Below are 72089 nucleotides of genomic sequence, written 5' to 3' on the forward strand. Positions count from 1 at the left end.
TTTTGACCAGAATTTGGAGTAGTTGAATCAGACCTAAGGCCGACCATCTTTGTGAAAATTGAGACTGCAACCGAGAGATGAATCTCCCGCTGTGGTCTCTAACTGTTGATGGGGAAAAAATTTGCTGGTTTTTCAGGAAAGTGAAAAGACGACCGTGCGGACGGGGACTCCTCGACCGAGCAAATTTCTTAAACCTTTTTTCAAAAATATGCACTGCACGAGAGTGCTTTGATTTTCAGAGATCAATTTGTAGGACTCCGGCCTAAACCAAGACAATGGCCGTTCCAGAGTCAATTCAGTCACAAAGAGGGATGAGGGTCGATCCATAGGAGGGAAGAGAGAAGTGTGTGAGATCAATGATGATCGATTGCGGATGTGTTCTATATTTCTATAAGTTGATGAACTGCTGAGTTCAGATAATTTCTGATCGATTGAGATATAATTTCTTGTTGATCAAAATTGTTGTGTGATTGACTGTTGGTTCTTCAATCGTGGATTCATGAACTTATTTATATTACAAGAATAGTAGACACATTGATCCCAGTAAGTGTGAAGGTTGGTGGAGTGAAAGAGTGGGAAAGTGGGAAATCGTGGGTAAACCAGTTCCATGTCGTGCGGAGACTTGGTTGATTGTCCATCCACTACTTTGATAACTTCCTCAGTTGTTTTCACGACTTACTCACATTTCTCATTGTGGGTGTACACACGTGTCGTAGGCCGCCATACCAAACCCCTAGTGATTATCCCCCATGTAACGTGATTGATGCCTCACGAATATGGAGTCTGCATGGCAGACGTGTATTTAATTACTCAGTTGTTGACTTGACTAAATGATGAGTCTTAACCTTGATGAGTCAAGCATAATGAACGAATGTGGTATGCTCTGAGACTCATGGATTGAGCATAAGGTGCCTGCTGGGACGCAATAATGGAAAGACGTTAAGTCTTGATGAATTGTGATATATCATTTTACCGGTCGAAGTAACAATGATATTCATATTGAGCGTCCGATGAGATTGCTCGATCGAGGACTTATTATGATATGTCGAATATTCGACAGGAAATCAAGGATATTGCTGAATTATACAGAATGTTCATTTCTGATATAATATATCATGAGTGATCGAATGACGAAGTAGGAATCAGAAATATGGGATGGTCGTCCGTTCGAACCATGTTGCTCACTCGAGCAAAAATGTTGGTAATAAGACCAAACATTAAATATAAATCGAATGTTGGTAGTTGAATCAACGTGAGGAACATTGCTTGGTCGAGAAAATGATAGTTGAATAAATGAGTTCTGAACCCAGTTAATCGTGTATTAAGCAATTTAGTGTTATATATTAGCAAAATAAACATTGCTCGTTTGAGCAATACTGCTCGATTCATGAATTATTGGTAGCGGGACTAAATAAAATATTAATTAAAAATACTAGTAGCTGGACCAAATATTATTTAATTAATTAGGATGTTGATTTCTGGATAGACATAAAATTATTAGTGTTTGAACCTGCTCAGAATTATGGTATGGAGAGCATTTGGTTTGAAACCCTAATGTTGATCGGTTGTTGATTAATTGATGATTTACTGAAAATCAGCCAATGTGTGGGAGAGGGACCGACTACATGGGATAATGGGCCGACAATGTAGCGTCCAGGTGCTCGAATGAGCATGCACCAGAGTCCTTTTTAGACCAGTTGGTGAAAGAATGATTAAATGCTAGTTTAATCATTATTAAAATAGTGTTCGTCTGAGAATTAAGTGGTAAAACCTAATTATGGAGAGAGTAGGGACCGACCAAGGGGTATGAAACCGTCCCTGGTGGTCGTGGGACCAGCTGGTGGTCGATTGATCAAGTTCCAGGTTGGTTGGAAAGAGTTTGAACCCAATATGAACTATAAAAGATTAATTAGGTCAAAATCATGTGGGACCGACTCCTTGCAAGCCTAAGGGCCGACCTTGGTCGGTCAAGGTGGCATACCCGTGTCACCACATTGTCCGTGACTCGATCCTGAGAATTTTGATATTTTTTGGTGCGCGTTAGAGCAATATTTTGGATTTTCAGAAGAGCTTGATCTTGACTGAAACTCTCGATTTTGCTTGAGTGAGCAAGTAGAATTTTTCTCGCGCGACCAATATTTTGAGAATATTAAAATAATGATATTTCAATATTTGTCGTGAGAAGCCCGGACGGTCATGTGACCATGTGACTTTTTGGCTTTTGATAGTTTGATCAATATTTGAGAAAATATGGAAAAAACCAGAGTTTTTGCTCAAACGAATGAGTTTCATGAGATGAAGGAAGAAATAATAATAATAAAATAAGGTATTATAGGGTGTAGGACAGGCTACGGCTAGGGAATGTCCAACCGTCTAGTAGGCTCGGTCCCGTGACACCCTTCTCCATTTTTATTATTTTTCATCGTGTGAGGGAAATTTGGAGAAACTAGGAGTTTTGCTCAAACGAGGAAGTTTGCTCAAACATGGGAGTTTTCATGAGATGAGGAAAGTAATAAACTAAAATAAAAAATAAAAAGGGGAGAGGCGTGAACCGGCCGGCCGGTGCGCCCGATCCTGAACGCCTCTGTTCTATTTATATTTTATTTTTATTCTCATTTGTTTCACATATGTTTCCTCGTTCGTCCATATTTTTGAATGCTCGTTCATGCGTTTGGGTGCTCGTTCGTGCGTTATTGTTAAGTACACTCGCACCATTTTCTCGGGGCTTACTCAGTGGTAGCCCAGATGCCCGAACAGTGAATATCTATTACTAATTCATGGAACTCGGCCGGGAATAAGCCATGAAACAGAGTAATGAGATAGAATGATTATCTATTACTAATTCATGGAATTCGGACGGGAATAAGCCATGAAACAGAGTAATGAGATAGAATATATTATGTTTCTAGGATTTCGATTAATGAACGTTGTGCTAGAATTTAATATATGAATTGCTCTATACTAGCATGAAATATGTCTATGAGCGAGTATATTCGAGAATCGAGGTATGAGATAATAGAAGCATCATACACGTTCTGAATATTGATTATGTATAGTCAGGGAACAGTGTGGCATCCTGAAGACGTTAACGCTCTATACTAGCATGCAATATGTCTAGGAGCCGTCCAATCGTTAAGAGATTCTATACATATGCGCTCTACATAGTCATGGAACAGTGTGGCATCTTGAAGACGTTAACGCTCTATACTAGCATGCAATATGTCTAAGAGTCGTCCTATCATTTCGATTCTATATAAAGGTGTTGATGAAATATGCAAAGTGTCGAAAATATCAGCTGGGATGCTTTACGAATAACATATTCATACAGAACTCTGAGAGGATGTACGCTCACTCAGAGGTTGTGAAATGGGCTTCCACGAATCCTAAAATATGAGTTTCACATATATTCCTGAAGTCGTGTCAGAAACATGTGATATCATGATTTTACAATTTTATCCTTTGTTGAAAATCCACCATCAACAACTAGGTATGCAAACAAGAGTTCCGGACCTGAATTATCACAATACAGTTCGCATACTAGGTATGCATACCGTGTGGTATCGAGACATGGGTAATTGTTCTAAACACTCATTTCAATCATTGAAACATCCATGGAGATGACTGTTTGTACCCAAAATTACTTTTAGTCACAAAACACGATTGGTTTGATGTTGATGATGTAAAATTAGGGTTAGAAAACGAATTAAAGAAATATAAAGGAGACAAAGAATTTAACGTGGTTTAGAAAGTTGTGCATACATCCGCGGATGGAATCCCAAAGGGGGAGATTTTATTGATATGATGATTATGATGATTACAATAATTGTTGAAAGGTTAGCAAACCTAGAATTCCATGCCTTTGAGTTGGATTTTTGGCCTCTATTTATAGGAAAAAACGCTAATTTGGTTCCATAATAATCCTAGATTTGTAGTTATCCAATATAACAACCTAGATTTGTCCTTATCCTTCTATATTTGTATCTATCCATGAAAATCCATGTCTATATTCCCCAGATTTGAGTCTATCTTGAATGATTCTAATATATCTTCACATGATTTGAGTTTATCTTGAAAGATCCTTGTATATCTTCAAAAAAATTTATATCTATCTTGGAATATTCTTATCTATCTCCCAGGAATTGTGTATATCTCAGAATGACTTCCAAAATAAGTCTTTTGGGCTTCTATAATAAGCTAGACTAGACAAGCTTCTACGATAAGCCATGGGTTTCTTTGATAAACCGAATTGGGCTTCCATAATAAGCCATGTGGGTTTCCACAACAAACCAAACTGGGCTTCCATAATAAGCCATTTGGGATTCCACAATAAACCCACTGGTTTCTACAATAAACCAAACTGGGCTTCCATAATAAGCCATGAGTTGGTTTCTTTAATAAACTGTCGGGCTTCCTTAATAAGTCCGGTTGGGCTTCCTCATTAAGCCAGAGTTGGTTTTCTTAATAAACCACCGGCTTCCTTAATAAGTCCGGTTGGGCTTCCTCAATAAGCCAGAGTTGGTTTCCTTGATAAACCATCGGGCTTCCTTAATAAGTCCGGTTGGGCTTCCTCAATAAGCCAGCTGGGCTTCTTTAATAAGTCATATGAGTTTCTTTAATAAACCGAAGGGTTTCCTTAATAAACCGACGATTTTTTATGATAAACCAACACGAGTTTCTCCAATAAACCGTATTTCACCGCTATGCAATAGCTTGTGTGGTACGCACGTGCACCATTTTAATGGGGTACAGATATCGCCCCCTCTTAATTCTCAACTTGTTGATGGATTAATAAAATCAAAAGAACTAACCTTCGTGTCTCGTTCAAATTCGCCATCTGCCGTTTATTGGATAACCTTTCATGGCCTTGGTCAGCTTGTTGTGTGGATTTGCCCCAAGGTCGGCTTAATAATTCAAAGCACCAAAAATGTACTTATTCATCTCATAAGCCACTGTTCTTCAATCACCAAACATGTTCAAAGTACCAATAAATAATGTACTTAAAACTCCATATAATAATTACCCAAACGCCAAACGGATCGCCATGTTATGTCCTCTTGCTCTTCCTTTAACTAAAAAATGACCTACGCGTTGGTGTGACATCGACGATACGCTTTGCACCCTGTCAAATAGTCACCACCGCTATGATCGATAGGAATTTGACTCTCATAGGCTGCTCCCGTATCTTGCTAGGCACATTGATTTCTCATATGCTCCCGTAATGGCCTTGAATTTGCTGAATCAACGCTCTTGTGTCTGCGAATAATGGATGTATGACAATCTATGGTGTACAGGTTGACTGTCATTAGCTTTTTGTCATACAGTTTTTTTTTTCCAGCTCCTTTACCAAACATTTTTCGTTCTTTTCCTTTTGTTTCATCTTTTATTGAAACATTTATACTCTTGTTCTTGAAGTACTTCTATCAAAAAACTTCGCTTTTATTTTTCTCTTTCCTAGAAAAACATTACAACTACTTTCTTGATAAGAAAAACACTTCGTTTTTTTCTTTCTCTATATTAGAAAAATATTCCAAGTATTTCCTCCATATGTGTTCTTTAATATTTTTCCTTCGCTCCTTTCGCTCCATTTTAGCTCCGGCTTAATATATTTTAACATTTTGATTTCGACTTTCTCTTTATGAGAAAGACATCGCAACAATTTCCTTAATAACCAAAATACTTCTCCTTTGTCTTTCTCTTTTATAGAAAAACATTGCAACTATTTGCTTGATAATCAAAATACTTCGCATTTGTATTTCTCTTTATTAGAATGACATTGCAACTATTCCTTTAATAACCGAAGTACCTCGCCTTTGTCTTCCTCTTTATTAGAAAAACATTGCAACTATTTCCTTTAATAATCAAAATACTTCGCCTTTGTCTTTCTCTTTATTAGAAAAACATTGCACGTATTTCTTTAATAAATACATGCAAAATGTATTCTCATTTGTGATTATAAATTCGATGTATAATGTAACAACTAGTGAGGACTTACCTCCCCGGGCGTTCGTTCGCTCAACCCTAGCCGCCCCCATCACTTGAATTGATACTGAAAAAGATGTCTTTTATTGTTCGACTTCTTTAAACAAGTTGCTCTTGATTGCATGCTTGACGATACTTTAGCCCCCCCCCCCCCCCCCATTATCTCCATCGTGATTTTTCCTTTTGGAATCGCCCTCAAAATGTTTTCTTGGTACAGATTATCCCGTTTCTTTGCTTATCTTCAATTGATTATGTTACTGACGAACCTCAAGCAACAAATTAAACAAACTTTGAATTCGATCATGTTGTTGTCCCAAGTGCATACAAAAGTTTCTCAAATATAGAAATTTTGGCTACCATGTTGTAGGGAATCGAAAGACGATTAAAACGAGTCAAAAATCACTCAATTTGGACAAAAAACGAAGAAGTTATCGATGAAACAAGTTTTGCACGAAGCGCGCTTGTTGTCGCAGACGTGGCATTGATGACAGTGCACAGTTGCTGACATGGTGGCTGACATGGCATCATAAATGCCGACATGGCACGTTTACTGGACCGCCTATGCTGATGTGGCAGTCGCTGAATGGATAAGAAAATTGACATGGCAGTTACTGACAAAGCTTTTCCGCTGACATGGCATTGCTGACTGGACCTAAACGGTGCTGACGTGGCAGGTCTTATTGCTGACATGGCGAATGCTGACTGTACCGTCTAAGTTGATGTGTCATCTAGTGACTGGACAGTCGTTGCTGAAATATACACATGTGGCGCTGCTGACTGTGCAGGCAGTGCTGATGTGGAGCTGTCGTGGCACTGACTGGATGAGGAATGGGCTTCCTGTCACGCTTTTTGCAACACTTATTTCTGTTGCATTCTGGTTCTGATTCTGCAACGCTCTGTGGTTCTGTTTTGCAAAGCTTTTCTTCGCAGTTTCTGCTGTTGTTTCGTAACACTTTCTTCAACTGTTCTTAACAGTTTTTTTAACTGTTTTGCAATAATTTCTTCAACCTTGTAACAGTTTCTTCAACCTCGCAACGGTTTCTTCAAATATTCGTAACAGTTTCTTCAACCTTGTAACGGTTTATTCTAACTCGCAACGGTTTCTTCAACTGTTTCGCAACAGTTTTCTGAATGCTAATTTTTTCATTTTTTGCTGATTTTTGCATTGAACTCGTGCACAATTTGTTCCGCACCTTTCTCAATGGAAAAACACGATTGTTTCACACGAATCCCCTTAGTCGGCGCGTACCGAAAATTACTTTTAGGCACAAAACACGATTGATTTGATGTTGATGATGTAAAATTAGGGTTAGAAAACGAATTGAAGAAAATAAAGGAGACAAAGAATTTAACGTGGTTCGGCAAGTTGTGCCTACATCCACGGATGGAATCCCAGAGGGAGAGATTTTACTAATATGATGATTACAATTAATTGTTGAAAGGTTAGCAAACCTAGAATTCCATGCCTTTGAGTTGGATTTTTGGCCTCTATTTATAGGCAAAAAACCCTAATCTGGTTCCATAATAACCGTATATTTGTAGTTATCCAAAATAACCACCTAAATTTGTCCTTATCCTTCAATATTTGTATTTATCCATGAAGATCCATGTATATCTTCCCCAGATTTGAGTCTATCGTGAATGATTCTTGTATATCTTCACATGATTTGAGTCTATCTTGAAAGGACCTTGTATATCTTCACAAGATTTGTATCTATCTTGGAATATTTTTATCTATATCCCAAGAATTGTGTCTATCTCAAAATGACTTCCAAAATAAGTCTATTGGGCTTCTATAATAAGTTAGACTGGACGGGCTTCTACGATAAGCCATGGGTTTCTTTAATAAACCGAATTGGGCTTCCATAATAAGCCATGTGAGTTTCCACAATAAACCAAACTGGGCTTCCATAATAATCCATGTGGGCTTCCATAATAAACCCACTGGTTTCTACAATAAACCAAATTGGGCTTCCATAATAAGCCATGAGTTTGTTTCTTTAATAAACTATCGGGATTCCTTAATAAGTCAGGTTGGGCTTCCTCAATAAGACAGAGTTGGTTTCCTTAATAAACCACCGGGCTTCCTTAATAAACCAGAGTTGGTTTCCTTAATAAGCCATAAGGATTCCTTAATAAGTCCGGTTGGTATTCCTCAATAAGCCAGCTGGGCTTCTATAATAAGTCATATGAGTTTCTTTAATAAACCGAAGGGTTTCCTTAATAAACCGACGGTTTTTTATGATAAACCAAAACGGGTTTCTCCAATAAACCGTATTTCACTGCTATGTAATAGCTTGTGTGTTACGCACGTGCACCATTTTAATGGGGTACAAACAATGACAATTGTAATCTCACACATACCATTAGCTTCAAGTACTTTTCAAGTGATTGAATGATCAATACGAAACTTCTCGAGCCAACATCAAATGACTGTCTCACACAAATCATATAAGATGTTCAAGGTAATTTTCACATGATCATCTTTTGACTTAGTATTTAGTTTCCAACAAATAGATTGGTTCCAACGAAACTCGTCAAGAATACGATGAACATAGTTAAAGCAAAAACTTCCAACACATATTTCGAGAAATAGATAAGCGAGATAAACTCGGCTCCAAATATCAAATGTGTATAATGTAAAAGTCTATATGGATATACGACTTAGTCTCGTTAGAAGATAGAAAAGAATAGACTTCTGAGTGATAGATAAGTTTAGTATCCACATACCTTTTATTGATGAAGTTCTTCCAATCTCCTCAATAGATATTCTTCTTCAATTGGTGTACGTCGTGAAGTCTAAAGCTCAAGTACGCATTTTATCTTGATCCGAGACATAGTTATAAGTAGATTAGAAATTAAGTATATAGTTTTGATCAACTAAACTTGACAAACAAGCTTGAGATAGCAACGCTTGCGAGTTCGACCGAGTACTGCTCTAACAAGAGTTTTATGAAATAAATATATAGTGGATTTACACCACGCTTACACTCTTCTTCACCACCATCCTTTCACTTCCTTTTCACCTTTTCACTTCCCCCATTACTTTGTAACCACCACAATTACTAGTAATATCGGATGCATGCCCCTTAATTCCATTGTAAATGCTCTTATTTTCTCCCTACAAATAGAGAACATTTCCTTTGTAATATACACAACTAATGAGAATTATACTTCTTCTTTCCCTCCACATTCTATGTCTCCTTTTAGTTTATAACAAATTTTAAATATCCATAAGAATCCTTATATATCTTGCACCTCAACTATCTTAACAAATCTTAAATGAATTGAATACCTAGAATACTTGTGGAATCTATATAAATCCTATTTGAATACCATAGATCTTTAATGAATCCTTACGAATCCGAATTGAATACCTAAGAGTTATTAGGATTGTTAAATATCTATGTAAAATCATAATCCATGATATATAAAAATAAAAAAAAAATAAGCAAAAAGAGTTGAATAAAATAATTATATATATATTAATATAAATATTGTCTTGAGATGCGTAATTGTCTACGAGATACTATCTAAGGGTCATAAAGTGCACTCTTATAGAAGATGTCATGAGGGTGACCTCGTATAGCATGATTCTTTACATGAAATGTTCCTCATAAGGAAATTTGTGTAAAATGAGCTTTTCTAAACAATAATTTATCTGTGAGTACAAAGTATGTTTCTGCAGTTGAAAGAACATGTGCGATTTAAGACACGATATGTTATTTTTTATAACTCAGAGCTTGAATATCTATATCATCTACTGATTCATCGTGCTTACTCCTTACATGGTTGGAATTACTATCTATCCAATCACAAAATTTATAAGGTTAACTTTGATTCATCAAGATGGAGCTTGGTCCCTACAAAAAAAGGGTAAAAATAAGGAGCTTTAACAAAAATAAATTGTTTGATGATTTGGAGATAAAGGAATGGAAGACCGTTGTCTAATAAAAGAAGGAGACATACCTAAGATCTAGTCAACAAAATTAATAGTGAAACATCTACTATTAGGTCATATTATGATGAAATATATTAGGATTAATTTTCTTTTGATAATTTTTCTCCCACTGAAAAACGGTAATTGAGGAATGATTTGATCTCTTTTGATGTTGTATATGTTTTTCTTATATTCCTTTGCAATAAAATACATCCTAAAAAAAGATTAATAACAGATGAACGTCTGATTCAATTATATTGTTATTAGTTTAATGAAAAAATTTCAGGTTTATGAGATTACATTAAGTGTATAATAATAGAAAAATATAGTTATTTACATATCGTGGTCCGAATGTCCAAACTACATTTACTATTATGTTTTTTTAGCCAAGCACATCTAGAAAGCCAAATGCGTCAATAAACTTAGGGAACAAAACCTAAATCCTAAACATGTCGTCTTTGAAATCAATCTCTCACTAAAATATATACAAGGAAAAATTTCTCAAACCAAACTCACTCAATGTGACCAATGACTTTGCAAATCACAGAATTTGGCTTCTGCCACTTGTCTATATATATTTATTTTTTTAAGGTTTCTTAAGTAGCGAACAAACATCATTGCTATTAGAATAATCAAACGTGACTAGTTTAAAATCACACAGAAACCAATATCAAGATAAGAAAAGCAACGAGAAATGAGCAAGTTGGGATCTAACCTCAGAGGAAACAATACTTTAGGCCAAATAATTAGAGCTTAATTAAGTGAATCTGGAAGGAAGCTACAAGGAATACATTTTTTTTTACCAAACCAAAGTCCAAGCATCAATTGGTAGAGGCAAACCATCTTACAAGATCTTTTGAGATCATATAAAAATTAGTTAACAATAAATGTAGTAGGTTTCGTTTTATTAATAATATATAAAATACACGTAGTGATTGTTGCTTTGACATCATAACCAACTAGACACTATTATGCGTTTTTTTTTTCTTTTTTTTTTTTGCAATTCCTCTTCCCTTATAACTAGACATCTCGGTTATAGAGCAGGAACTACAATACATTCCACAAGTTATCGAGCTTTACTCCATTACATCACCTTCATTGTTGAGAAAACACACTATAAGAAAAATATTTGGTTTTGTTGTTATTAATTATAAATCAAGCTAATATCATCTTTCGATGTTATAACATGCATATATAATTCACACGTATAAATTTTTTGTCGGAAATGATGGAAAAAATTTATTTTTTTTATAGAAACTATTTTAAGTTTTTGTTTTCCGCTGCATCATTTTTTAGGAAAAACATATACTCAAGACTGTATTGATTTAATTTGATAATGATTTTGTTTTAGATACTTACCCAGACATTTTTTTATTATTTAATTAATCTAAACTAATGGGAAAAATTAAAATATTCATACACAAATACACTATTGCTCGTCCTATTCATGGATGTATTCAAACAAATTGTATAAAATTGTCAGAAATGAATCAATATGGATGTCCCACTGAAACATCTTTGACAAAAAAACTATGCCTAAAGGATAATATCCGAAATATTGTGATGGAGTGTTCGTTCTGTGTTCGAATATTCAAAACCTTTATATCCTCATCCATCTGTCTTCAATAGGAACAATCTTATGCACAAGAAAAAACAAATTGGAAGTGCCTATTTTTTATTTTATTTTCAGAAGTTGTATGTAAATACTAATTCTTGTGTATGCACAAACCTAAAATATCTTTAGTATGAAAACACCTATTTTAAGAAGGAAAAGTATAAGATTAACCTATTTCAGGGGATTAATTTGTTAGTTAATTACGGTTGAGAGCTCCAAACGAATTTCTCGTGAATATGAACCATTCTTTCATTTTCCTCCACTTTCTCTTTCCACTTTCTCTCTCATTCCAATTTCATTTACTAACTTTTCTTTTCTCCTTGTTGCGTTTTGCCGATCCAATCTCGATCGGTCTTAGTTGCTAGTATACTCATTGTTCATCGTCCTACCTAAATCATTTACCTTAATTTCTTTTGTCAGAATCAAATCAATTATTTTTTTTCTTTTAATATATAATTGGTATTGGTTCTGCAGGGAAAAGGAAATCAATAACAGGTAATGGTTTTTCATTTTGGCGAAAGTCTAATTAACTTAACTCTCAAGTTTTAAGGATAAAATATTTTACATGGTTGTAATAATTTAAACATATGTTATTTTTTATGAACAAATTTTTTATGATTTAAATTTGCCGCAATGGTTCAATCTTGACGTTAATTTATGGAGAATCGAAGGTTCTGCTTAAAATGATTTTTGAGCATTGATAGAGATGAGAAACTAATCATATTCTAGAAGAAGAATTGTTTTTTTCTTTTCTCAAAAGCGCGATAAAGAACAACAATGTTGTGTTGTGGAGGTGTAGAAGAGGAAGTTGGGGGTCCACCTGTTAATCAATATACATCTCAACCAAGGAATCAATTTGGTACTGTAATTTTTTCAATATTATTACCCATATATATATATATGATAATATTTTTTATTTAATGCTAAAAAATGGCAAGAATTAAAACTAATATCGATGAATTTTAGGGAGTCAAAGAGAAGAGCCAAGAACTTCCCATGCTGCCAGGAGCGGTGCACCTGCCAAGGTTTTACCTATTGAAACACCAGCCTTATCCTTAGATGAGTTGAATAAATTGACTGGTAATTTTGGATCAAAGACACTAGTTGGTGAAGGGTCTTATGGTCGAGTTTTTCGTGCAACCTTAAGTTCTGGTCAGGTTGCAGCAATTAAAAAAATAGATAATAGCTCTTCACAAGAGCCAGATTCTGACTTCGCAGCTCAGGTAAGTTTTTAATGGAAAATTATTTTTTCCTAGTTTCAAAACAAATATTGAGCTCGAGATATATTTCATTATATGATGTATTAGTGGTTTACTTTTATCATTGGTGATGATCCAGTTATCAATTGTCTCAAGATTGAAGCATGAACATTTCGTTGAGTTACTTGGATATTGTTTGGATGCAAATAACCGAATCTTGGCTTATCAATTTGCAACTATGGGTTCTTTACATGATGTTTTGCACGGTATTATCTCCTAAGTGGGATTTCAGTTTTTGGCCTTCACAATATTTCATTTGGGTTACATGTCTCAGCTTTAATGTCTCGATTTGTTCCGGGGATTGTAGGAAGAAAAGGGGTGCAGGGAGCAGAACCTGGTCCGGTTCTAAGTTGGAACCAGCGAGTGAAAATTGCATTTGGGGCCGCAAAAGGTCTTGAGTACCTACATGAAAAAGTTCAACCTTCTATTGTCCATAGGGATGTTAGATCAAGTAATGTCCTATTGTTTGATGATTTTCTTGCAAAAATGGCCGATTTCAATTTAACAAACCAATCATCAGATACAGCTGCTCGTCTACACTCAACTCGTGTGTTAGGAACATTTGGGTATCATGCTCCAGAGTATGACTTTTTCATTTTATTCAGTTTTTTTTTCACTTTCAGTGGCGTTCTTCAAATTTTCTTTTTATTCTTGAACTATTTTTACCCAACCAGTGAGCTTACTTTGTTGTTATGTTTCAGGTATGCCATGACAGGCCAACTGACTCTAAAAAGTGATGTATACAGTTTTGGTGTTGTTCTTCTTGAGCTATTGACAGGGAGAAAGCCAGTAGATCACACCATGCCTAAAGGACAACAAAGTCTTGTTACTTGGGTATATATTGCACTAGTCTCGTGACTCTCGAAATTCAGTCTTCTTTTTCACTTTCTCTATCTCTAATTTTATTTTCAAAAAATCCAGGCAACTCCTAGACTCAGTGAGGATAAAGTTAAGCAGTGTATCGATCCAAAGTTAAACAACGATTACCCTCCAAAGGCTATAGCAAAGGTCATTTATGAATATTCAATATTATATTTATAATACTTTTCAAAAAGAATGAGATGAAAAAAATACTCACATGTTAGGATTTTGACTATTTTTAAAGGTGTATGCGCATATTTAAGCTATTTTTAGAGTTATTGTCTTCCTGTCTGTCTATTTGTAGTTTTGTTTTATAGTTTGATAACATTAGTTGTATATTTTATTTTACTTCCAGATGGCAGCAGTCGCAGCATTATGTGTTCAGTATGAAGCAGATTTTAGGCCTAATATGACCATCGTCGTGAAGGCAATCCAACCGCTTCTAAACTCAAAACCAGGAGGACCAGATTCTCGTTCGTAATCCTATAGATCAGTGTTTTGTTTCTATATAGTTGTTGTATACCACTTAACTGAATCTTGTACCAAATTTTTTTCTTAAATACCGATCCATTTGTCTTTTAAAATACATACAGAATTCATGAAATAATATTGCATTGTGAGGATACAACATCTTTTCTTCCTTCAGTTACTCTCTCCGTATAATTTTTAAGTGATTTTAGGGGATTTTTGAAACAAAACAAGTGATATTATTTCATACATTGTGAGTAAGAGCAGGGTAAGTTTACGTTAATATAAATATGTCTAGAGATAAAAACTCTTTTAGAAGCAAGACATTTGTATTCTTTATTAGAGGTAGTGCAACCAATAAAATACAAAGATTACTCGGTGATTCTAGCTTTTTTGACGTGTGAGGTATGAGCCATAGAAAACATGCACATCCAAATACTTTTAGCTCGTAGTAGATTGGATTAGCTTGAAATAACTTCTCAGCATAAGTAGAGATAAAAATGGAAATTATTGGTAATATGTTTATTAACAAAAAAAATAGTTATTTTAAAAGCCTCAATCCATAAAAATTAAAAATCGAACCGGTCGAATTGATAAAGTTTTCTTAATCCCGTTATGTGTTCATGTTTTGAGTCAAATGCTCCATTATGTTCAAGAGCATGAGCTCAACAGGGTGAATATTATTGAAAGCAGTAAGAGAAATACTCAATCTAGATCATAATAATTCTAGATTGATCGACAAATATCCAGTTGAAATCCCGTGAGAAAATCTAATAGTTGAAAGTTGAAAGCTGTGATCACAATCCATGATATTCAATGATGTAATATTTATATATTTGTCTAAAAAAATCATTCTCAGGATCTTCCACGCTAAGTGCAGAATGACTTGCTTATAAACTAGCCACAACCATCATACAAGATAACCTTGATTTTCATACCAAAAACATCAACTGAATTTTGAATTTAACATATATGGTTTTAAATTTAGTTTTCAAAATACACCAGAGCTGAGGACAACTCCAATTTAAGGTGGTGGTATTGTAATACCCCGATATTCGGCAGTGGTTAGCCGAATGGAATATAAGTAATGGTTTTTCCTTTCCTAACACTGTGGCACTTTCAGCATAATTAGCTCCATAGTTGGTGAAAAACTCTACGTTATGCGTGCTCGGGCGGGAGTAATCCAGGGATGGGTGACCTTCTGGGAAGTTGTTACTGGATTTCCGCATAGATGCCCGTTGAAAACCCCGCACTGCCGGATAACCACATTGGCTAAGTGGGACAATATCGATGGAGGGTCGGGACATTACAAATGGTATCAGAGCCTATAGCAATTCACCTGCTGAGGGTGGGAAGGTACATGGGACGGGGTTGCTCCAAGTACTTGTCTCATGAAAGGAAGGGAACGTCGAAGATCTGGGCTTGAATATATCCCGGAGACGAGGGCGACTCCAATTTAAGGTGGTGGTATAGTAATACCCCGATATTTGCAGTGGTTGGCCGAATGGAATATAAGTAATGGTTTGTCCCTTCCTAAAGCAGAGGCCTTTTTAGAAAAATTGACTCCAGAGTTGGTGGAAAACTCTGCAGTTAGGCATGTCTGGGTGGGAGTAATCCAGGGATGGTTGATCTTCCGGGAAGTTGTTGCTGGATTGCCAAGAGATGCCTATTGAAAGCCCTACACTGCCGGATAACCGTAGTGGCTAAGTGGGACAGTATCGATGGAGGGTCGGGCCATTACATCTAACATATTCAGAAAAATCATGAATTATATTGCATTATAATAATGACTAATGATGCTCGACTCGAACTCCACAAGTTCATATGCAGCAACTGCAAAGGTTTATTCAATCGAACCAGAGACAAAGACAAACCAAAAGAAAATGTGACATATGAAAAGATAACAATGACATTCATTGCAAATTAATGATCTAGTGAATGACAAACACATTAGAAAAGAGTACTGAGAATAATGACGTCCACGTACTTGATACAAAATACATGGAGAAATTGTGGCGCTATAAAGAGTTTGAGAATTTAGTGAAAAATCAGCATCCAATAAATATATAGAGTTCATTTAGACTAATCATTAAAATATTATCCCCCAGATGATTGATCCTTCCCAAGGATATTATTAGAGGTAAAATCTTACTGCAACTATCGCCACAAGTAGATTTATAAGATGAAAAACATGAATCATTTTGTATTTTATATTGATATTAATCCAACAGTTGTGGTCTCAAAAGCCGAGAAAATAGTGAAGTTCTTAAAGAAAATATATCATGTTGGAAAGCTTCGAAAGATATACATTCCAAAGGTGTATTTATAATCTGTCGTGTCTAGTAGCTTGGATTGGGCCAATAAAGAATTCATATAAGAACCAAGGATATAGTTGCAATTGTAACCCATAAAATTTTTAAAAAACAAGTCCATCTTTTTGAAAAATAAAAGGTATATTATTAGTTTTAGAATATATGAATCTTAAACATTTTTCCTCTACTAATTATGAAAATTGTTTCAATGGGATTGAATGGTATAAATAGGTAAGTATTTCATAGTATGCTTCGAAACTTATTAATAATAGGCTCAAAAAATAATAAATTATGTGTAAATATAATACTTTCGCGGAGACCGAGCGAAACGTGTAATGAGTTACTAAATCAATCGTTTATGAGTATTTTGACGAGCATTTATGATAAACACGCAATATAATTCTCCTGAAAATCTAATTCACCTACATTATATTTTTCTTTCCTTATATAGAATTTTATCCAGGAAGTCAACTAGGTTGTAAAAAATCTCACATAAAGTATTAACAATTTCCAAATATTATCTATAAAATAAAACTACTAAATCTCATAGAAAGTATTAACACTAATCATTCTCTCTCATGTATTTTATTATTTTTACACTTCTCATGCCAATGATTGGCTTTTATCTTCTGCATGGATGCACAAGCTAACAAATCCTAAAAGAAAACACAGTAATGACAGATTAGGGTTCACAATAATAGACAACTTATATTTATTTTAGGTATGTGTTATTGGGGGTAATAAAGAAACGCATCGATTTTGGTCCCCTTGGATGCCTGCGGGATAACGCAAGCTTCTTCTTTTTTTTTATGGGAAAATGAATTATATTAACTAGCAAATATAGTACATAAGATTTACAATTTAGTTTCTATCAAATACATTAGAGATAATGCTAGATTGCTTAATTTTTTGTTGTAATTTTGTAGACATATGTTGAAGGCTCTTTATTATTGCTTCCTTGGCAATACGATCCGCTGTTGAATTGTATTTTCTATTTGTAAATTTACCTGAGCTTGAGGAAGATCTTTTAAAATTGTCCTGGCTTCTTGAACGGTGTTTTCGGCTGTCCATGAGAGATTTGTGTTGTCCTTGTTAATGCTGTCTGCCAAGACTTTACAATCAGTTACTATTGAAACGCTAGACAAGACGTTGTATCTTAGCCAGATGACCGCTTTTTGTAAAGAATTTGCTTCCACATAAAGAGCCGAAGTAGCTGTCTCCGAACCTGCTGAAATGTGCATAAATGTCTGGTGATCTACTGAATAAACGATGTGAGCGTATCACATTGAAAGGTATTCTTCCTTGAAAGAAGCATCAATAAATATTATCCAGGCCGTGTTTATATCTGACCATTTGGTATTGATCATCATTAACTGATTGTTATCCAGTCCCTTTATTTTATTCTTTTGTGGGATGAATTGCAAAAATATGTTGATCTGATCAATTAGTTGCATTGGGTTTGGGGTTATCTTTTCAAAAACCACCGAGCATCTGTATTTCCATATGAACCATAAAATGGTCGAGATTTTTCCTACCAAATTATCCAAATCTGGGTTTAAAAGCTTCCCTTTAACCCATGATGTAATCAGATCCGTATTAGCTGAAGGAGTTAAATTTCCTAGCGAAAATATTAACCAAATAGCTCTGGCGAAAGGGCAAGATATGAATAGGTGATTCTCGGTTTCCTGAACTTGAGTATTGCATAGTTGGCAGTTTGGGTCAATTTCCGGGTTATGTGCCCATAGTCTCGAAGATGTAGGCAAAGCTTTTCCAGTTAGCTTCCACACAAAAATTTTAATTTTTGGAATGGCTTGTATTTTCCATATACTTTTCCAAGGGAAATCTATTAACGAAATATCATCTTCTTGAGATTGATTTGCTAAGAAATTATAAATTTTTCTTGGCGAGAAGAGTCCTGAATGATGGTGTAACCATTGGATTTTGTCTTCTTCTTCTTTTCTCGAGGTCATGGCTTGAATTTTCTTTCTAACCTCCCGTCTAAAGTAACTGTCTAGTTTTCCTTGATCCCATTTATTCTCTACAGTTATGAGCTCTTGAACTCTTTTTGGAGTTGTGTCCTGTGAGTTTGGTGGTTGCGGTATTATTTCCGAATTTGGAATCCATCCGTCTCCCCATATTTTAACCGAGTTTTCATATTTAACTTGCCAAACGAAGTTTCCTTTAATTAAATCTAGACCTTTTCGGATGCTTGTACAAATCCAAGATAATTTAGAAACTTTAGAAGCTTTCAGAGGATGAGAATTTAGGAAATATTTTGCTTTGAGAATTTTTTCCCATAGTTGGTCTTTTTCTAATATTAATCTGCTGGCTAGTTTAGTGAGAAGCGCTATATTAAATTGATGAGGGTTTTTAATATCTAAACCACCTTGGGCAATAGGCTTGCATATGTAGTTCCAAGCTCTGACGAATCCTTCTTGTCTTTTTTGCCCTTCTTTATTCCACCAGAAATTCTTTGGATACGATCTAATTGATTCAAGGTTTCTTTTGGTAGGAAAGCACCTGCATTTGGTACGTTGGGAAACTTGAAGGATAGATTTTATCAGAACTGTCCTCCCCGCTTGAGATAGTAGCTTGGATTTCCATCCTTGTAATGTGGAGTAATAATTTTGTAGAAGTGGCTCGAAGTTCGCTTTCCTATTTTTATCTAAAAATAGAGGCGTTCCGAGATATCCATAACTTTTAGTCATCAAGGAAACTTTAAGAACTCTGGCAATAATTTTTCCATGTTTAGGATGAATTTTTGGACTGAAGTATACACTGGATTTTTGTAGGTTTATCATTTGTCCCGTTATATTCCCGAAAAGGGATAGAACGTCTAGGAGATTTTTTGCTTTCCCCGGATCAGCTTTTGTGAACAGGAAACAGTCGTCTGCGAAGAAGAGATGGGAAATATTTGGAGCATTTTTATTGATTCAGAGGCCGGAAATTTTCTTCTCCATTATCGCGTTTTCTAGAAGCCTAGATAAAATTTCCATATAAATCAGAAAAAGGTATGGAGAAAGGGGGTCCCCTTGTCTTAAACCTCTCGAGGTTTTGAATTTTGACCCGGGTGTTCCGTTGAGGAGGATTGAGTAAGAAGTAGTAGATATGCATTGGAATATGAGATCTATCCACTTTTCATCAAACCCAAAGCTAAGAAGGGCTCTTTCGATAAAATTCCACTCCACTCTATCAAAAGCTTTGGAGAGATCTAATTTAAGGGCCAGATACCCTTTTGTGGCTTTTGAAGTTTTCATAGCATGGATGAGCTTATGTACGATTATAATATTGTCGGTGATTTGTCTTCCCGGAAGGAAAACAGATTGGTTGGGAGAAATAATTTTGCTAAGAATAGGCTTTAATCTATTTGCGAGAATTTTCGAGATTAGCTTGTAGATGGTATTACTTAGACTTATTGGTCTAAAATCACCCGGAGTTTGAGGAGTTGAAATTTTTGGGATAAGGGTAATGAAGGAGTGGTTTATATCAGTATCAAGAATACCAGTTTTAAAAAACTCATGAACTGTATTAACAATATCCGGGCCGAATATTTCCCAATTAGCCTTGAAAAAACCCAGTTGAAATCCATCGGGTCCTGGAACGCCCCACTGATTCATATTGGATAATGTGAGCCAGATTTCATTTTTGGTTGGGATTTCTAGGAGAGAAAGATTTTCCTCATCAGATATACAAGGCTTTATGATGCTGTATGGGTCAAAGATACAATTGTTTATTTGGGTTGTACCAATGTGGGTAAAGTGGTTTACCAGAAGAGAATATATTTGATCTCTATCCGAGAGCCAAAGGCCAGAAGGTTCTCTAAGGGTATTGATGGAATTTATTCTTTTCCTATTGGAGGCGGTGGCATGAAAATATTCTGTATTTCGGTCGTATTCCTTGAAGAATTTATCTCTAGACAGCTGATGGTAGAAATCGTTTTTAATTTCGTATCATTTTCCTAGTTCTGCTTGGAGATTTTTTAGCTTGTCTATGTCTCTGGAGATATTTTCGGATTTATGGATGCTCTCGACTTTATTATTTAAGTTCCTAATATTTTTATGAATATTTCCAAAGATGTTTGAATTCCATTGGGAAAGATTTGAGGATAGGAGTTGGAGTTTCAAGGAGATGTTTTCATTTGTTGTGTTATTGGAGTGTAATTCCCAGGATGCCTTGACTACCTCGTGTAGAGTGGAGTGTGATAGCCAAGATCTAATACATCTAAAAGGTTTCTGAAGTTTCAATTTTTCAGGGTGTGTATCTAATAAGATAGGTGTATAATCTGATCCAACTCTAGGTAGATGAGTTAAATTCGTGTCCGGGAATTTTTGAGACGATAAAAATTAGGTCAATGCTCTGTCAGTTCTTTCGCAAATGTTCGCTTCTACTTTTATGTTGTTTGACCATGTGAATGGAGCGTCTTCATATCCCGCATCTTGTAGTCCTATGGGGTCGATTGTCTGGATGATGATTGTCTTGCTGCTAGAGCTAGCATTATTTCCCCCTTACTTTTCATCTGGGTCAAGAATGATGTTTAAGTCGCCAATTAGAGCCCAAGGCTATTCACTTGCTGGGCCATTTCTGAAATATAATTTCATTGCCTGATTTTTTTCACAAGTATCAATAGCGCCATAAACTTAGGTGATGAAAATCTTCTCGTCACCTAAACTTGCTTCAAAATGACACACGTTATATTTTGTTGATACTAATTTCATATCGATATTATTATTCCAGACGATTGCTAACCCTTTTGCTATTTCTACAGACGGAGTGATAAACCAGGCATGAAATTTGGACTTTTTAAAGAATAAATCCATCCGAGACAGCGGAGCTTTTGTCTCGGCTAGAAATACTATATCAAGATTATGAAATTGGCAGAGGTATTGTAATGGTCTTTAGTGAGATGAGTACCTATACCTTGTACGTTCCAAGACAGAAGCTTCATCTTGTTAGACAAAGATACACTACTAAAATCAGTGAGAATTTTAGATGCCTTACGGAAAGGAGTAATGCAAACAAGAAAAAAGGAGTTCAAACACAACTAGTAGAGATGGATAGAACAAGATGAGAAAATAAATAAAACTTGACCAGAAAATTAGGACTATTAAAGATTGGTTTAACATAGGGCACAAGAAAAAGAGCAGTAGGGATTAAGGACAAGAGCATCGACCTAAAAAAGACACAGCAGAGAAAGACAAAGAAAGAAGTAAACAGATAAGGTCTAGTTAATTAGGATGAAGCCAATACAGATAACACTCACAGCAAAGAAGGAATCAATTAATCAAAGGAGATTAATGTTGAGTAATAAGATGGCAAAGGAAATAAACCTAAATTAACAGGATTAAAGAAACAGTTTACCGACCCAGTAACCATCTTAAGTAGACCGTTAAAACTGTGTAGTATCTGTTAAAGAGAAGGCGAGGGAGTGTAGGGATTACTTTACAAAGAGGAAGCAACTGTTGGGACCAAAATTAACTCACATACCGATCAAAAGGTTACATCAAATAGAAACAAATTGATTTAGAAAGATACTCAAACTCATTGTCGAGATCAAAAGACTTGGGGAAAGCTACCGAAATATTTCAATTTAAAATGTTTAAAAGTTGCATCATAAATTGGCCAAAGGAAAAAAGAAGGTTCTAAGAAATCGCTGGGAGGTTTAAAATGTCATCTAAACAGATCCGAACATAAAAGATTAAGGGAAGAAAAAAACACTAAGACAAAATGTCTCAAAAGAAGGAACCACTCCATGAGACTATGGGGTAGCAGAACTTATAGACAAAAAACCAATGGATGATAGATGGGTAGAGCTGGCCAATATTAAAAACATAACCGCTGAACATAGCTATTCTACAGAAAAAACCTTGAAACCAGACGAGAATTAGTCTGACTGAACACCAGAATAGAAAGTAAACAGCGGAGAAAACTACCTTTAGTCGACGCAAATGCGAGAACACCATTACATGAAAACAAAGAGACCGGACCTTGAAACATTGATCCGACACAGTACCAAAATAGTTAGGCCACAGGGAGGGAGAACTTGGGAAAGTCGACAATGATTGGAGCTTTAATGCCAGCAATACTAAAAAACGCTTCTTTGGAGCAATAAGACAAATATGTAATATGATGAAGAACTGAAAATGACAAAAAGCGGACTTGGAGAACTCTAAAATATACAGACACTCTTATGCAAGCATCAATTGATTTGACTCATGAACAGTACAACCATTAATTTGTGATCAGGGGAAACTTTGAGCTAATAATATGATGACGAAATTGGATAGGAGATAAAGACCCATGGGTTAAACAGGACAACTTGAGAAAGGGAAAATTAGCCAATTAAAATGAAAGCAGCAAATAAAGAGTTAGATAAAGATCAATAGCAACCCCTGAAGCTGGAATAAATTATGAGTCTAAAAAATCAAAACTTGCTTTATGAAGAAGGAAAGATTAACCTATGATTTTACCGACTTGAAGTGGATGATGAAGACCCCTAAAAATTGATCCGGATTCATAGAAAAATGAGGGTAAAAAATTAGACCCCTGCTTATACAGTTGCAACCACGCTCGACCAGCAAGATGAAGGGGATGAAAATCGCCACAAAACAGATACTACAGTAGATTAAACGGCCCCTAAAGGGGCTACATGGCCGGTAAACCCAAGGGGATTAGCCTGACATAGAGATGGAAACGATCAGATAAATGACAAATAAATCAATCAATAGAAATATTAAAAAATTGAAGGGAAGTTAATCCTGTTAATTGAACATGTAGAAGATTTTGCAGAAGATTTAGATCTCGAATTGCTTGAAACGGAGAAGCCTGCGTCGACTCGGCGGTCGCCCGATTCGTAGAGCCCTCTACTGTTCGTGAATACTACTAAAAATGGGACAACCAAAGCTTCGTAATGAGATGCTGTGATTGGGTATTTTTTATAATTATATTCTTATAAATAATAACTAGCAAATTTAGAAATGATTTATCTCTCAAATTATTATGGATATTGGTAAATTTTATATCATTGAAAATGATTTTAAAATACCTACATAAGGAATATAAACATGTCTATCAAATTATACATATTTTTTACACTAACAACGATCAATTAAAAGAATGGTTTTAGAAATATCCCCTGTTTAATAATATAGGTCATCTATTTAGGGTTAAAAATAAGTAGGTCATCTGTTATAGGAACGAACAAGTATTCATGTTTTTATTGGCTAATAATGCATCACTTGACAAATTTCATTGGCTAATAATGCATCACTTGACGTAGAGATAGGTCAAACGGTGTTGATGTGGTAGTGTAGGTGGTGACAAAGGTTGTCATAATTATTGGTGAGTCATGGGATCAATGGCAGTGGTCTACGTGTAACTCCATGCTTCTATAGCCCTAATAATGGTACATTGTTGATGGTGCAGTTGATTATTTCTAATGTTTAGTATAAATTCGATAACATTATTAAGTATATGGCAATTAAACAGATAACAGACACCAAAAATCCAGTCATCATATAACCAAATATATTATATGTTTGGTTGCGGAATTTCGAAGAGGAAAAAATTCGTGGGGTATGGGGAATTACAATTTTTTTTTGGTTGTTTGGTTACCAAATCCCGGATCCATATTTTTTCGGATTTATAATTTCTCCTAATGAATTCTACCCTACTTCTTAAGATTTTGCTGAAAAAATTTAAACAGACTTATATGTCTATTTTTTTAAACACAAAAGTCCATGTAAACTTAAATATTTTATTTTAGGGCGGTGACTGAATATAACCCTCACATTTTTTAAATATAACTTTTTTCTAAAATTATTTTTACCATTTTTATGTGGGTACAAACCACCCCCGTCTTCTATTTTATCAACTTTTTTTCGCTTTTTTTTAATATCACCTCCTTCTCTACGCCATTAAACCCAACACACAATTGTTCCTATTTAATTCATCTTTTTTCTAAACCACATATTTGATTTTAGTTATTTCCTTCTTTTCTTTTTAATGAAATCAGTTTTAGCTCCTCTATTTCCTCGTCCAGAACATTAATAAGTTCTCAATTCGCTTCCTTCAACATTAGAAAAAAATTGGTTTTTTGTTTTGTATTTTACCTAAGTATACATTGTCAAATTAAACATCGGCTCATCCTAAAGACTATCCTAATTGAAGATGAGACTACGGATTATAGGATGTTGCTTAAAAAATACATATGATTATACGAGTTCTATTTAGAATATAAAAATAATAAAACCTAATAAGGATTTAGTTGCATAAAAAAAACGGTAAAGAAAAATATGGAAGATGACGGTGGGTTTTCTCGACCCATATAGAGATAGTCAACAAATATTTTAATTTTGAAGTTATGTTGTATTTAATTTTTATATGGGTTGTATTTAGTAACCGCTTAATTTAAACTATGCACTTTTTATTACGCGGCACATTCGTTTGAAAACATAATCTCATTAATGTAGTCAATATCGGATTTCGTTTTGTCTGGGTCGGGACCGATACACTGGTATAATTTTGCATCGAGAGATCTCGGTTTCAAATTTTATATCTATAATTATTATATCTAAACGTTTTTCACATATAACACCTATTAAGATATAAAACTAGTACTCATGTTTTTAAAATACTACCAAACAAACTCAAGGAATCACCAAAAACTCGAGATTTGTATGAAACGGATAAAACCCACATAAAAAATCATAATTGCAAAGCTCAAACCTAAGAAAGTTGTTGATTTTGATATAAATTTTCAGAATTGCAAGCTCAAACCTAAGCGAATTGCTATCATACTATCGATTATTGAACATGAAACAATGATTACATGCAAACATGGAAATTGGAACATTGAGACGTGAAATCGAGATGAAACCCAAATATCATGAGCAACAATTGAAAACTCTAGAATAAGGAAAATAATTTTTGTTTTGAATTTTGTATAGTCCCGCCTCGGTCATCTCAGCTAACTCGTCTCGGTCCATCTCGGTCGGGATTCTCGGACAAATACCGTATCGTCTATATAACATGTCTTGCCTCTGGTTAGTGTTGAAACCGTTATTATCGGCGATATTCGGCCATCTCGGCTGAGATTGACTACATTGAATCTCATTTACTTTAATTATTATTGTTATGAAAGATGCCACTACAGGATTTTATTAACCAATAAGAAGTTTTTTTATTATTATATTTTTTAAAAAGCAAAACAAGTCAATAATTACAAGGTGTGCGTTGGTAACCTAGTAAAAAGTTATTATTATTAATATATTTTTTTATTATTGGATAAAGAATATTATTACAAGAAACTAGTTGGAAGCCCAACAATCTAAGCACCAAAATCGTACTACCACGTTAATGTAAGAGTACATTAATTATATACCCCTAATTTTGACACCCAACAAATATACCCTTATACGACAATAAATATATCCCTATCATTTACAAACCTTATTGATTTAAAATTAGATTACTTTAACACCCTCACTCATATAATGTGTTTCCTTTATTTCAAAATACAACAAATTTCTTTCTCTACCACTTCACGGTCGCCACCACCACCATTAGCACCATTATATATCCACCACCACCACCGACATCCAACTACCATTCCACCATCGTAACACCACCTAATAACCGCCGCCACCACCAATCCACCAACGGAACACCACCACCACCGCTGGAACACCATTGCCGCCGTCAGTCCTCCATCGTCGTTGCCTGCTGTGTCAACAAACAAGTTGATCCCCAGACAAAAATCAGAAGAAAAAAAATGGTGTCAACAACCGAAATTGATCCCTAGAATATGACGTCAACAACCGAAGTTGATCCCCAAAACAAAAATCAGAAAATTAAAAAAATAATAATGATAATAATAATATGGTGTCAACAACCGAGGTTGATCCCAAAAACAAGAATCAGAAGAAAAAAAAAGATAATGATAATATGGTGTCAACAACCGAAGTTGATCTCATAGTATGGTGTCAACAACCGAAATTGTTAGAGAATTGTTGGGTCGAACTCGCAAGCGTTGCTATCTCAAGTTTGTTTGTCAAGTTTAGTTGCCAAAACTATAAGTCTTGATTTCTAGTCTACTTATAGCTAAAATTTTAGTTGCCAAAACTAATAGTCTTGGGATATGTGTGTTTGCGTCCGTGAACTATGATTGTTCCATACATGGTCAAAAGTTAAGTCTGTCGTATGTCGATATGCAAGTATTGATAAAAGACTGAATGAATCTTTGACAAACAAAAGTTAAGCCTTTTATGTCATTATGCAAGTATTGATGGAAGAAATGATGAACTTTTGTTTACAAAGATTAAGTCTATTATATGTCATTGTGCAAATAGTGATGAAGGATAGAGTGGATCTTTTTTTATTCCGCAGTATTGATCTTCTCTGATCCATATTTTATGTATCTACTGTGCGGCTCCGTAAGTTCTCTTATGTTGAGCATTTCCGATTAAATTAATCATATGTTCTCTTGTGGTTAATTTAATTGAGTATTTTGGATAAAATTCATATTCTTATGAGATTTATTGTTGTCCAAAGGAATCCTTCTTTTATTGTGAAAGTAAGGTCTCTCTTGTTGTTCTTTCGGGAATGACATTTTATGGGGGAGAGTTCTTAATTGAACTTGTGCTTAATTGCCAAATCTTTGTGGGGGAATGCGGTTGTGGAATATTATAGGGGTTATCTTGTATCTTTATAAAATCCTTGATGAATGCATTTAGTTTCGGCTATATGATTGCATCTAAAAAGTTGATACGTGCTTTCTTTTGGTCATGAAGTGTCTCTATGAAAATTTCATTAGGATCCCTCTAGTTTTCGTACCTTTGCCAATTTTATTGACAAAAAGGGGGAGAATTAATGTGTAATTCACACTACAAATACATATGGTTTTCGGATCATTATGCAAGGGGGAGTGATTTCCATGTGAGATAGAGTATTGACTAAGGTGGAGTGATACATATCACCATAGTATTGTTGTCGAAGTTGTGAAACAACGGAACTTTGATGTTGTGTAATGATACTATGACACTGTGTAATAATGATTGAGAGCTTTTGTTTTCTCATTGTTATGGCTACGGATCTTCAACAACGATGATGCTGCATTGAATATCTTTGGAATCATTGGAGTACTTGGAAGTGACGAAGATTTCGAGTAATGTTGAAGAACCAAGGAGATCATGGATTTGGAAGAGAAGCTGCAAAGTTTATTTATTTTGTATTCCATATGTATTGATAGTTTTGTCACTAAAATTTACAAAGGGGGAGATTGTTAGAGCATTTCTCGGTCGAATTCGCAAGCGTTGCTATCTCAAGATTTTTTGTCAAGTTTAGTTGCCAAAACTATAAGTCTTTATTTCTAGTCTACTTATAGCTAAGTATCGGACTAAGATAGAAAGTGTAGTTGAGCTCTAGACTCCACGTCATTCATCATACAAAGACGAAGAACTACTCAAGGAACTCGTGGAACTCCATCGACTAAAAGGTATGTGGAGACTTGAACTTATCTATCACTCAAAATTCTATCTACTCTATCTCCTATCTCGAGACAAAAGTCGTATTGCTATATAGACTTTGATTATACACATTTGCTATTTCGAGCCAAGTTTATCTCGCTTATCTATTTCTCGAAATATGTGTTGGCAAGCTTTCGCTTTGGCTAAGTTCATCTTTACGAGTGATGAAAGTCATGTTGATTGTTTCAATCTTTTGAAAATCGCTTTGATGAAAAATAATGTGTGAATAACCGCTATATAACATCCTCTAAGAATGTTTCAATGATTAAAATGAGAGTTTAAAATATGTAACCATCTTTGGATATAAGCATATAGTGTGTTCGCACATTCGTGTATAAGTCCAAAACCGGAAACCAAATGTATGCATACTTGTGTGTGTACTAAATGGTTGATGGAGACTGGGTAAGTATGCGTACCCGTACACATACTGGCGGAAGTTCACGACCGTGAATTTCTGCTAAGTTTGGAAATCAAAACCAACTCAATCCGGTTTACTAAGTGTGCGTACCCATACGCATACTGGCGGAAAGTTCACGTCGGTGAATTTCTGCTGAGTTTGAAAACAAAAAAAAACTAATATCCGGTTACTTAAGTACGCATACTCGTACGCATACTTAAGTGTGTTACTTCTAAAATTGGTTTGTTCATGAACCAAAACATTTATATATTAAGGAATACAATTTGCAAACCGTGTCTATAATATTCATGAATCGATTCGAGTGAATCAAAACCGGTTTTGCTTTGATTGTGTCCTGTATACTTTTATAAGATCTAAGCAATTGAACAACTCTCTAACTAGTTCTTTTGAGTTATTTGAACTAGTTATGATGAAGATGAATATGGTTGATATAAAAGTGCTCATATGGCTAACTATTTAGTTAACTATTGTTGAACCAACTAGGTGTACACATTTAGGTACGGTTACACAAACCTAAATGAACGTGCATTTCATTTGTGTATAACAAGCTAAGATTCAATCTAACGGTTGAAAGATATTAGCTTGAATATATTCATGTTTTCATATAACGGTGAATATTGAATGCTTTGTTACCAAGATAGCATTGATTGCAAACCCTGATTTGAAGACTATATAAAGGAGAACTCTAGCAACTGGGAAACCTGATCCCCATACCTCCTGTGTGATACTAGTTGTATAAGATAGAGTCGGTTCTCCTTTAACCTTAGGTTTCTATCGAGACCATGTAGGTTAACGACTTGAAGACTTCACTGGGATTGTGAAGCCAGGCCCAACTATTTTCTCTGTAGTTGCGTGATCTGATCTTGTTGTTTCTATCGTATTGAGTACAATTGTAAAATTGGCTCGAGATTAATTTTTCTGATAGGAAAGATAGAAAAGTAGTCACAAACGTCTTCGTCTCATCGTTTGTGATTCCTCAATATCTTGTTTCGCTAGTCGATTAAGATTATTATGAGGTGATTGATAATTCTAGGTTGTTCTCCGGAAATATAAGTCTGGGTTATCAATTGGTTCCTGTTCACCTTGATTTATCAAAAGACGGAACAAAACTCGTAGGTATTTCTGTGGGAGACATATTTATCTATTCCTGTAGTCTTTTCTGTGTGATACGGATTTTTTTATTAAAGTCTTCGACTTTGGGTCGTAGCAACTCTTAGTTGTGAGTGATCAGCTAATGGAATCAAGTGTATAGTATCCTGCTGGGATCAGAGACGTAAGGAGCGCAACTGTACCTTGGATCAGTGTGAGATTAATTGGGGTTCAACTATAATCCATACCAAAGTTAGTTTTCAGTAGGATAGTGTCTGTAGCGGCTTAATACAGTGTGTGTTCAATCTGGACTAGGTCCCGGGGTTTTTCTGCATTTGCGGTTTCCTCGTTAACAAAATTTCTGGTGTCTGTATTATTTCTTTTTCGCATTATATTTTGTTATATAATTGAATTATCACAGGTTGTGTGTTGAATTGATCAATTGGTAAATCCAACCTTGGTTGTTGATTGAAATTGATTGATACTTGAACATTGGTATTTGGAACCCTTCAAGTTAATTTCTCTTGTATTCAATTAGACTCGCGTATTTTTATTTTCTTGAGTAAGTATTGAATTGAGAAATAACTCCTTGATATACTTTTTATTAAGATTGAGTCTGACTGTCTAGTTGATTCTCTTAAAAGTATATTGGAGTTAGTCCATACATATTGCTAAGCGAAATATTGGGTGAGGTTGTTAGACCCCCACATTTTCAATTGGTATCAGAGCAGGAAAACACGTTTAAAGACCATATAAGTCTGTGTTTATAGCAATCCGACTCTATGTCCAGAAATTCTATCTCCATAAACGTACCACCAGTCTTCGATGGCTCAAACTACTTATGGTGAAAAATCGCTATGCGCGCTTTTCTTCAAGCTCGTGATTTTCAAACATGGGTACGTGTTGTTAATGGCTATGATCCTCCGGTTAATACAGAAGGCGATGTATCTCTATCTAAGGATATTGGTAGATACAGTCCAGAAGAAATCCTTGTTGCAAAGCAAAATTCTGACGGCTTAAATGCTATCATACATGCCATTACCCTAGACCTTCAGCATCACGTGACTATGTGCATAAAGTCTAAAGAATCCTGGGATATCTTAGAAACCGTATTTAAATGGAATACCTGTGAAAAAAGAAGCTAGGCTTCAAAACCTAAATTCTGATCGGGAAAACCTTCGTATGGCATATGAAGATTCATTTGATGAGTTTAATCATAAAGTGTCTGAAATTGTTAATGCATCTTTTGCATTGGGTAAGACTATTCCTGAAAAGGACATTATGATGAAGATTCTCAGTCCCTTGCCATCCAGATACGATTCTAAGAAGCATGCCATCGTTGAAGGAAATAATCTCGCAACGCTTTCCATAAATACTCTGGTTGGGAAGTTAAAGATCTTTGATCATGAGCATACATCCAAATCTGGGAAGGATGTTGCTTTCGAAGCACAAAAGAACACTAAATTACTTGATAAAATTAAAGTGTTTGCATCTCTGAAGATGATCTTTCTGAGGCTGATTCATCAGATGAAGATCTTGACAAGTCAGTCTCGTTGATCACAAGACAGTTTAGGGATCTTCTTTTTAAGAGAAGTAAACGTTCTCCAGAGATAAATCCAGGTCATCAGTTAAACCCCATAATCGTGTTCCTCCTAAAAACAGGGATAATGATGAGACTGAAGACGAGCATATGCCTCAGTGCTTCAAGTGTAAAGGTTTTGGTCATTTTGCAAATGAGTGTCCAAATCGAAAGAAATACACTGGGAACAAAGGTCTTGCTGCAATTCTTAATGAAATGTCTGACAACTATGATTCTAATGAAGACGGAAAATAAAGTGTTGCACTTCTGTATGAAAATATATTGATTTTCATAATTGTAGCAATACATACATCAATCTTGATATTCTTTCAGAAGAGAACTCAACCAATCTAGAAGAAACCTTTCCGTTGGAAACTCTCTGTCTAATTTTTCAGGTTCTACTGTGTGTCTAGCAGCTTGCATATCTCGGATACCTGAATCTTATTCCAGGTTGACATGCTCATATTTTTCAGTCAAGGGTCCTGAACTATCAAAGTGTTACATGTACAAACACAAATTGAGACATGTCAACAAACTTCAACGAAGAGAAAATCGATTAGAAAACAAGCTTAAACTTGTTCAAAAGACCGCAGAGGTATGTAAGATTTTATCTTCGTCAAAGAAGTTAGTTTCCAAGGATAAGACAAGACCATTCGAAAGAAAGTTATGGTCTAAAAACTATGAGAAACAGGGTTCTATGAATTCCGATCAAAAAGGATGTGATGGACAAATTATTGTTCATCCCAGCACAATTTAAATTATGTTGGTTAGTGCATCTTGTCTCATGTACCTGATTAAAAGAGACATGATTCTGCACATCTCAGGCTTTTGAAAAAGAAAAATGGTTTTAAATTTGTTTTCTTTTCTTTTTGAGCTTTGCTTGTTTTTGCAAGATTGGAATTTTTCCATATCTAATTGATATTGGAAAGGTCTTCACTGGTTAATCAATAAAAGAGGGTTAAAATTAACAATTTAGCCTTTTATAGGGTATGAGTTGTGTATACGTGAATCCTTTGAAGCGTATAAAGGTTCTGTAACTCTACATTCCTTTTTCCTTCCCTGAAACTCTTTTTTAACTTAAGACTGTTTGTTGAAGTGTGATTTCCTCTCACAAATCCATACGCTTATGGATACTCCAAGCATCATGTCTTCTGATGGAAAAGATGTTAATATGATTGTTAAGCCATCAATCATGAGGGAAAAAGAAATATCTCTTTTACCTCCAACTTTGAAAAGAAAAAGAAGGAATGTGAGGAAGCCAAGATATGTTCCTTCAAATTATCAGAAGTTTTCAGATGTTCTTGAAGAGTTGAAGGAGACAAGAAAGGAGATTCAACAAATAAAGGCTTGTGTCTTGAGAACTCTTGAAATTCAGAAGGCCATGGTTCGACATCTCCAGCCTAGAAGGTTTGTTGGAATTGACTCCTTTTTTCATGAACCATATGTTCCCATGGCTGTTGATGACAAGGAGTTCGGGGACGATAAAGAATTCTTAAGAGGTCTCAGTGTCTAGGAAATCTTCTTATGAGAATTTTATTCTTGTATTTTTAGGAAGAATAAATAGAGTTTGGAATAGCCATTATTGTGATTACACATAGCTATGTCTGCCGATTTTCATCTTCAATGTTTTTAGATTTATTTGTTTAAATTCTAAAGTTTGTTTGGAAGATGATTTTTGCATCATTAATCTTTATGATTTTGTATATTGCAAATTTTTATGGGATATGTGTGTTTGCGTCCGTGAACTATGATTGTCCCATACGTGGTCAAAAGTTAAGTCTGTTGTATGTCGATACACAAGTATAGATAAAAGACTGAATAAACTTTTGACAAACAAAAGTTAAGACTTTTATGTCATTATGCAAGTATTGATGGAAGAAACGATGAACTTTTGTTTACAAAGGTTAAGTCTATTATATGTCATTGTGCAAATAGTGGTGAAAGATAGAGTGAATCTTTGTTTATTCCATAGTATTGATCTTCCCTGATCCATATTTTATGTATATACTGTGCTACTCTGTAAGTTCTCTTATATTGAGCATTTCCGATTAAATTAATCATGGGTTGTCTTGTAGTTAATTTAATTGAGTATTTTGGATACAAATTCATATTCTTATGAGATTTATTGTTGTCCAAATAAATCCTTCTTTTCTTGTGAAAGTAAGGTCGTTCTTGTTGTTCTTTCAGGAATAACATTTTATATGGGAGATTTCTTAATTGAACTTGTGCTTAATTGCCAAATCATTGTGGGGAGTGCGGTTGTGGAATATTATAGGGGTTATCTTGTATCTTTATAAACTCCTTGATGAATGCATTTAGTTTCGGCTATATGATTGCATCTAAAAATTTGATATGTGCTTTCTTTTGGTCATGAAGTGTCTCTATGGAAATTTCATTAGGATCCCACTAGTTTTTGTACCTTTGCAATTTTATTGACAACAATAGGGAGAATTAATGTGTAGTTCACACTACAAATACATATGGTTTTAGGATCATCATGTAAGGGGGAGTGGTTTCCATGTGAGATGGAGTATTTGAAAAGACGAGGGTACCCAAATATACCTCAATCTAAAACTTTTCCACCTATAAGTCCTTTCTCCGAAAGTAATTGTCTATAGACTGAGTCGAGACAATAAACCAAATCGGTTCACACTTCGTGTGATCGTCTATGGATACGAGATCGATACAATACAATAACGAAGTATGTTTACTTGATAAAAGGTTCAGACTTAACCAAACACAATAGGATTGCTTATCAAGTGAATATGAATTAACGTTTGTGTAATTTACTTTAAATTTTAATAACAACAATTATAATTGCGAAAAATAAAAGTAAATGATACAACAAGATTTTGTTAACGAGGAAACCACAAATGCAGAAAAACACCGGGACCTTGTCTAGAATTGAATACTCTCAGGATTAAGCCGCTATACGAAATCAAACCAACTTCTTATAGTTGAGACCAAGCAACTAAAACTATAGTTCACCTAGTTTCGTCTGTATTACCACGCCTCTGACCTGTAATAAGTCACGTACTTGAAACAATTCCTTTGGTTCGTATTCCAAACAGTAAAGGAACAACAAATATGTTTGGTATCAACTCTTTTCAACCAAGTGATATGAGTTCGACAAAGGCTCTTCTGTTTATCTCAATAAACTCCTTCGTCAGGTTCTTAGATCTATCTTATTATCAACTACCGAAGTAATTGTTAAGATTTTACAATTAATATTTTTAATCACAAAGAATTGTATTGATGCCGATCTACACAACTAATCAATCTAATCTACCAAAAGGATAAACCGATTATATTTGGATCCTCTTTTACCGAAACAAGTATTGTGCACACCAAAGATTATGAATCCCAAATCAGAAATCTTCATAGTCTTCTTTGTCTTCAAATCTTCTTAGATCTTCAATAAACACCTGCACACAATCAACTTGAATCTCTTGTGATCAATTACGCACAGAACGGAGTCTGTTAACAATGGATTATCACAAGACGTCTTTATATCTACAAACAGTTTAAAGATCCCCGTCAAAACTTCGATCTAGTTTGATTGAATCTTATATCAGAAGAGAGGATTCTCAAGCATAAACAAACTAGGTGCAATCAAAGTTCAACCACCGTTAGTCAATCAAATCAGTAGAAAACAAAAGATACACCGCAATTATCTAGTTTCCCACCAACGGTACTAATAGAGCTTCTCGATCCCAAAGAAGACTTTAAACCGAGCGGCCGTAATAGATTTCTCCTAATTAGGTTACTCTCCTCTCCGAATAGGCGGCTTCACCAGTAGCTGCACGACTGAGATAGTTCTTGCTTTACGAGGATTAGTTTGCTCGAAATGCAAACTTTCATATTTATAGACCAAAGAAGTTTGTGTTAGATCATTGCTCGGTCGAACTCGCATGCATTTCTATCTCAAGCATGTTTGTCAATGTTAGTGATCAAAACTATAAGTCTTGATTTCTAGCCTATTTATAGATGTCTCGGAATAGGATATAGATAGTGTAGTTGAGCTTAGATCTCTCGGCGTTCATCTCTTGAAGACGAAGAACTACTGAGGGGAGCTTGTGTAACTTCATCGAAAAAAAGGTATGTGGAGACTTGAACTCATCTATCACTTGGAAAGTTTATTTCTACTATCTCCTATATTTAGACATAAGTCGTGTTAAGATATAGTTTTCTATATACACATTTGAGATTTCGAGCTGAGTATATCTCGCTTACATATTTCTCGAAATATGTGTCGGTAAGCTTTCGCTTCGACCAAGTTCATCTTATATCATGAGAAAATTTCCGAGTAACATCTTACATAGTTTGTGTGATACAATCATTTGATGTAGGCTTGGAATGTTTCGATAATGATTATTTCAATATCTTGAAAATGTCTTTGATGCTAATAGTGCGTGAAAACGACTATTGTCATTATAGAAGAATGTTTCAATGATTGAAATAAAGAGTTGATGATGTAACCATCTTTGGATATAAGCATATATAGTGTGTTCTCACATTAGTGTATAAATCCATAAACCGGGAACCAAGAGTATGCATATGTGTGTATACGAAATTGGTGAAGGAGACAAGATAAGTATGCGTACCCGTACGCATACTGGCGTAAGTCTTCGAACCGAAATATTTGCTGAGTTTGGGAATTACAAACTCCTAAACTAGTCACCTTAAGTATGCATACCCGTACGCATACTGGCAGAAGTTTTCGAAGTGAAAATTTCTGATGAGTTTGGAAACTTAATAAACTCAAAATCTGGCTGCTTAAGTACGCATACTCGTATGCATACTTAAGCTGGGGTTTTTTTTTTCTGAATCACATTATATTAAATGGTAAGAAATTTTTTAAAAGATTACAAGATAAAATTTAGTAGAAAGAAAGAACCAACTACATAGGCTTCAAAAAAAATCTAGCAGAACCTACAATATTCAACATTTGGTAATTCTATTCTAGCTAAGAAACTTGGTCTTCCATATAATATTTGCTTATGACCTGCTGCCAATTTAGTGCCTCTTTTTGCAGCTGTATCTGCTGCAAAATTAAATTCTCTTAAGCTGTGCCAGAATGATATTGACTGAATTTTACTTACTTCCTTTAGCCATCTCATTCTTACAAACCATGGAATTTTGTTTTCTGCAACTTCTGATATAACTGTTTTGGAATCTGAGTTAAGAATTATTATCCGTAACTTCCATTCAACAACTAATTCAACTGCATCAATGAATGCATACACTTCTGCTATGTAGTTAGTAGCAATGCCAATTCCCCCTGAAATAACTCCTATGACTTGACTCAAGTGATCTCTTACCACAACCCCAAAACCAGCTGCTCCTGGATTGCCAATGGATGCTCCATCACAGCAAAACATAACACAACCGCCATTTGGAGGAATCCAGAAGCAAGGTTTGATACATTGAAATTTAATTTCCAGATTAAAGAATAGAATTACCTGATTATCATTGTCATTATTCCACATGCTGTTTTTTATTGTGAAACCTCTTTCATATACTGTTTTCTTGATTCTGCTCTTAAAGCTTTGAAAATTAGGTTTGACTTGATCAAAGAGCATATTGTTCTTTTGAAACCAAAGATCTTTTAGAGTTGCACAGGCAGCAATAATCCAACATTCTCTGAAAAAAGGACTCTTTCCTTTTGCATTGCTCCACACTGCATCAAGAGAATTTGGTACCTTCAATTGGAACACTGAGCATATCCACTCCCAGATTTCTTTACTGAATTTGCATTCCCACGATAAATGATGCATATTGTCTTGTTCTTCTTCACAAATGCAACATCTTGAAGCCAAGTCATACCCTCTTTCAATCAATATTGAATCATCAACGTAAATTCCCTGAACTATTTTCAATATGTTGCTTGCTATGGCGGGGTGTAAATATGAGTTTCCATATATACTGTTACTTATTTCTCATTGAGTTGATTGCAAAGGATACTGTGAAGTTACCCTTTATCTCTCTTTTCCATATTATCTTATCTTCTCCGATACCAATTTCTGGAAGAGTGTAGGTGGAAATCATTTGTTTCATCTGCTCCGGTATACACCATTTTCCTTTTGTAATCAGATCTGACACTTTCATGTTGATATTAGCTTTAACATATGCATTGTAGCCAACTTCTTCTATTAAGGGTGAATTTCCAATCCATGAATCAAACCAAATGGATATCATCTGTCCATCACCAATGCACCATCTAATATTCTCCTTTAAGTTATTTCATGCCCATTTTAAACCAGACCATATAGATGAGAGCTGCCAGTTATCCTTCCATTGATGATACTTATATTGAAATTTAGCTTTGATAAAAAGAGACCATTCTGCATTTGAATTTATTATTCTCCATAGAATCTTCACCAGTAAGCTTTTATTTAACACTTCCAATCTTTGTAATCCCAGACCACCTTCACTATAAGGAGAACAGACTTTTTTCCATGAAAGAGTTTTATATTTTCTAGTTTCGTCATCCCCAGACCATACAAGTTCCTTATTACTCTCTCACATATTTTTATCACTGATTTTGGCCACATATAAACTGACATACTATAAATTGGAATACTGCATAGCTCTGATTTTATGAGAACCAATCCATCATTGAATGACAACAATTTTCCTTTGGAAACAGCTAATTTCTTCTGTATTATCTCCACCATTGGCCAAATTGTTGAAATTTTGACTCCACCAGATTGCAAAATTACTCCTAAGTATTTATCAGGTAGAGTAATTACTTCAATTTGTACCATTTCTTTAATTTGCATTATACTTGCAGTAGTTGTGCCATCTACAAAGAGCTTGCTTTTGCTTTTGTTAATTACTTGACCTGAGATTTTCTGGTACTCTTCTAGAAGCTTCATCAAATTCATAATGTTCTTCTTTGCTCCATTACAAAATATAAAAACATCATCTGCAAAGAACATATGGGTTGGATGGATCCCATTCCTTATTACTATTGGACTGATTTTTCCTTCTGTCACCAATTTGGATATATTTCTACTCAGGACATCTTCCATTAGGACAAAAAGTATAGGACAGAGAGGGTCTCCTTGTCTTAACCCTCTACCCACAGAGAAGAAGCCATTAGGTCCACCATTTAGCATCACTGATATTTTTGCAGACTCAAATATAGTACAGAGCCACTTGCACCATGAATTTGAAAAACCATATTTGATTAACACTTGAAACAAGAATTTTCAACTCACTGAATCATAAGCCTGAGATATGTCCAATTTTAGTCCAATATTACCACCTCTTATTTTCTTCTTCATTTCATTAACCATTTCAGAAGCAAGAACAATTTGGTATTGAATATTCCTCCCCTTAATGTATGCTGCTTGCTGAGGTGAAATGAATTTATTCATAAGCCTTGACATTCTTGAAGTGATAATTTTTGTAAAAATTTTGAATTTGACATTACTGAGACCAATTGGTATGAGTTGATGGGGAGCTCTGGCACCTTCAACTTTTGGCAGAAGTACTAGGAAATTAGAATTCAATCCTCTTGGTATGAACATTCTTTTCCAGCAAAATTGAACTGCAGATACTACATCAATTTGAATTACTTGCAAACATGCTCTATAGAAACTGCCTGAGAAACCATCTGGTCCTGGAGAACTATCTGGATCTATTTCAAATATAACTTGCTTAATTTCTTCAGCAGTTGGAGTTGCATCTAACATGGGTTGATCTTCTTCAATTATTGCTGTAGGAATTGCTTCTAGTAAAGATTCTGAAATTTCCACTTCTTCAAACTTAAATTTTTCCTCAAAATATTTGATTAGAGTTTCTTCTATCTTACTTTGATCTATTATGATTTCATTGTTTTCATTCTCAAGTTCACTGATGAAGTTTCTAGCTTGCCTCACCTTCAGATTTGTATGGAAGAAACTTGTATTGGCAGACCCTTCTTTGACCCACTTAGTTCTATATTTCATTTTCATAATTGTACTTAATTGTACCTCTTTTGAGTTTAAAATATTTTCTGCTTTCACTAAATTATCTAATAACTCTTCATTATGTGAATTGGCATCTGAAAATCTTCATTGCATTTTGCACCTCTTTTCCAGCTTATTTAATTTGTTGATTGACATTACCAAACACCTTCTAGATCCATTCCACTAGAACCTTCTTTAACTTTTTAAACTTGCTTTCAAATATAAAAGCAGGATCCCCTGATGCATTTTCAGTCCAACATTTAGTGACAACCTCCATGAAGTTAGGATGCTCAATCCATATTTTTTGAAATTTTTGTGTAACATTTTTTGCTTTAGTACAACTAGCACAACCCCCAAATAGTGGAGAATGATCAGATGTTATTCTCATTCCAACTTTGTATCCCCACCCTTCATGCTTTTGAAGCCACAAATAATTAAACATTGCTCTGTCCAAATTGCATAAAATCCTTTTATTTCCATGCCGACAATTTGACCAAGTAAACTCACATCCATATTTAGGAGCTTGCTATAATTCACACTTGTCTAGACATGTATTAAACTCCAGCATATTTCTTATGTTAGCAGGCCTTCCTCCAACTTTTTCCTCTGTTGTTGTGATAGAATTGAAATATCCAATAGCAAGCCAAGGAAGTTTTAAATCACTTATTATTTCCATCTCATACCACAAAAATCTTCTCTCTGCTGCATTTTGATGAGTGCCAAATATTGTATATATTTATCCCTTTTTGTTGGCATTTAACTCATCTTTTATGCATTAATTCTACATTTTATCCCATATTCTGTATTTTCATTGTTTTCAAGAATAAATATTTTTATTAATTAATTTTGCATTTTTAGGTAATAAATAAAGTCTGGATGACTTGCGGAGCAAAAAGAGCAGAAAAGTAGTGAAAAGCCGGGAGAAATTACGCAAGGAAGCCGCAAAGAATGGAGTGCACGTCCAAAAAGCTGGAAATGGGCTCAAGAAGAAGAAAGTTGTTCTTAAAGAAGAAGTGGGCTCAAGGTTTTCCAAGCCCAAACTCATTTCTCAAACCCATATTCTATACCCAAAAGCCTAAAACCCAAATCCATACCCGCTTGCGTCTTCAGCCGTCAGATCAGTTCTCAGAAGCATCCGACGGTCGCTCCCTTGATGTGCATCGAAGTTTGATATCTCCGCCTTACACTACAGTACCTAACTCCATCAAGTACCGTTCGTTTCGTTGTATCTCTTCATCCGACGGTCGCTCATCGCCTGCCTCCGCATCGCCGTCAGATCCACCTACCATCTTCCCATCCATCGGTCCAGCTTCGCGAAACATCAAAATCCTCTACACCTGCTCAACACCCTAGTACCTAATACCTATACCCATCGCCAAACACACCCTTCCTCAAACCCCATCGACACCATCTCCCCCCCCCCCTCTCTGCAACAGTACCACCATGTCCGTCTCCATCACCACCATCTTCTCCCCAAATCACTCCACCATCTACGCCACCAAAACCAACCCTAAACCTAAGCCATCATCACATCACGTACTATCTCTTTAACATCACTAATTTCTCCAATTTCTCATCTCTCTGCTCACTGAAACCCTAGGTGAGAAATGGGGGATATAAGTGATGTTAAAGCAACAATTGGAGCATGAAGGAACGAGAAGAAGCAGAAGAAGAGTGGGTCGACGAGATGGAGTGAGTATCATCAACATTAGGTAAATCAATTTCACCTGATTTTCTGATTTTGGGGAAAAGGGGTTGGAACCCTAATTCTGATAATTGGGGGGTATAAATTGGTATTATGTGGTGGTGTAAAGGTCACTGGGTATCTCTCGGACTAGCCATAGAGAATTAGAACAATTTTAATTTTGTGAATTTCAATTTCAGTTTGCCTATCAGTTAACAGTTGAATTGCAAGTGTGTTAAATTATCTTGAATGTTAAATGTGTATGAATCATCTTTCTTAATGAATGTATGTTGCTATATCATGGTTAGCATGAGCTAAACAGCATCAGGCCAAGGCTCAGCTGAAGCCTTGTGCTCTGTCAAGTGACTAGAAGCTAGGATAGTTACTTCCATGCTCTGTTTTGCTTGAGCAAATGGGAGATACCAATGCACATAGTGCCTGTGATTGGCTGTGCTGTCAAAAGACAGCCAATGCTAGGGGCAGACTATTGAGCAATTTAGTATTCTTCTATTTCTATATGTATGCATAGGATCAAACTCAACCTAGAAACATGTCATTTGATTAGGACACAAGGTGGATCCTAAGCCTTGGCTTAACCACCAATCCCTTTGCAGTCACCTCTTTTCAGTTCTATTTTGCTTCCTGATCAGTTATTCTCCTTGCCTGTGTTTCTTGTTTAAATTCCTGCAATTTGTAGCTGTTGTGCACTGAAATCAGTGCACAATCCTCACCTTGCCCTTGGCTTCCAAGTCTTGGTTCTTTGCTGCTTTACCTTGCTGTTTTTCTAGCTGTTTCCTTTGCTTTACCTTGCATCCTTGGTTCATGCCATCTGCCTTCTTTGTGTCACTCCTGCCACATAACATTGTGAAATTGTACCTTGTTTTACATCATTTGCTAGCTTAGGAAAACTCTCTAGTTTGCTCCCACTCCCGTGGACTTTCCCCTGCTTACCTTCTATATTATAACTTGGCCTTGTATACTTGCAAGCTTTTGTGTGTCTTTGCTTGTCACACCCAAGTTTTTGGCGCCGCTGCCGGGGAGTGGTGTTGCCACTGCTGGATTCCATTAGCATCTCTGCCTTGCAATCATTGCAGGCCTGCTTCACTATCATTGCAACCCTCTGCTTGCAAACTTTGCAGCAGATCATTGCATACTTGCCTGACTATCTTTGCAGGGTTGGCCTGACTATCTTGGCTGACTATCTTGCACTCTGTGATCATTGCAGGTACCACCTTGGCTGTGCTGCTGCTGCTGGTGCCTTCTTTGCCAAAGCCGCTGCTGCTGTTGCTGCTGCTGCTGCTGCTGCTACTCGCTGCTGTCCTGCTGATGATGCTGCCAAGCTGTGCTGTGCTGTTGCGCCAAGCCAAAGCCTGCTGCTGCCAACTGAAGCTGTCAACTGGGCTCGCCTATTTCTGTTGCTGCGCGGGCTTGGCACCCTCTGCTGCTGGGCTCTGTTCCAACCTTTGTTGCTGGGCTTGAACCAACTGAGCTGGGCTTAGTAATCTCAATTTCACTGGGCTTGCAACTTCTGCTCCTGGGCTTGCCTTTTCTGCTGGGCTTCGCTGCAGATTCTGCTGGGCCGTGTTGCTGAGTCACTTCTTGTGTGCTGGGCTTGAGCGTGAGCTGCTTAGGACGATCCTAAAGCCCAACTGGGCTGTGCAACTAAAGGGGACTAAAAGCCTATTTTTGGGCTTCCCTCCAAAAACAAGTAAGCCTAACCCATGAGTTAACCCACTTGGGCCTCATTTAAATTCAAATTCGGGCTTGTAATAATTAATTTAATTATTTATTTGGGATTGTAATAATTTTTATTTTTTTTTTTTTTTTTTTATATTTGGGACTGTAATTATTTTTTTGTTTTTTTTGTTTTTTTTTTTTTTTCTTTTATTTTTCTTTTTTCTTTTATGGGCTTGTTTAATTATTATTATTGTTTTTATTTTCTTTTATGAGTTGTGCTAATTTATGCTAGGTTTAGTTCAAAATTTTTCCAAAGCCCAATTTTAAACCAAAAACAAAATCCCTTGTTAGTAACCACCCATTCAAAACCAAATCTTCATAACCCTTGTGGGCCAAATTGTTTCCGATTGCTCTGTCTGACCAACATGTTAGTTAAGGTACCTACTAGGACATGATTGTGACCTACAGAGACCAGACAAACAGACTTGTTAGAATTAACCCAGACGAACCTATCGAAATTCTAAGTTCTGAGGGAGACAGTCCAGATCAACCAGAAACAATGGGAGAACCCCGTACCCTCAAGGATTATATGTACCCAACTAGAGCCAGTCAACCTTCTTGTATTGTGCTACCCGAGGCTAATGGCCATTATGAGCTGAAATCAAGCACAATACAGATGCTTCCTATTTTTAGAGGTGTTGAGAATGAAAACCCGTACCACCACGTGAGAGAATTCGAGGAAATTTGTGGAACTCTGCGTTTCACTCAAATGACCGACGAAACCCTGAAGTTAAGGCTTTTTCCTTTCTCCCTGAAAGATAAGGCAAAGGCCTGGCTCTATGCTTTACAGCCTCAATCCATCATGACATGGGATGACCTCATAAAGGAGTTTTTCAAAAAGTTTTTCCCGAACCACAAGACTGCGACAATTCGTCAAAGTCTGAATAGCTTTGTGCAATTAGAAGGTGAGACCTTAGCTAGATACCTGGAGAGATTCAATGAATTATTGCTCCAATGTCCCCATCATGGTTTTGAAAAATGGAGACTTGTGCAAATTTTGTATGAAGGTCTAGATGTGTCCACCCGAACAACGGTTGAGTCGATGTGTAATGGTCTATTCGTAGATAAAACTGCTGACGCGTCTTGGGACTTCTTGATTGAAGTAGCTGAAAAGACGCAACAGTGGGAATCCATCCGTGAAACCAGAAAGACTACATCCGAAGCAAAGGCTTTTAGGATTGAAGCGGATTTTGAGGGAAGAGCAAACATGGCATCAATAGTTAGGAGATTAGAAGAGTTAGAACTACATAAAAATTCAAAACCTTCCACCACTACTCTCCGAGAACATGTCGCTTCGTCTGTTTGTGCTGCTTGTAACGACCCCAACCATCAATTCCAAAATTGTCCAGATTTGCTTGCAGTCCAGGAGTCTAGGCTTGAACAGGCACATGCCATGTTTCAAAAACCAGAGCATAACCCTTATTCACAGACCTACAATCCAGGATGGAGAAACCACCCTAACTTTTCATGGTCAAAAGGACCCACTCAAGGAGGACCATCTCAACCCAATCAGAGCTATCAAAACAATCAGGGATATCAGAACAATCAAGGTTATCAACACCCGAGAAACCCTCAACAACAATCAAACTCTCAACAACAATCATATCCTCAACACAATACCGACAAGAGATTATCCACCCTAGAGGAAATGTTCCAGAGTTTGATGCAAAGTCAGAAAAATCTAGATCAAAAGATGGATCAAATATGTGAGAGAGAAAAGGGTAAACTTCCGAGCCAACCCCAACAAAATCCAAAGAGGATATTTCAAACAGGCACAACATCCTGCACTGAAACCTCACCTGATCAAATCCATGCCATTACCACCCTCCGAAGTGGTAAAGTCATCGAGAACAACGTGGGCGAACCTAATGAATCTGATACAAATTCCACGCTGTCTCCACAACCCCAGAAAACCAAAGAATCTGAGCAAGTTGGAAAATCTGACAATTCTACTGCTGTGAATGTCCCTTTGCCAACTCATCTTCCTGTTGCCCATTTCCTCAAAGATTGATCTATCAACAGAAAAGTACCCATTACAATGAGATGTTAGATCTGTTCAAGAGAGTCAACATCAACATTCCTTTTCTTGAAGCAATCAAGCAAATCCCTGCTTATGCCAAATTCCTCAAAGACTTGTGCTCAAAAGCGCAAGCTCAATGTGCAAAAACGTGCTTTCTTAGCTGAGCAGGTGAGTTCCATCATTCTGAACAAAACTCCACCCAAGTTTAGGGATCCAGGATGTCCAACAATTTCTTGCACTATAGGAGAACACACGGTCAATAAAGCGTTATTAGACCTAGGTGCAAGTGTTAACCTACTGCCATATTCTGTTTATGAGCAGTTAGGTCTTGGGGAGTTGAAACCAACATCTATCACTCTACAACTGGCAGACCGATCTGTCAAGATTCCTCGTGGAGTGGTCGAAGACGTTTTGATCAAGGTTGACAAATTCTATTTTCCCGTAGACTTCATTGTCTTAGACACTCAACCTGTACAAAACCCAGACTGTCACATTCCTGTCATCTTAGGACGTCCTTTCTTGGCTACGTCCAACGCGATCATTAATTCGGAATGGAGTGTTAAAACTGTCTTTTGGTAACATGACGGTAGAATTGAATGTGTTCGATATTAGTCAACAACCTGTGAATCTTGATGATGATGATGTGCATGAAGTTAATATGATTGAAGGATTAATGCAAGATTCGTTGACTAACATTCTATCCGTCGACCCCTTTCAAGCATGTATGGAGAACTTTAACCCTGATTCCTATGATGATGCATACTGTAGTGACGTCCTATCTCTGCTCGAATCTGTACCTCAAATGGACGTCACTGAAAGGAAATATGAAGTGGAACCACCCCTACTCTCTGATTCCAAGCTTATTCCATCCATTGTTGAGCCACCCAAGCTTGAATTGAAAACATTGCCTAGTACGTTGAAGTACGCATTCCTAGGTTCTTCTGATACTTTACCTGTCATTATTTCATCATGTTTAGACACGGAACAGGAAAGTAAGCTTTTAGAAGTACTTAAGGAACACAAAGAGGCCTTAGGATGGACCATCTCAGATCTCAAAGGAATTAGTCCCACCATTTGCATGCACCACATTAACCTTGAAGAGAATGCCAAACCATCGAGGGAAATGCAAAGGAGACTTAATCCTAACATGAGAGATGTAGTCAAAGGAGAGATCCTGAAACTACTTGATGCGGGTATCATATACCCAATTCCCGATAGCAAATGGGTTAGTCCCATTCAAGTTGTGCCTAAGAAGTCAGGCATTACTGTAGTTCAGAACGACAAGAATGAATTAGTCCCTACTCGTACAACCACAGGATGGCGAGTATGCATCGACTACAGGAAGTTGAACACAGTAACAAGGAAGGATCACTTCCCGCTCCCTTTCATTGACCAAATGCTAGAACGTGTGTCTGGACACAGTCACTACTGTTTTCTAGATGGCTTTTCCGGTTATAACCAAATTCACATTGCTCCGAAGATCAGGAAAAAACTACATTCACGTGTCCATTTGGGACGTTTGCTTATAGACGTATGCCCTTCGGGTTGTGTAATGCACCTGCTACTTTTCAGCGTTGCATGATGAGCATTTTTTCTGACATGATAGATAGTTTTCTCGAGATCTTTATGGATGATTTCTCTGTTTTTGGTTCCTCGTTTGACGAATGTTTGAAGCATCTTGCCCTCGTGATATCCAGATGTAAAGAAAAGAACCTTGTTCTAAATTGGGAAAAATGCCATTTTATGGTGAATTCAGGAATAGTTCTAGGACACATCATCTCAGAAAAGGAATTGAAGTGGATAAAGCTAAAGTTGACCTCATTCAACATCTACCACAACCTTGCTCTGTGAAGGAGATCAGATCATTTCTAGGTCATGCTGGTTTTTACCGGCGATTCATCAAAGATTTCAGCAAAATCTCCAGACCTCTGTGCAGTCTTCTCTCCAAAGATGTTGCCTTCAATTTCGATGCTGCTTGTGTGAAGGCATGGGAGGAATTAAAAACCCTTCTCACCACCGCTCCTATAGTCCGACCACCCGATTGGAAGCTTCCGTTCGAACTTATGTGTGATGCCTCTGATTATGCTGTTGGTGCTGTTTTAGGACAGCGAGTTGATAGACTACCATATGTGATATACTATGCTAGCAAAACCCTTAATGATGCCCAACTCAATTATTCAACTACCGAGAAGGAATTGCTTGCCGTCGTTTTCGCATTAGACAAGTTTAGATCTTATCTGATAGGGTCTAAGATCATCATATACACAGACCATGCGGCTTTGAAGTATCTTCTTTCCAAGAAGGATGCTAAAGCTCGCCTTATTCGATGGATACTCTTATTACAGGAATTCGATCTCGAAATCCGTGATAAGAAAGGTTGTGAGAATGTGGTTGCTGATCATTTGTCTAGATTAACTTTAGAGTCTATTGATGAATGTGAGCTGATTAGAGAATCATTCCCAGATGAACAGCTGATGTCTATCTCAGACCTTCCTTGGTTTGCTGATATTGTTAACTACCTCGCTACAGGTAGGATGCCCTCACGTTGGTCGAGACAAGACCGCTCTAAATTCCTGGCTGAAGTCAAACATTTCCTTTGGGATGACCCATATTTGTTTAAGTACTGCCCAGACCAAATCATTAGGAGATGTGTCCCCAACACTGAACAGAAAGATGTGATATCTTTCTGTCATGACCAAGCATGTGGAGGCCATTTCAGTGCCAAGAAAACCGCTGCAAAGATCTTGCAGTGTGGATTCTATTGGCCATCATTGTTCAAGGATTGCCATGATTATTGTGTTGCTTGTGAACGCTGTCAAAAGCTAGGAAGCATTTCGAGGAGAAACATGATGCCATTGAACCCCATTTTGATTGTGGAGATTTTTGATGTTTGGGGGATAGACTTCATGGGTCCATTTCCCATGTCTGACAGCAAGTTGTACATCCTAGTCGCAGTTGATTACGTTTCTAAGTGGGTAGAAGCCATAGCAACCAGAACAAATGACCACAAGGTGGTACTTTCATTTCTAAAGGAGAACATATTTGCACGTTTTGGTACCCCTAGAGCTATCATCAGTGACGGCGGTTCACATTTCGCAAGTACTTTGAGTCTTTAGTACGCAAGTATGGCATAACTCACAAGGTTGCTACTCCGTACCACCCTCAGACTAGTGGACAAGTGGAAGTGTCTAATAGGGAAATTAAGCACATTCTGGAGAAGACGGTCAACCCGTCCAGGAAAGATTGGTCATTGAGATTGAATGATGCTTTGTGGGCCTATAGAACAGCTTATAAGACACCAATTGGCATGTCCCCCTATCGTCTAGTGTATGGAAAGCCGTGCCATCTACCTGTGGAATTAGAACATCGTGCCTACTGGGCAATCAAAGAGCTGAACTTTCTCTGGACGAAGCTGGAATTCAAAGGAAACTTCAACTCAACGAGTTGGAAGAATTGAGAAATGAGGCTTATGACAGTGCCAAGCTATACAAGCAAAGATGAAGATTTCATGACAAGCGTATTCTACGCAAATCCTTCACTCCTGGTCAGAAAGTCTTGCTGTATGACTCCCGATTACATCTTTTTCCAGGAAAACTGCGTTCCAGATGGAAGGGTCCGTACCTAGTACGCACAGTTTTTCCTCATGGAGCTGTAGAGCTGGAGGATGTCTCCAACAAGAACGTTTTCAAAGTCAACGGGCAGAGATTAAAGCCATTCCTTGAGCCATTTCCACCCGACATTGAAACAACCAACCTGGAGGACCCAGTCTATGTGGACTAAACTGGTCCACTCTTTCCCTAAATAACCAAAAAGTTTTCCAAATCTTTCCCTAAAAACCAAAATTTTCGTTTTCCCATCAAAACCAAATGTTTCCCAACAAAACCAAATTTTTTCCAAAAAGTCCAATCCCATTAAAAACCAAATTTTCTTGTAGATAATGTGTTAGTTAAATTTCCTTTTGTGTATATTTTGTGCTCATCCATTGTGACTCCTAATATGATGGATTTTTGCCTTGAATAACGGAGTTTTAATCGAGCTGCCGCCGTACAATCGGGTATTCTCTCTCCTTTTACTCTACTCAGCATGTTCCTCTTCATATATGTTTTATAATTCTTTCCATATTTTGAAACATTGAGGACAATGTTTAGTTTAGGTTTGGGGGTATAGAGTAGATACCATGATAATTTGCCATAATTGAAAACGAACTCCTTCTTCTTTTTGAAAAAATTGAAAAATTCCAAAAAAAAAAAAAAATTAAAAATCAAAAAAAAAAAAAAAATGAAAAATCATAAAAATGGAGCTCATTTACCTTGAAATGTTGACTCTTGTGCAAATATGTATTTTATTAGGAGTCTTAGTCTAGATATTTAGGCACCCTGATTCTAGCACAATTCACATAGTGATAAGAAATTTGCACGCGCACGATCTACCAATACATGTATGGCCTCGATCTTCAAGGTGTTTGATAGGAAGTTACGATTGCCAATCACTTTAGAATACTGAACGAAACTTGACTAGCTTGTTCTTTGGTTGGTTGGGATAGAAGGTGGAGGTTACATTAAGAAAGACAACCATCGAATTTAACTGGGTGCATCAAAAAGGGCTACCTCTTGCAAAGTGTCATGTAATCTTTTGTTTCTTTTGTTATGTATCAAAGAGTCCTTTGTAAAAAAAAAAAAAAAAAAAAAAAAAAACGATGTATATTCAAAAAAAAAAATATCAGAAAAATACAAAAAAATCAAGTATTTATCAATTCCATCATCTCTTGTTCCAAAAATAAAAAGAGAGTAGTCAATGTAAATAAGAGTCATGTAAATAGTCATTTTGTTGTTTCATTGTAATAAGCAAGGAGGGTGTATGCCATTGATGTACAACGCGAGTAATTGTGAAATACCTCCAACTCATTCACAATTCTCGTAAAGTCCGGACAGCTAGCTAGATTTCGACCTCAGTTCTTAGCCTGAGAAACTATCTCTTGGTGATTAGTAGTCATAACTTCAGATCTTTCTTTACACATGTGTAGATACACTTTACACTCTTATCACATGTCTTTTTTGTTATCAGTGCTAGGATTGTGCCTTCGATAGCTAGATTGACATCTCCATTTTGCTGTGAGCTTAAACTGTTTTGCACATGTCACATTTGATGGAATCTGAGCTTATATTTTGACCTAGAACTTTGTAGGTACGTTCTAAGCAAACCTTCACGAGACTTCAACTCGTCCACTAGGGACACTTAGTGGTTTAAAAGGCTTAGTGCATACGCTAAATGCATTCGAGAGACCAGCGACAGTGGTATAGTTAGGATTTCCTTAGTTTTGTTTTACTTGAGGACAAGTAAAATTCAGGTTTGGGGGTATTTGATGAGTGCCAAATATTGTATATATTTATCCCTTTTTGTTGGCATTTAACTCATCTTTTATGCATTAATTCTACATTTTATCCCATATTCTGTATTTTCATTGTTTTCAAGAATAAATATTTTTCTTATTAATTTTGCATTTTTAGGTAATAAATAAAGTTGGATGACTTGCGGAGCAAAAAGAGCAGAAAAGGTGAAAAGCCGGGAGAAATTACGCAAGGAAGCCGCAAAGAATGGAGCGCACGTCCAAAAAGCTGGAAATGGGCTCAAGAAGAAGAAAGTTGTTCTTAAAGAAGAAGTGGGCTCAAGGTTTTCCAAGCCCAAACTCATTTCCCAAACCCATATTCTATACCCAAAAGCCTAAAACCCAAATCCATACCCGCTTGCGTCTTCAGCCGTCAGATCAGTTCTCAGAAGCATCCGACGGTCGCTCCCTTGATGTGCATCGAAGTTTGATATCTCCGCCTTACACTACAGTACCTAACTCCATCAAGTACCGTTCGTTTCGTTGTATCTCTTCATCCGACGGTCGCTCATCGCCTGCCTCCGCATCGCCGTCAGATCCACCTACCATCTTCCCATCCATCGGTCCAGCTTCGCGAAACATCAAAATCCTCTACACCTGCTCAACACCCTAGTACCTAATACCTATACCCATTGCCAAACACACCCTTCCTCAAACCCCATCGACACCATCTTCCCCCCCCCCCCCTCTCTGCAACAGTACCACCATGTCCGTCTCCATCACCACCATCTTCCCCAAATCACTCCACCATCTATCCACCAAACTCTACCCTAAACCTAACCCATCATCACTATCACGTACCTCTTTTCATCACTTCTCCTCAATTTCTCATCTCTCATCACTGAAACCCTAGGTGAGAAATTGGGGATATAAGTTGATGTTAGAGCAGCAATTGGAGCAGGAGGAACGAGAAGAGAGAAGAGAGTGGGTCGACGAGATGGAGTGAGTATCTCATCAACATTAGGTAAATCAATTTCACCTGATTTTCTGATTTTGGGGAAAAGGGGTTGGAACCCTAATTCTGATAATTGGGGGGTATAAATTGGTATTATGTGGTGTGTGAAAGGACACTGTGTATCTCTCTGGACTAGCCAGTAGAGAATTAGAACAATTTTAATTTTGAATTCAATTTCAGTTTGCTATCAGTTGACAGTTGAATTGCAATGTTATTATCTGAATGTTAAATGTGTATGAATATCTTCTTAATGATGTATGTTGCTATCATGTTAGCATGAGCTAAAGCATCAGGCCAAGGCTCAGCTGAAGCCTTGTGCACTGTCAAGTGACTAGAAGCTAGGATAGTTACTTCCATGCTCTGTTTTGCTTGAGCAAATGGGAGATACCAATGCACATAGTGCCTGTGATTGGCTGTGCTGTCAAAAGACAGCCAATGCTAGGGGCAGACTATTGAGCAATTTAGTATTCTTCTATTTCTAGATGTATGCATAGGATCAAACTCAACCTAGAAACATGTCATTTGATTAGGACACAAGGTGGATCCTAAGCCTTGGCTTAACCACCAATCCCTTTGCAGTCACCTCTTTTCAGTTCTATTTTGCTTCCTGATCAGTTATTCTCCTTGCCTGTGTTTCTTGTTTAAATTCCTGCAATTTGTAGCTGTTGTGCACTGAAATCAGTGCAAAATCCTCACCTTGCCCTTGGCTTCCAAGCCTTGGTTCTTTGCTGCTTTACCTTGCTGTTTTCTTAGCTGTTTCCTTTGCTTTACCTTGCATCCTTGGTTCATGCCATCTGCCTTCTTTGTGTCACTGCCACCATAACATTGTGAAATTGTACCTTGTTTTACATCATTTGCTAGCTTAGGAAAACTCTCTAGTTTGCTCCCACTCCCTGTGGACTTTCCCCTGCTTACCTTCTATATTATAACTTGGCCTTGTATACTTGCAAGCTTTTGTGTGTCTTTGCTTGTCACACCACATTTACATGAGCTCGAATTCCAGAAACCAAATTTCCTCCAATGTTGACAGTTATCATTTAACTTGACATAGATATTACAGTTGGTGTAGGCAAATTCTTGTTCCAAAAAAACCAAATGTTACCTTTTTGATTTTGAATTGAATTATGAATTACCATATTTTGCATCCGTGGTAAATTCAACTTATTTCAAAATGTTGCATTGCAACTTATTTTAGGCTCTTCTATAAAAATTAAAGAAGGTGGAAATTTATTTATCAAAGACCTTAATTTCTCTTGAGCCCTAGGTCTTCTCAGGCCCCTGAGATTCCAAAATACAACTTTCATTGTAAGGATTGGAGGTCCCTAGTACCTCCTTTTCCTTGATTCTTTCTAAAGTTATATTTATTGTTAACTTGTTGAGCTTTTACCTTTGTTAGTACTTCCTTTTGTTGGTCAGCTAGAATGAAGTTTGTGTTTGATGGAGATGGATTTTGAACCACTCTAGACCAAGAGGTTGTTGGTACTCTTTCCTCTGATACTGAGCCATTTTTCCCACTTATAAAGTTGACTACACTTTTATCCACTGCATTATCTTCTGCAATTTGAAGTATTTTTGCTGGAGAGAGTGTTTCATTCCCTGTGATCATTTGTATCTATTTTTCTTCTTCATTCACAGTACTAAGAGTTTAAAATCATCAAAAAGAGAGATTAACAGCTGCATTGTTAACTTGAGGTGTTGTATTTTGATTTATAAATGTAACTGGAGTATAACATATATCAAACTTTACTTGTTCATTCTTAGTTGTTACTTTTGGTGTTGTTGTGCCTTTAGAAGTAGATGGAATAGTTGTTCATGTATCAGTCTGTTCATGAGAAATCGGTTTGAAATTATTAGGTGCATTCCTTTTCTTAGCTTCTTCTTCTTCAGCTGCTCTATCGACTCTATATTCATATTGTAAATGCCGAACAATTTTACAGTGCTGACAGAATTTTGGTACCTTAGTAAGTAGAAAATCTTGCATAAAACCTCCAAACTTTGTTTTAATCCATAGTTTAGGTGTAATTTTCTTTGCTAAATCAATTTTGATAAGAACTCTAGCATATAATCCATTCTAAAAATTCAAAGTAGCCTCATCTACTTTAACTGGTTCTCCCAATGCTCTACTGATAGTGAATAAATTTTGTTCATCCCAGTATTCCAAACTTAGGCCAGGATAATGAACCCAAATTGTTGCAGAAGATGTATGGTGAAGCTCGGGACGAAAATCTGGTATCCAACTACGAATCCATAGAGTTTGATTATAAACCTCTCATTGGCCTGCTTTGATGTAGTTTTGATCTCTTTCATTATCAAGTTTGATGGTGAAAAAACCTTTCCCTAATGGGATAATTTTGCATTGACCTTCTAATCTCCACTGATATTTCATATTAGCTACAACATCAGAAAATTTCATTCGAAGTAAATCTAGGTGACCTATTAATGATAATTTCCACACAGCACATCGTTCTTCAGTGCCATTAATCAAATCGGTCGATGGACTTTGATCAATAGAGATATTAAGATCCACCACTGATGGATTCATTTCCAAGTTTTGAGTATTTTCCATGAAAATTAAAATAGAACAACGATAAAACTAATCAACTGAATTTAATGAACACCAATCATTGATGTTTTTGGAACTAATTTTCATCTGAATTGATGACGAAGATCTCAAATTCAACGCTGAAAAACGAGAAAAAAATAAGAACGAGTTGATCGCCCGATTCGCAGAGCGTGACTCACCCGTTTTCCTCCAAGTATAACTTGGACTTTGTCAAATCGGTCAGTTCATGGACTTAAACATTTAAATCATAAGGAATTCAATCTTTGCAAACCGTGCTATAATGTTCATGATTGATTCAAGTGAATCAAACCGATTTGGTTTTGAATATGTTTTCTATATAATTGAACAACTCTTTAACTAGTTTCATTTGAGTCATTTGAACTACTTATGGTTAAGATGAATAAGGTTGATATGAGAGTAATCATATGGCTAACCTCGGTTAAATATTTGTGATCCAACCTGGTGTACACGTTTAGGTACGGTTATATAAACCTAAATGAGGGTATATTTTCATTTGTGTGTAACAAGCTAAGTTCGATCTAACGGTTGAAAGATATTAGCTTGGTTGATTTAGTTCATCTGACGGTGATTTTTGAATGCTTTGTTCCCAAGGTAACTTGGATTGAAAACCCTGATTTGAAAAATATATAAAGGAGAACTCTAGCAACTGGGAATCTTAATCCCCACACCTCATATGTGTTACTAGTTGCATAACTAGATTCGATTCTCCTTTAACCTTAGGTTTCTTATCGAGACCCTATAGGTTAACGACTTGAAGACTTCATTGGGATTGTGAAGCCAGACCCAACTATTATCTTTGTAGTTGCGTGATCTAATCTTGCTGTTTCTATCATGTTGAGTGCAATTGAAATAATTGGCTCGAGATTTTATATCTCTGATAGGCAAGATATAAAAGTAATCACAAACACTTCGTCTCATTGTTTGTGATCCACAATAACTTGTCTCGCTAGTCGATTAAGTTTATTGTGAGGTGATTGATAATTCTAGGTTGTTCTTCGGGAATATAAGTCCGGGTTATCAATTGGTTCCTGTCCACCTTGATTTATCAAAAGATGGAACAAAAACTCTTGGGTATTTCTGTGGGATACAGATTTATTGAATACTATAGACTTTTCTGTGTGAGACAGATTTGTATATCAAGTATTCGACTTTGGGTCGTAGCAACTCTTGGATGTGGGTGAGATCAACTAAGGGAATCAAGTGCGTAATATCCTGTTGGGATCAGAGACGTGAGGATTGAGTAATACCTTAAATCAGTGTGAGATTGATTAGGATTCAACTACAGTCCAGTCCGAAGTTAATTGGTAGTAGTCTAGTGTCTGTAGCGGCTTAATACAGTGTGGTGTTCAATCTGGACTAGGTCCCGGGGTTTTTCTGCATTTGCAGTTTCCTCGTTAACAAAATTCTGGTGTCTGTGTTATTTCTTTTCCGCATTATATTTTGTTATATAATTGAAATATCACAGGTTGTGCGTTAAGATCAATCAATTAGAATATCCAACCTTGGGTTGTTGATTTACGTTGATTGACACTTGAACATTGGTCTTTGGTACCGTTCAAGTTGCTCCTCTTATTCAATCGGGATCGCAGATTTCTATTTGCTGATTGCGGATTGAATTAAGAGTTAGAGATATTAAACTCTTTGATATACTTTTTTCTAGATTGAGTCTGACTGTCTAATTGATTCTCTAGAAAGTTTATTGGAGTAAGTCCGCATTTTCAATTGGTATCAGAGCAGGAAAACACGTTAAAGACCTTATAAGTCTGTGTTTGTAGCGATCTGATGATGGACAATATTGTCTCTAAACACGCATCACAAGTTCAGGAGAGCTTGTCTAAAATCCTGATACGCCTGAGAAATCGGTCACATCTTCTTCATCGTCTAAACCCACTCTTGACTGGGAAGCTCTTCTTGACGAAAAATTAGATAATATCTCTGATGGTAGCGATTTAGAAGAAGGACAAGATGTTGAAGAAGAAGTGTCACAGTACATCCTCCTCTTTGATCGTCTTCTAAAGAAAAATAAGTCAACATCCTGCTTGGCTGAATTTCTAACTCCTCTCTGCGTTGAAAACAGAAAATTGAGAAAACTCTTTAAGAGTTATGATAGCCTATTACAAGCTACTCTTAAAGATCTGTTTATGGTGGTTTTTATCTTAGGGTTAAAATCATAAAACCTTAGTCAAACAATGACGTCGCACTTGAGTAATAATGTCGCCACTAGCATATTTATTGAACCATTCAACATGACTGCGTAAAATTACCGGGGTACCTTTTTTTATGTATATGACATGCTCCACGGAAGAGCCCTCGGTACTGACTGGCATCATCTCTACACATGCCAGCCACGCATGCTATCCAAACATGCCAATGGCATGCCATGCCAGCCACATCTCCGCTCAAAATGCATGCCAACCATGCCAGCCGCACCACCGTGCCAATGGCATGCCATGCCAGCCACATCTCCGCGCCAAAGGCATGCCGACCATGCCAGCCGCACCACCGTGCCAATGTCATGCCATGCCAGCCACATTTCCGCGCCAATGGCATGCCGACCATACCAGCCGCACCACCGTGCCAATGGCATGCCATGCCAGCCATATCTCCGCGCCAAAGGCATACCAACTGATAGACGCATTTATGTGTCTATTTTATTCTCAATTTTCTGTATTGTTAGACTCGATTAAGTACTTATTGTGTTATTTTGTGTTCTTGTAGGAAATTTTAGAGAAATAAGCCCTTGCGGCGAAACGGGCTCAAAAAGCAGTGTTTTACACCCCGGAGAAATGTACCGTAGGCACCCCAAAAATGCACCGGAAGCGTCCCAGAAATGTCCCGGAGGAACCCAGAAAAATTACTATTTCCACCCCAATTGATATTCGCACCGCAGCACTCTGGATAAGGGGCACCTTCTTCAACAATTTGAATTTGTGTTTTTGGCGGGAAATGAAGTTTTCAACTGGAAGAATTTTGATTGTCAAAATGAATGGGTTAGAGTGCGATTCAATCGCTGAAAATTGGCAGAAAGATGTGATTTGGCATAAGGAACAAAGTTTGGGTGGTGGTTTCGATCAAATTTGGCTGGAATACGTGTTTTGATTCTCGAGTTCAAAACAGGGCAAGCATGCACTGGAGAATGATAATCACGCGTCATGGAGAGTTATGGACGTGTTCTGATGATGTGGAATGGCTCGAGCATCACTTTGGGTCGTGAAGAATCGATTTGGAGCGTGGAGGGAGGAAGTTTACGCAAGAAATTCCAAGTTTGGTAAGAAAATATTCGAAAATATTGTTATTCACTGCCCGCATAATGAAGAATTATATTGGAGTTATTGGCGAGATTTGGAGCTGTTGTTGGGTATAAATAGGCTCTTTGGGTCTACTAGAGAGGGTGTCGAGAGTCTGGGGGGCTGAGGAGAGCCAGAGAAGAAGAAATTCGAGTTTTCCCAAACTCGGTTTCTGCTGCTGCTGATGAACATGAAGAACACGAAGAACGGACCTGCAACAGAAGTCGTTTTTCTACAGTAATAACGACTCACACTAGTGGGTCGTACATCAGGCAGTCTTATTTTCCACAGCGTTTGCGACACCGCTGCAGCAGTCATATTTTGTCACTGAGGGTCGTAGGTCTCTGGTTTTATTGTATTTCTCATATTCTCATCATTTGTAAACCATTTTTGAGCCATAATAAATTATTTTGAGAGCATTTTTACTATGATGAGCTAAATCCCTCGTAACCAAGGAAATGGAGGAAGCTATTCACGCAACATAAATGGGTAACCATTTCATTTAATTATATAATTCACCTAATCGCTGCTTTTGCAGAGTTTTAAATTATTTGAATGATTGTATTAATTATTTGTTATTCAGTTTGATAGGTTATGCTTGGTTTAATCTCTTGATAATCTATGCTTAAGGTTTACAAATAATGTTTGAGAATCTTTATGATTGATAGTGAATTAAAGATAAAAGAGGACTTAAGAATTGAATAGAGTTTTGAAATATTTATCATTCAATTTTGCATAATAGTGGAATCTAGTGTCTTGGTTACCTCTCGCCCACTTTGTTAATATTTTTGTATATAATTTTATCAAATCTTTAAATTTAATCTTCACAAGTCCGAGAATTTGAACCTCATTACTACAACAACCCACAAAAAAATCATTAATCATTTTGGCGCCGCTGCCGGGGAATTGTGTTTAGGTAGAATTTTTTTTTTTTAGGTTTATTAATTTTTTTTAGAATTGTTTGTTCCTTTTTACGTTTCTTTTTGTCTTTATATTGTAGGTTCAAAGTGAATACTAAGGACTTGGAGAGGAAAAAGCTTAAAGCGAAAAGCGAAAAGAGAAGAAAATAGGACAATTTTAGGATTTAGTTTTTAATTCTTTTTGAGTGTGTGAGGAAAACTGTAATTTTTTTTTTTCTTTTTGAACTTTAAATTGGACTGGACGTTGGACTTTAATTTTTAAACCTTACGGAAGGGTACCCTTAAATACAAACTGTGTGCAGGGAAGGACGGTGATTACAATATCACCTCGGCCCCTCGGGTTCGCACACGGCATAGGAGTCGTGGCCCGAGTCGACGACAACGGTTCATCCCCTGTCTGGTACGGGAGGTAAGTCCAATCGAAACACTCGCGAATCCCCTGCAAGCGAGTTACTGTACTCCTTAAGGTGCTAATTGTTTGAGGACGAACCGGACTGTCTTTATTTTCCTAGTAAAGGGCAAGGCCTGGCCTAAACAAGATAAGGGTTCGGATTTCATCACCGCTCCCTTCTTGCCCGCTTTAGGAGAACAAAACCTAACGCGAACCCAAGCTTTAAAATCTGATTAGAAAGAGACCGATAGGGTATCGCGCTTATCAGGAAAATTTTTCGAAGGATATTGGTTACTTTCTTAAGCACACCTCGAAGTTCATGATGGTTTCTGTGAGTTGAATGCGTGACTGGGCCGCCTTGTGATAGCGGTGAGGCCTTGGGTATCAAAGCTCCACTGAGCTTCCCTCGCCTCAATTCAACTTACTTTGACTCGGATTGATTCCAGAGGGGTTTGCTTAAATTGTAACGAATTCCCCTTCGAGAGATAGAAGCAAGTCTAGAAACAATCTAAGTGGAGCCATCATGCTTGTTGTTTGCTAGATTTTATAGGTTTGATTTGGTCGAGTCAGCCTCGTTTGTGGTTGTGTAGAATTCCCTTGCAATTAAGAATGTCGAACTGGTATGATAGAAGCCAATACAATGAGTATCGACCTGAATTTGAATATGGACATCATCCTTTTTATGACCATGTTGGGAATAGTGGTTGGGAACGCCATCCTTTGGAAGGATATGGGTCATACCCTGGTGAGCCCAATTACTATCCACACATGCATCAGTCTTACGAGCAAGAAGATTACAGTACGAGTTCTTCGTCTCTAGAGGATACAATCAAACTATTGAAAAGTAGTCCTTTTTATGATCCCTCTATTCCTATTCCTCCTTTAGAAGAGTCCCTCAGGAAGTTAGCTGAGTCGACGCGTAAGTTAGCTGAGATGAATAGTACAATTATAGACGAAAGAACTACAATAATGAGTGAACCTTCTTTAGAAGACCACCTCAAGCGGATAGCTGAGACGGACGAAAGAATTGCTCGAAATTACTTGAATTGCCAATATAGTGTATCCAATAATACCCTTGAGAATGAAGATAGTTATTCACATAATCAAGATGACGAGGTTATAATTGGTAACACTACTTGTTTTGATGAGGTTCGACCTTTTTCATGTTATTATAATGAGGACTGTGATGAGGATAGTATTGATGAAGAATCTGAAATATGTAGGCATAGTGATCAGGAGTCTAGTAATCCAATGAGCTGTATAGTGATTATATTATTTCTAATTCAAATCCAAATAATTTTTATGATTATTCACCTATTCAAAAGGACGAGGATTTGATTAGGGATACCACCGTTTTAGACGATGTAGATTTTCCTTTTGATTACGAAGCCAATAGTGGTTTAGAGAAACGGGTTCATTTCGAAAATACTGTTTTAGAGTCTAGCGACTTAGAAACAATAGTCTTGGAAGAAGAAGATAGACCCGTAGAGATGAGTAAAGATGCACTACCTGATAATAACTTAGAAGAATCTCTTGAATATTTTAAGAACTCTGAAGATACGGAAATTCAAGAAATAATTAGAGGTCTATCCAGAGACACTGAAAACTCTAAGTTTGGGGGTGATTATCACTTCCCTAGTGCCTTACCTTTAACTCTCAGAAAGTCCCCACACTTAGGACTTGATATCTGTGCCTCGACCATTTTACAAGATTACCTTCATACTCGTTTTCTCGAGCCTAATGATGTCCATGAAGGAGTTCAGTTATTAGAAACCCATCCTCTGGTTGACGTGGTTTGCCCAGGCTATGATACCCAGATTGACTTTGTTTTCCCACCAAATAGTTTTCTTCCAACTGTGGGAACATTTCAAATGAGTCGAATATTAAGTTCTGAGACTAAGCCTAAGTACTTTAGGTTAATAGAATCGACACATTTTCCTAAGAATGACCACTACTCTCATTGTGGTCAACTATGTAAGTCATATCTGATTGACTTAGAGGATCCGCAATTATTTAGATTATTACTTCGTGATTCTAAGTTCGTATTTGAGTTTTTACAGACTCTAAGACCTAGTGATTCGGATCCCATATATGAAGAAACGCATCCAATGAAAATATTCTATTTAGACCCTTTCATAGAACCTGAACCTGAACCGCAATTAGCGATAGTTTTCAGGAAACTAGGTAAGGGCATGCTAGTCTTGTCCACTTTCTTGGTTCATTGCAGTTTCCTTTGGTCAGCTCTATTTAGTTTTGAATACCCACAGTTATTTCGACTGTTACTTTATGGTTCGAGTTGACTAATCCTTTCCTAAGTCTGGCTGAAGACTTTAAACTTAGCACTTCTTGGGAGGTATCCCATGCTCATGCAACACGGTAATATCTTTCCTTAACTCTTTCGCTTTAAATGGTAACAGTTTCTCCTTGTTCATGCTTTTAGTTTCATCTTTAGAACATTGAGGACAATGTTAGATTTAAGTTTGGGGGTATGGGAGAAACATTTTAGTTGCAATTATTAAACTCCAGAGTCTAGAAATTTATGCCTATTAAGGTTTGCACTAACCAATCTAAGTGGATGGGAACATCTTGGTTATAGGAGTTGAGGAACCAATCTGATTAGATGGAAACATCGAAAGAGTCTATTCATAAAAGCACAGAGCTCGGGTGTTAGAAATAACATGATAGTTGCACCATATCTCGTTGAGTCCTTTTCATTTCTGTTTTATTTTTTCATTTTAAACTATGTTTCTCTAAGTGATTAGGTGGGGCACACGATTCAAGTTGTTACCACTGCTAGGGTGAATTAGAGTGACTGAGTTACTAAAAAAAAAAAAAAAAAGACCGGACCAGTTAGACAAATCGGAATAAGTTTTAACACTTGGATAGCAATATGCGTGTGTTCTCCCTGTATCCGTCGCCTAAGCAAGCGTGGAATGCAGGACCCGTGGGAACTATCGTGTAATCTGCTGACAAGAAGCATGCGCTTGGATCAAAAAGATCTATTCATGCCGTTAAGTTAAAAAAAAATGGTTATTGTTCTGTGTAGTCAACTGCTGGTTCCCTTGTATTTTCCAGTTTGTTGATCTAGATTTAAGTTATTGACCACTGGTTCCCTTGTATATGCCAGTTGTGTTGATATTAGTCAGACCGGTATCTCAGTCCATTAGGATAGGTTCATTTTGGCAGTGGCCTTCAGACAGATATGTGAAACATCGATCATTTGGTTAACATCAAAACCATCTACATTTTTCTATTTCCATCTCCTTTTTCTATCCATATGATTAGTTTGACTCCGAATATGATGTCCATAGTGCAACTATCTGAGTAGAGCTCTGTCACTTTATATGAATTTTAGTATGCTTGAGTGTAAACTCGTGTACAACAATTGGAATTTCGCATCAGGGTACTTCCTCCTGTAGTCAGTGATTGTAAGCCAACCAAGGAGATTCTTTAGTGCTTTCCAAGGTTCTACATAGATAGCTAGGGTCTGGAGTAAAGGTTTTGTGGGTACACCTCTGGTAAACCCTCCGAAGACAACACTCCGCCACTAGGGCCACCTAGGGGTTCAAATGATTTTCCTTTCTAGAATAAATTTGCTCGAGGACTAGCAAATAATAAGTTTGGGGGTATTTGATAGAGCATTTATGTGTCTATTTTGCTCTCAATTTTCTGTATTGTTAGACTCGATTAAGTACTTATTGTGTTATTTTGTGTTCTTGTAGGAAATTTTAGAGAAATAAGCCCTTGCGGCGAAATGGGCTCAAAAAGCAGTGTTTTACACCCCGGAGAAATGTACCGTAGGCACCCCAAAAATGCACCGGAAGCGTCCCAGAAATGTCCCGGAGGAACCCAGAAAAATTACTATTTCCACCCCAATTGATATTCGCACCCCAGCACTCTGGATAAGGGGCACCTTCTTCAACAATTTGAATTTGTGTTTTTGGCGGGAAATGAAGTTTTCAACTGGCAGAATTTTGATTGTCAAAATGAATGGGTTAGAGTGCCACTCAACCGCTGAAAATTGGAAGAAAGATGTGATTTGGCATAAGGAACAAAGTTTGGGTGGTGGTTTCGATCAAATTTGGCTGGAATACGTGTTTTGATTCTCGAGTTCAAAACAGGGCAAGCATGCACTGGAGAATGATAATCACGCGTCATGGAGAGTTATGGACGTGTTCTGATGATGTGGAATGGCTCGAGCATCACTTTGGGTCGTGAAGAATCGATTTGGAGCGTGGAGGGAGGAAGTTTACGCAAGAAATTCCAAGTTTGGTAAGAAAATATTCGGAAAATATTGTTATTCACTGCCCGCATAATGAAGAATTATATTGGAGTTATTGGCGAGATTTGGAGATGTTGTTGGGTATAAATAGGCTCTTTGGGTCTACCAGAGAGGGTGTCGAGAGTCTGGGGGGCTGAGGAGAGCCAGAGAAGAAGAAATTCGAGTTTTTCCAAACTCGGTTTCTGCTGCTGCTGCTGCTGATGAACATGAAGAACACGAAGAACGGACCTGCAACAGAAGTCGTTTTTCTACAGTAATAACGACTCACACTAGTGGGTCGTACATCAGGCAGTCTTATTTTCCACAGCGTTTGCGACACCGCTGCAGCAGTCTTATTTTGTCACTGAGGGTCGTAGGTCTCTGGTTTTATTGTATTTCTCATATTCTCATCATTTACAAACCATTTTTGAGCCATAATAAATTATTTTGAGAACATTTTTACTATGATGAGTTAAATCCCTCGTCACCAAGGCAATGGAGGAAGCTATTCACGCAACATAAATGGGTAACTATTTCATTTAATTATATAATTCACCTAATCGCTGCTTTTGCAGAGTTTTAAATTATTTGAATGATTGTCTTAATTATTTGTTATTCAGTTTGATAGGTTATGCTTGGTTTAATCTCTTGATAATTTATGCTTAAGGTTTACAAATAATGTTTGAGAATCTGTATGATTGATAGTGAATTAAAGATAAAAGAGGACTTAAGAATTGAATAGAGTTTTGAAATATTTATCATTCAATTTTGCATAATACTGGAATCTAGTGTCTTGGTTACCTCTCGCCCACTTTGTTAATATTTTTGTATATAATTTTATCAAATATTTAAATTTAATCTTCACAAGTCCGAGAGTTTGAACCTCATTACTACAATAACCCACAAAAAAATAATTAATCACCAACCATGCCAGCCGCACCACCGTGCCAATGGCATGCCATGCCAGCCACATCTCCGCGCCAAAGGCATGCCGAGCATGCCAGCCGCACCATCGTGCGAATGACATGCCATGCCAGCCACATCTCCGTTCCAAAGGCATGTCGACCACGCCAGCCGCACCACAGTGCCGATGGCATGCCATGCCAGCCACATTTTCGCACCAAAGGCATGCCGACCATGCCAGCCGCACCACAGTGACAATGGCATACCATGCCAGCCACATCTTCGCGCCAAGGCATGCAAACCATGTCAGCAGCACTATAGTGCCAATGGCATACCATGCCAGCCACATCTCCGTGCCAAAGCTATGTCGACCCTACCACATGTCGCTGGCTGCCAAACGAAGGGTTGCAACAATCAACAACTACCCTTCCATGTGAGATGCAGATATCAGCCGTCCAATTTCGCCACCTAACGCATGGAAACTTCCGGTCCAAGGACAAACATCACGGTTTTGCCAAAACCCTAATTTTGGCCGCGCCTAAAATATGCCAAGGCCATGCCGGCCCTACCACATGCCACTAGCTGCCAAACGAATGGTTGCAACAATCAATGGATACCCTTCCATCTAAGATGCAGATATCAGCCGTCCAAGTTCGCCACCTAATGCATGACAACTTCCGTCCCAAAGCCAAACATCACAGTTTTGCCAAAACCCTAATTTCGGCCGCGCCTAAAAGATGCCAAAGCCATGCGGGCCCTACCACATGCCGCTGGCTGCCAAAAGAAGGGTTGCAACAATCAATGGCCACTCTTCCTCCTGAGATGCAAATCTCAGCCGTACAAGCTTTCCACCGAACGCATGGCAACTTTTGTCCCAATGCCAAGCCCTAATTTTGGCTGCACCTAAACTATGCCAAAACCCTAGTTTTGGCCGCACCTAAACCATGCCACTAGATGCAAACGAAGGGTTGCAACAATCAACGGCCACCCTTCCTCTTGAGATACGAATCTCAGCCATACAAATTTGCCACCAAACGATTTGTGGCAATCTCTTGGCCACGACGCCTAAACCCTAATTTGGTCGTGCCAAGAGCATGCAAGCGCTGCAACCATGCCGTTGGTTTCCAAACGAAGGGTTGCAACAATCTACGGATACCCTTCCTCCTGAGATGCAGATCTCATCCGTACAAACCTGCCACCAAACAACTCGTGGCAATGTCTTGGCTGTGATGCTAACTCTTGGTCACGGCACCAACCTGGCTACGATGCATATTCTTTGGTCACGATACCAACTTGGATACAAACGCCAAATTCTATGGCCACGCCACACGTAGCAACATGTTACACGTTTTCCACGAAAACACTCGAGACATCAAAACATGTCATAAACTGGGGGATGCTCATCAAGGTATTGGTCTGGCGGTTTACAGAATGCGACGTACACTACGCCCGTTACAGGAAAGTGTCATAAGGGTGAGGCGGTTGGTAAATACAAGAAGTAATGGTGAAACATTTCCTTCATTATGGAAACATCAACTCCAGGCGTTACCCGTTACCATTTACTCAACCGTTTCCACTTGTTACGAGACCAGGGTACGTTTCGTTGCGACTTGTATAAATAGGTCTCACATATTTCCACCAAAGACAAGTTTTGGTCACGAGAATACAACACTCAGAAATCACTTGTTAGCTTTCCCGTCTGTTAGCTTTCCACTTTCTGGTACAAGTCGTCAAACAACTACTCTTCCCGAATCAACTATTCTGGTCTCAACACTCTCTTCGCTTCCCTCCCTAGACCAACCCTTCTCCTTCACTTTGTGACCGAAGCAATTCTGGAACGACCATTTCTTGGTTTAGGACGGATTTGTACAGATTGATCTCTCGAATCAAAGTACTCCCTTTCAGTACATTGTTTAGGGTTTAAACTCGTTTCTCACGCACATACTCGAAATTTCCGAAATCAACAGAAACCTTTTTCACCCTCAAACAATTGGCGACCACAGTGGGAGATTAATCTCTCGTTGCAATACCAATTTCATATTACGCTTTTTAACTCCAACTCAGGAAGATGGTCGGTTTTGGGGCTGAATCCGTTCCCCCAAGTTCCACTCAGGCGAATGACAATGTTTCCCCTCCCAACGCAACATCCAACAACGCAATCGACGAAGAAGTTCCAAAGATGGCTGATTTGGCACGGGTTCAGGAGATCCACACCAGGAATATGGATCTGATGAAAGAGGCGATTAACAACATACTCGACTTCCTTATCAGCTTAACATCGGAGTTAAGTGACCCACCTGTCCCGGAAAATCTGGGACTGAGGACTAACGTCCCAGACGATCATTCCCAAGTCAACAGTTTCACTACCAATCAGAAACCAGTAGGCCAGGAAGCAGCCTCATTGGTGGAAAGTTTATGTGAACTCCTACATCTTTCAAAGGATCAACGGATGGATACGTTCATTGCCATCAATCAAATAGCGTTAAACGCATCACTGGTTCCTTCGCGTTTGGAAACGTCAAGAATGCCAGAGATGTCCATCAACAATGTCACGTTTACCGACGACGACATGATGGAAGAAGAAGGACATAACCGGGCCCTACACGTCACAGCCCGTATCAAGGATGTGGAATTCAAAAGGTCCCTCATCGACATAGGAGCATCCTCAAATGTCGTTACCCTCAGGACGCTCAGAACATCCAGGGTGAGGCCAAGCGAAGTCGTGCGACATCCCACTACGATGAACGATTTCGAAGGAAACCAAACCAGCATGTATGGATACAATTTGTCAGTAGGACCAGTCCAGTCAAAGGTGAGGTTCGAAGTGAGAGAAAAGGAGCCAGATTACCATATGATACTGGGAAGGCCATGGCTCCACGACAACATAATCATTCCTTCAACATATCACTAGTGCCTGAAAACCATGCTAAACGGAGAAGTCGCCTCATCTCTGCATCGTTATCTCCCTATGCGCCGATCTGTGGCATGGAGATGTTTGAGACAAAGAAGAGCCCGCGGGGCGCAGCCTATAAAACTCACCACACTCCACTTCCAAAGTGGGAGTCAATCGAATAAAGCTATGGGATTGCATTGTTTCACAGAGAAACCTGGTCTCACACCACCTGTTCGGAAGAGAAGCGCGCCAGCCTCCACCCGCCAAACCAGAGTTTGGCTCGCTCCGGTACCAAGCGAGAACGGGATTTTATAATAAGTCATGATGAAAAAGAGCAAACCGTATATCAGCGCCGTTGTTAGCAATTAACATGGGAGACCACCACACAGTCTCTCCGCCTAGCAGAATGCAAACACAGTAACGAGCCGCAAGAGGAAGTACCAGATGCACCACGACAGCTACAGGACGGAACCAACTCTACAATGGACGAACTTGAGGTTGTAAATGTCGGGAGTGAGGAATCTCCGTGACCCCTCTCAATCATCTCGACTCTGTGCGCAGACGAACACGCAAAGATGGTAGACCTTCTCAAATAATATCAAGACGTATTCGCATGGACATACGAGGAAATGCCTGGCTTGGACGAGAAGCTGGTCACTCACCATCAAAACATAATACCCGGATCAAAACCGGTCAAACAAATCCCGAGACAGTTCAGGCACGATGTGGAAGAACAGATCAAGATGGAGATTCAAAAGCTACTGGTTGCTGGTTTCATCAAACCCATTCACCATCCTACCTGGTTGGCCAATGTAGTTCCAGTAAAAAAGAAGAACGTCCAAATCAGGTGATGTGTCGACTTTAGGGATATGAAAAAATGTTGCCCCAAAGATGATTTTCCACTTCCTAACATTGACATGCTGGTAGACGCCACCAGTGGACATAGTATGTTCTCTTTCGTGGACGGATACAGCGGCTACAATCAAATAAAGATGTACGAACACGACGCAAGTAAGACGGCTTTTCGAACTCCTCTCGGAAACTTTTATTATACTATGATTCCCTTCGGTTTTAAAAATGCTGGCGCCACCTACCAACATGCCATGACTACCATTTTTCACGACATGATGCACAAGTAAGTCGAAGATTATGTATATAACATAGTGGTTAAATCAAAAACTCGGGCGGCCCATGCGGAGATTCTGCGGCAGGTGTTTGGAAGGTGTCGCGAGTACAAATTGAAGATGAATCCATTGAAGTATGCTTTTGGTGTCTCTTCGGGCAAGTTCCTAGGTTTTCAGGTAACCGCTAAGGGAATTAAAGTCGACCCGGTCAAAACCCAAGCTATCCTCACAATGCCACCACCGCGAACTGTGAAAGAACTCCAGAGTTTCATGGGTAAAATAAACTACATTCACCGCTTTATACCGGGGTTGGCTCAACTTGTTGCTTCGTTTACCCCCTTGCTGAAGAAAGAAGCGAGCTTTGTCAGGACCACGCTACAACATGAGGCGCTTCGGAAGATTTAACAAGTATTGTCTTCCCCGGCCATCATGAAGTTTCCCTTACCAGGAAGACCGTTGTACCTCTGCACTGCTTTTAGCGACACTGCCGTCGGAGCTCTCCTCGCCCAAGAAGATGACGAAGGGATTGAACATCCCATATACTACTTCAGTCGAACTTTAAGAGATGCCGAACTCAGATATCCCAAAGCAGAAAAGGCGTGATTGGCCCTTATTCACTCCATCCAGAAATTCAGACATTACCTGCTTTTCAACAAAGCGGTACTGATATCTAAGTCCGATCCTGTGAAGTCCCTCCTCTCAAAAGCGTACCTGATAGGAACGTCAGCCAAATGGCTCCTCCAAATGTCAGAATTTGACATACATGCGCTTCCCCGAGAGATATCAAAGGGCAAGCAGTTACGGATTTGCTAGCAGCGTTCCCGGGAGAGAATACCAGAAAACTACATGAGGACCTCCCTGGAGATTTTATGGAAATCTCTTTCATCAAGGAAGAAACGTGGCTACTATTTTTCGACGGCTCCGCCACCCATAACAACGGTACCGGAGGAGCAGGTGTGGTTCTAGTATCCTCGCCCGGTGAAGTCTCCTCGCACTCCTTCAAGATAGACTTCCCTTGCACCGACAATTCAGCAGAATATGAAGCCTTTCTCATCGGACTGTCATTGGCTAAACAAGATGGAACTACGCGCCTGGAAAAAAGAGGGGATTCTAAATTACTCATCAACCAGGTAAACGGAGTATATGCACTGAAGGAAGTAACATTGGCCCCGTATAGAGCCGAGGAACAAAAGCTACTAAATTACTTCGCCGACCCGACCATAACACATGTTGGACGCAGTGGAAACAAACATGCTGATTGTCTAGCCACACTAACATCAAAACTGCAATTCGAAGGTTCTGAAGAAACCCTGACAGTGAAGAGACGAACCGTGGCTTTAACATGGCTTTCGAAACCCGAGGAGGCTGAAGCCGGCGACTGGAAAACACCGATCATCCAAGAGCTTAACAGCTCGCTTTCTCAGGGAAAGGTCAGTCTCAAAACTTTACAAAATTTCTTCATGCTCCGAGGAGTGTTTTACCATCGGAACCCAGACGGTTCATTGTCAAGATGCCTCGGAGAGGAAGAGGTGCAACAACAACTCAACCGCGTCCGCGGTGAAGTTAGCGGGCTAATACTAGTGGTAACTCTCTATCGTCGTTTGCAACGCCTTGGCTACTACTGTCCAGAAATGGAGGCTCAATCTCGGATGCTTCAAAGAACCTGTTCCAATTGTCAAGCGCCGCCGCATCAATCGAAAGTCTTCAATATTGGTCACGTCGGGAACTGACAGAAGCCATACATCAATTACCTTCGCGACGGCGTACTCCCTACCAACAAGAAGGACGCAGCCAAGATAAAACAAAGGTCCAAGAGATTCATATTCCATGAAGGAATCTTATATCGTAAAAGCTTTGGAGGAAGTTTGCTACGGTGTTTGAACGAGGCAGAAATTCTGATCATGCTGAAAGAAATGCACGAAGGAGAACACCAAGGAAAACAGAAGTTATTCATTCACATACACGAGAAATACTACTGGCCAACCATGGAGGACGATGCAGCTGTTTTTGTTCAGATATTCCAAAAATGTCAAATCCACAGAAACCTTATCCATGTACCGTCGACTCCTCTGCACTCAATAAGCAGTCCGTGGCCCTTTTATAGCTAGGGACTCGACATCATTGGAAATATCAACCTGCCGTCTTCAAAACAGCACGAGTACATCAATATACAACTTGACTATTCTTTATGTGTATCCTCTTTATGGACCAATGAGAAGATACACATAACCCTCAACGGAGATTTTCTTCTTGACAAATGGTTTGTGTTGTATTGTGATGACAGTGTTCTCTTTTCCTGTAGTTTACTCCAAAATTTTTGTTTCTAAAATCGTTTACCTTTTACCTTCTTAAGATACACTAGTTTATCTTCCTAGAATAACAGTCGAGTCACCTTGTATCAATGACTCCTGTCATCTTCTCAACCTGTTTTCTCCATCCGCTAATAGACCTTAGCTTGGGTCTTAATTCTGTATCTGTGTACACTGGACCGTTACCAAACGTTTACAAGAAACCCTGGTTTCTCTTGTGGTATTTTTTCCTTTATATATGTATCAAGTCCTTGATATACATACACTAGTTCGGTAACGCCAAGAGCTTTTCTGAGATTGATTGAGCAAGTGCACGATGGAAGGAAGCTAAAAGGAAGACAACTTTGATGAAGTAACCTTTGAACTTGACGATGATCCCATTACCGTTATTTGCTATAAAGCAATTGATAATGAAAAAGATCTTCCAATCCAAATGTTTGTCCAATTGGTTGGAAATCTTCTTCAAGATTTTGAGGTCGTGCGTGAACATCTCGAGATTGCATCAAAGAATCTAGTGTTTTTGAAGGAGGAGATAAAGAAAGCAACTGATGAACTTTCCCTTGTCCGCTCCATAGTTTCTAATCTCGTCTGAGTTTATTTGTCTAGTAAATCTTCTTTTTATGTTTTTTTGAAGAATAACTAGGGTTTGGAATAGCCATTATTGTGAGTACACATAGCTATGTCCAACGATTTTCATCTTCATATTTTTAGATTTATTTATTTGAATTCTAAGTGTTTGGAAGATGATTTTTGCAATTTTAATCTTATGATTTTATATATTTCAAATTCTTATGGGATATGTTGTTTACGTCCGTGAACCTGTGACTGTCTCATACTTGTTCAAAAGTTATCTCTATTATGTCGGTATGAATGTATTGATAGAAGATAGAATGAACTTTTGCCATTACAAAAGTTAAAGCCGTTTATTTCATTGTTTTGATGGAAGAAAGGATAAAACTTTTGTGTACAAGGATTAAACCTACTGTATGTCATTATGCAAACAGTGATGGAAAATAGGATGAATCCTTGTCTATTCCGCAGTATTTGGTCGATCTCCGATCCACATTTTTGTGCATATAATGTGTTGCTCTGTAAGGTTCCTTATGTTTGAGCATGATCAATTTATTTTGCTCTGTAAGTTCTTTTATGTCGAGCAAGACCAATTGAATTAATCATTTTTTTGGTTAATTTGGTTGTGTATTCCAATTGGATTAATTATGAGTTTTCTTGTGATTAATTTAATTGTGCATTTCGATTGATTAATCATGAATTCTTTTGTGGATAATCAATTGAATACTTTGGATTCAAATTCATGTTTTCATGTGATTTGATTTTGTCCAAAGAAATCCTTCTTTTCTTTTGGATTCAATCGGGATCGCAGATTTCTATTTGTTGATTGCAGATTGAATTAAGAGTTAGAGATATTAAACTCTTTGATATACTTTTTTATATATTGGGTCTAACTGTCTAGTTGATTCTCTAGAAAGTGTATTGGAGTAAGTCCTCTCAGATGGCCAAATGAATTGTTAGACCCCTGCATTTTCAGTTTGGATACCAAGGAATTTTCAAAACCGAAAATATTCTCAAGATATGCAATATATTCCAGATTCGGTTTCCATAATTCCTGGAAATGCTTTGTCGAAAATAATGACCGAAATTCTCTTAGAAAATATCCAACTAGTAAATGCACATTACTAATTTTCATTTTCCAAAAATAAAATTAAAAACCTTGAATAAAAGATTCTCAATTTATTTTATTCGATCTGGGATTTTCTTCCTTTAGCTATTAAGGAATAACTTTGAACAAATAAAGATGACCGTTACTGCACATGTTCAAAGTATGTCGACATCTTTACTTTGTAAGTCCTCTTTCATACTTACAATCTTGAAACTGATTTGCCACACTTCCAAACAAGTTTAGAATTGGTTCATCTGACTTTCAAGAACTATGTGATTGATCAAGAACACTCAATCACAAATCATGGGTTTAACGGTTCTACCAAAACAAGTTTAGGTTCTACCTCCATGTGAGTACTGTGCATAGTTACACTAGCTTTCCAAAATTCGGTTAGACTAGGTACTAGGATCGGTTCACCACATATATATGGTATCTAACTTGTACTTGATGCGCATGTCCATAGGATCAGTTCCCCTTTCTAATAAGAACTTGTTGCACCTCATACAAGGATCGATTCCCCTTTGTGATAGGTTGCACCTGTTACTAGGATCGGTTCCCCTTTACCCAGAGTCGGTCATACCAATAACACAAAATCGATCATACCATCTCAGGTGATTACTTAAGATCAGTTTCACTAATAAAAGTCATACCAATACAAAAGTCAGTCCTTTGTGAATAGTTTTACCAAGAACATAAACAAGTCATGAGCGGTTATACTAATCACACATATTGGTAGTTCAAAAGATATGCAATGAATAACAATACCAATACTGCCTGGCGATTTCTCTTTCGATTCACAAAACAAGTTCATGAATTTACTTCCTTAAAACAAATGTAAAACATTGTTTCCTAGGATGAAATCTTCACCTTATACCCATACATAATCACAATAGCATTCAAACGATTATGTCGATGTCTTATCTACAAAGTTTAATGGTTAAGCAATAAACCTCGTATTGT

General features: G+C 37.5%; 2 protein-coding genes across 2 annotated transcripts; one reads left to right on the plus strand and one right to left on the minus strand.

Annotated features, from left to right (window-relative positions):
- Nucleotides 1–11851: 11851 nt before the first annotated feature.
- LOC113287392 (probable protein kinase At2g41970) lies at nt 11852–14279 on the plus strand. The gene is made up of 7 exons (XM_026536133.1): nt 11852–12393; nt 12501–12757; nt 12873–12999; nt 13101–13374; nt 13495–13627; nt 13715–13801; nt 14010–14279. Exons 1-7 carry the CDS (start codon nt 12312–12314, stop codon nt 14133–14135), a joined length of 1086 nt encoding a protein of 361 aa, XP_026391918.1. The 5' UTR covers nt 11852–12311; the 3' UTR covers nt 14136–14279.
- Nucleotides 14280–35964: 21685 nt separating this feature from the next.
- Nucleotides 35965–38163, minus strand: LOC113290759. The gene is made up of 3 exons (XM_026540341.1): nt 37651–38163; nt 37007–37273; nt 35965–36744 (listed from the first exon to the last, which is right to left on the minus strand). Exons 1-3 carry the CDS (start codon nt 38161–38163, stop codon nt 35965–35967), a joined length of 1560 nt encoding a protein of 519 aa, XP_026396126.1.
- Between the last annotated feature and the right edge of the window lie 33926 nt (nt 38164–72089).

The sequence above is a fragment of the Papaver somniferum genome, chromosome 6, assembly GCF_003573695.1.
Source record: "Papaver somniferum cultivar HN1 chromosome 6, ASM357369v1, whole genome shotgun sequence".
Classification (NCBI taxonomy): domain Eukaryota; kingdom Viridiplantae; phylum Streptophyta; class Magnoliopsida; order Ranunculales; family Papaveraceae; genus Papaver; species Papaver somniferum.

Coding starts and splice junctions, on each gene's coding strand:
- LOC113287392 (XM_026536133.1), top strand. CDS start 12,312: ATGTTGTGTTGTGGAGGTGTAGAAGAGGAAGTTGGGGGTCCACCTGTT. Junction 12,394..12,500: donor TCAACCAAGGAATCAATTTG/GTACTGTAATTT, acceptor GATGAATTTTAG/GGAGTCAAAGAGAAGAGCCA. Junction 13,802..14,009: donor CTCCAAAGGCTATAGCAAAG/GTCATTTATGAA, acceptor TTTTACTTCCAG/ATGGCAGCAGTCGCAGCATT.
- LOC113290759 (XM_026540341.1), bottom strand. CDS start 38,163: ATGCTAAATGGTGGACCTAATGGCTTCTTCTCTGTGGGTAGAGGGTTA. Junction 37,274..37,650: donor TGTCATTCAATGATGGATTG/GTTCTCATAAAA, acceptor AATAACTTAAAG/GAGAATATTAGATGGTGCAT. Junction 36,745..37,006: donor AGATAAAGGGTAACTTCACA/GTATCCTTTGCA, acceptor TTCCAATTGAAG/GTACCAAATTCTCTTGATGC.